Source organism: Colossoma macropomum, unplaced genomic scaffold (genome assembly GCF_904425465.1).
Source record: "Colossoma macropomum unplaced genomic scaffold, Colossoma_macropomum, whole genome shotgun sequence".
In the NCBI taxonomy this organism is placed as follows: Eukaryota; Metazoa; Chordata; class Actinopteri; order Characiformes; family Serrasalmidae; genus Colossoma; species Colossoma macropomum.
The window spans coordinates 27,110,125-27,182,213 of NW_023494789.1; the positions used below are offsets into that span (position 1 = coordinate 27,110,125).

The 72,089-nt window shown below is 38.2% G+C and overlaps 2 protein-coding genes across 2 annotated transcripts; both read left to right on the plus strand.

Moving 5' to 3' along the window:
- Positions 1 to 24,203: 24,203 nt before the first annotated feature.
- LOC118807625 lies at positions 24,204 to 45,640 on the plus strand. Its single transcript, XM_036569662.1, has 3 exons — positions 24,204 to 24,273; positions 37,011 to 39,095; positions 42,108 to 45,640. The coding sequence occupies exons 1-3, from the start codon at positions 24,270 to 24,272 to the stop codon at positions 44,609 to 44,611; spliced, it is 4,593 nt and encodes a 1,530-aa protein (XP_036425555.1). The 5' UTR covers positions 24,204 to 24,269; the 3' UTR covers positions 44,612 to 45,640.
- Positions 26,983 to 31,738, plus strand: lrrc15 (leucine rich repeat containing 15). The gene is made up of 2 exons (XM_036570688.1): positions 26,983 to 27,317; positions 29,469 to 31,738. Exon 2 carries the CDS (start codon positions 29,475 to 29,477, stop codon positions 31,185 to 31,187), a length of 1,713 nt encoding a protein of 570 aa, XP_036426581.1. The 5' UTR covers positions 26,983 to 27,317; positions 29,469 to 29,474; the 3' UTR covers positions 31,188 to 31,738.
- Positions 45,641 to 72,089: the final 26,449 nt, after the last annotated feature.

Consider the following 72,089-nt stretch of genomic DNA (forward strand, 5'->3'; position numbering starts at 1 on the left):
TGGACATAGTGTTTCTTTCCCACAACGCGTAGGTGCTGGACATTGCTCTACATGTCCAGCAGTTCCTATGGTGTGTGAACAAAAGAACTGTCATTTCATGTTCACAACTACTTCTGATTAAGGATACCAAGCTACATAAACAATGCAGTATTTCTCTTCTATATGGATTAAACATCATAACAACAATATTTCAGTTTCTCTAGATGCTGAAAACAAGCTATTCAGATTTAATTTCCTTCTTCTGGTGCTTCTAACGGCTGTTAATGTAAGGTCACATCTTTGTATTGTCGTATTCTGCATATACGTGTAGATTTCATGATTTTGGATAATGTGCTTCCACCCACTGTTGCCCTACGCTAATGATGTCATTCTCATATACTGCCATATGAATATTACCATTACTTGTAAAATATGAGCACTATGAGCTGTGCTAATAATCAGAGCTCCCACTCTGTCAGCTCAGAAAACCATTCTCCCTCAGCCATTTAGCTTTTTTTTTCCCCTCTCCCCTTCAGGCATGAGAACCATCAACAAAAGCAGCTTGGCTTGGGTATCAGAGGTGTGCATGACCCTCGAGTCAAACACATAATAGGCTTTGTAACATATGATTTTATCAGTTTTGTCACTGTTAGCAACAATAAGACCCTATTAGAGCCTGAATTCCCAAAAGCATCATATCACAGAGTCCAAAATAAAGTGGTTTAGTAAGTATCATTTTGAATGTTAGCTAATGGGTAATATGATTTTTTTCTACAACAGTGCTTTTGGGAAACTCATCCCAAAATAAAAGTCTAAAATAACTCAGCACTTTTATTTAAAACCCAGAGCACATCATCACAACAAACTCCAAAAACCCTAATGTTTGATCAGTGTGCCATTCCTTTATATGATCATTGGCAAACTTAAGAATGTTCTCTCTTCATTCACTCTGGTTTATTTGGTTTATCAGTTATTTTTCTAAACATTATAAATCAACTAGCAACATTAGAATGGTGGTGTTGGTTGTGAAATGTTGTGAAAGTGTGCAGTGGCCTTCAGAAGGAGGCAAACTTCTCCCTCCACAAAAAGAACTGCACTTACAATCTTAAAAATAAAGATTCCAAAACAGTTCTTGGCTCACATATATGGTTCTGTGAAAAAAAACAACAACTTTTGATTGGTAAAAACCTCTACACACTCACATCTCATTTACAAATTTGGTTCTTTAAAATAAAGTAAACTATCAACGGAAAGGTTCTTTAGGGAGTTCAGAGTGGTTCTATGATGGCATCTCTCCAAAGAACCCTTTTTGGCACCCTTATTTTTAAAAGTGCACCATTTTGTATAAAGATTTACTTCTAAATTGGGAGGCAAGAATACAAAACATATGTTTTGTGTGTATATGTATTGTATTGTGTCAAACTGTATTGTGGTATTATATTGAATCATATCATTGTTTCATGGCTAGCACATTAGCATTAAATTGGGACATAATAGAGCACAATGTTTCAAAAAACTGGTACTTTTAAAATGCTGAATATTCTAATAAGCTGTTCTCTCTCTCCTGCTTTCAGTAATTACTTTAATGGAAATAATTTTAGCGGACTAGTCTTTGCCTTTTGTTTCTAGTCTCAGTGCAGAATTCTGGTGGAAATTAATAATTCGGTGTAGAGAAATCAAACTGTATCACAGAGTATGGTAGATTTCGAGTCGTTTCATATTGACATATCATGACTAGCATGTTGGCTGGTGGCTAGTGTGTTAGCTTGGGGCTGGCATACACTATATGGACAAAAGTATTGGGACACCAACAGGAGCTTTTATGACATCCCATTCTAAATCCATAGGCATTAATATGGAGTTGGTCCCCCTTTACAGCTATAACAGCTTCCACTCTTCTGGGAGGCTTGCTACAAGATTTTGGAGTGTGTCTGAGGGAACTTTTGCCCCCTCAGTCATAAGAGCATTTGTGAGGTCAGACACTGATGTTGGACGAGAGGGCCTGGCGCACAATCTCTGATCTAGTTCATCCCAAAAGTGTTCGATGGGGTTGAGGTCAGGGCTCTGTGAGACACCACTGTATTGAATGGGTTTCTGAATTTTGTGAGCCATTACACCCCTACTAATAGAGGAAGGATAAAAGTTGGATAAAAATCTTTTTGGATTAAGAAAAAGAGAATTTTTTGGCAGAGTTTATATTTTGAAAATATATAAGATAGAGTTGTGGCATCGATAGATACAGATAGATTCAACTCACTGCACACAGGACTAGTAGAGAACAAGATTATACATCAATCTACCATTTAAGTAATAGAAAAAAAATATATGTGTATACAATTACATAGTATACAATATAGTGGGATACATATATAGAGCATAAAACACACATTATAGAGTGAATATCTACAAAAGAGAATATTACAGACATACACTCACATACATATACATAAACAAATATATAAATACATATGCATACATTCACACTCATACTCTCATGCCTACATACGTATGGATATGTACAAGGAGGAGGTGAGAAGGTGTGTAAGAAGGTGTATCTGCAGATCTTTTGGTGGGTGAAGGATCATTATGTAGCATTTCAGTGACCAGTTCCATTCATGAACCATTCATGCACATTTTCTTTCCTGTTACCAGGGGTCATCTTGCTTCGCCTGGTTCAGTGTTTTTAATCAAATCACCTTGAAACACAAACAGATTCCACATCAAATAACATTCATACAAAAAAGAAGCAGAAACAGGATATTCATATGCAGCGCCAGGTGAAAGTTCATTTAACCTGTATGATTTTCATTTTTTTCATTTATTTGTGCACATGTGTTTGGAGATGCTAAAAGGGCAGAAGCTGTTCTCTCTCTTGCTTTCAGTAATTATATTCATGGAAATTATTTCAGCCAACTGGTCTGTGCCCTTTGTTTCTAGTGCACAACCCTCAGTGCAGAACTCAGTGGAAATTCATAATTCCGTGTAGAGAAACGTTCCTTGAAGGCTTCAAGCTGACTGCTTCATACACGTGAGATGAAACTGCAGGAAAATTGGAAACGACGCTGGGTTGCCATGGTGCACATTTCCTTTTTTGTTGATTACTGTCAGTCTCCCCACTGTGATTTATGTAAAGCAATTAGCATGAGTAATGTCAGAGCAGACGCTTTTGTGTTTGTTTGTTCTCCCAAAAGAGCAGTGAAAAATTAGGCACCTGCACGGATCTATAACTAGGCTAAGTATTCGCGAAACAAACAGCTGAGCACACAAAGGCCTGTGATAGCGCTTTCAATTACAGTGGATTAGATCTTCCTCCAATCTGTCTTTCTTCCAAAAATGGATATATTTAGAAGCACAGACAACAAAGCAAGAGAAGATATCACAGCAGGATGTCTGCATTACAGTAAGGTATCGCTCTAGGCTCTTTCTCAATGTTGGTCAAGCTGGCGGAACCGTAGCTGGTTACTGAAACGGGAATGAATTTTTAAAAAAAAATGTTGCTTTAATATTTTCACAACCTAGTCTGCCCCTGCTTTTTGAGACTGGCAATCCTTTGAAGGTGAAATGCAAATTGAGTCCTTGTTATGTGATGTTGTATTGCTTTACTGTAATCCCTGTTCTGTTGATTTTTTTTTTGTTTGTTTGTTTGCTTTTCAGTCAGCTAGAGGTCCTTGAGAGACCTCCTGAAGATAGAGTAAGGAGAACACGTCTTCTCTTTGACCAGTGCAGACTACAGAGGAATTCCCATATGACCTGAACCCAGATGATAGTAAGACTGTTCTGTCTGAGAATCTGGAATACTCTGCTGTAATGTTGTGCTCCTCTGTCTTCAGGACACAATATTTGGTGAAAGACCACATTTATACAATTTTCCCATAACCTCAAATGTAGCTGCGAAGACATTGTTGGTGTCTGAAGTTGCTTCTTTGTTTTGCACTGGAGCTGCAAGGCAATGTAGTTACCAAGAAATGGAAGATTATGTCTTACCAGTTAGCAAAATGCATACCTCATCACACCAACACAACAGGTTTTTTACAGTCGCTAACAAGCATTTGTCAGTATCAAGATCACTTTTTCCAATGTCTTAACTCACCTGTCTGATGAAACATGTGCCTCGGCACAGCAGTTTATTTTACGTACAAAATGTTCTACAGTTACCAAAAAACAGCAAACACATCTCAGAATAAACTCTTTCCATCAAAACATCAACACTAGTTTTTACATTTTTACAATCAGAGTACAGTCACCTCAGAAATATTAACTCTTGAAATTAAAGTCCACTATTATGTAAATTTATGAGATAATCAACAATTACTTGCTCTATATATTTGTTTCATATTGTGCTTAGTTTATGATTATTTGATTAATAATGTAAACAATATATACACTTTTTTTAAATGTCACTTCAGATAAATACTTCAAAACAGAATGGTAAATTGTTACTGTATAGGAATGAATGAAGTGATAGTGACAACATAGACAGCAACAAGTAGAGTAAATGCTTAGTCTAACTGGTCTACATCATTTGGCCAAATGTCTTTATCACACCTAATGTCCTCATGTTTATACACCGTGCTGGGCCCATTCCCGACTGTCCGTTGTGAATAAAATAACTCCAAAAGTGACCACTTTTTAGAGATGGTCAACAGATGAGTAGGACTTCAGCTGAAATGGGAACCATTGGCCTATTTAATGAGTCAGCAGTTTATCTTTATAACCACTATGACCTTTTGGGTTTTGATTGCTGTACAAAATAGTATTTGTAACTTAGCAAAAAGTTATGAAGTTCATGTTCATGTTACATTTTGGATTTAAGTCTAACAGATTGCAGTGTGAGCTACAGAAATACACAGTTTGACTAAAAGATGAGATTGAATGAGCCGTGACTGGAGGAATTGTAGAACTTGCGTTGACTGAATGCATTTTGTGTTAGGACAAAATACACTTCAAAAAATGTAATCAAGTGTCAAGTGAACTTATCTTAAATCTAGTTGACATATCTAATATTTCTTATTTTGAGACTGTTGTTAAGTTTAATATAAGAATATTTAACTTATATCTATGCTCTTAGAAAAAACTAAACTGTCTGAATCTATTGTCACTCGGGTGGTATCCTCAAGGGTATGTCTTTGGTACCTTTAGTTAGGGAACATAATTGCACCATCTTCCATTGAAATTATATGTTTAATAAGTTGTATTGACTCCACACATCTTAGTTTGTCTGTTTCAAAATTAAAGTTTTTGAAAAGGTACAAATATGTACTTTTCCTTTGGGGAAACGAGTGATTTAAGGTACACAGTTGGACCTTAAAACCATTGTTGTACCTTAAAGATACATTTACATCGTTTGTACCTTTATAAATGAAAAATGTACAGCACAGTACCTTTTTTTCTGTCAGTGAACATGTTTTACTTGTCCTAAGTGGTTTTAATAAATCACATTGTTTCACTGTATTGGCAGACAATATTGCTTGTTCAAAGAAATATGCTTGAAGCAAGAAATGTTATCTGCCAACATAGTGAGATAATATGACCTAATAAAATCAGTTAAAACAAAAACACTTAATCTTATAATAAGCTTGCAACAACCTCAAAATGAGAAATATTAGATATATCCACCAGATTTAAGATGATTTCACTTGACAAGATACCATTTTTGCAGTGTAGCTTATGGTTTGGTCCAAAAAGAGTGCTGTTGTGCTAACTGTGTGAAAAAGGCAACACAAAAAGCAACTGTAAAAACCTGTAAGTAATCAAATAGACTTGCTAATGTTGTTTCTGCCACTGTAGGACATACTGATATTTCTAAAAATGGACAATAGCACTTTACATAGCTAAAAATAGTAGTAGCAGCAACTTTGAAGCGTGAATTTTGTCTGTTCTGTCTATGTTTTTAGATTGTGGTATGTTTTGCACTGTCAGAATCTACATAAGCAAGTCTATTTGGACATCAAACATGTAGTAGCTGATCAACTACTTTTTCCTTTAGATACATGCCTGTCAGATACAGTGCAGCACAGTAGCACATTGAGGAAGTTACACAGTATAGTTACTTCAATTTGTAGTTAATAATCTTTTTCTCATGATATAATCATCATATATATCACTTATCTGCTGATAACAGGATGGATGATTGTCATTAATATGCAATATGAGGCACAGTATTATTATTATTTCTATTTTGCTTTTCAATCTGAACATATCTGTATATTTTTACTGCTTGTTTCAGAGATAGTCTTGACTATAGCTGCTGAAGCAAAATGCCTTTATATGCCTTCATTTGTAGCACTCTGAGTCTTTAGTGCTGGCAAGCTTCCACGTGGCTAAGTAGCATCATGCTTTTTTATTACATATTGCACTTATACTTGCATTTTATTGGTTCCAATCTATACTATAGTCATCCATTCCCAAAACATAAACACCCATCCTTTGTGCTTAGTCAGTGCTTGTCACTTTGGTAGAAGTAGAGATAAGAATTTAATCAGTTTATTTTTATTCCAGTTGCGTTATACTTCATAATTAGAATTCTGCAGCGCAGCCCAACACAATCATCCAAACATCAACTGAGGCCAACACTGTCTCGCCCCAGTGTTGCTGCTCTTTATCTCCTGTGCTCAGTGGAAGTCAGCGCAGCCTGTTCCCCTAGCAACCCATTGCAGTGTGTCTTTATAAGCCATGGTGTTCTCATGCTCTCTTTCTGACCATCTCATGCTTGCAATGTACAGGGTAAAGCGTGAGGGAGGTCACAGTGTGGCAGCAGGTGACATGCTTGATGGTTTCTCGATCAGTATTCTCCAAGCAACGTGGAGTATGTTGAGAAAGTTGTTCATGTGTGAGATTACAGTAGTACATGTGCGGCCAGCTGTGCACAGATTTCTGGACTGGATCACCAATGTTTGTTCTCTGTGACAAATCACTTTGTATCCAAGACTTGACTTCATACAGCTGTGCATTTAATCTGAAAGATTAAATATAAGGAAATGTATCACCAGATCGATGAAGCACAGTACTTTTTTACTTGAGTAAAAGTAAATATTTTTTTTCCTTAAAAAACTTAAGTATCAAGAGCAAAAGTACTTTGAGTTATGATACATTTTATTTAATATTATTTTGGGAAAGAAGTTTTGTGTGACTGCAGATATTAGCAGGTTTTCATGTATGCAGCCACACAGGTCTGCTCAAAAGAATGTATTCAATAATAATTATATCATAACTCAAAACACTTTTCTACTATTACAAATCTTTTCACTAGGGATTTACGGATAGGGGAGTTAAGCCTTTATTCAGATGGGTCTGTATGCAGGCTCGCCAGGAAAATGTTTTTCAAACCCCAAAATATCTGTTCACCATTGGCTTTTAGAGTAGCAATAGGCGGAAAATAAGCTATTTGGTCAAGTTGGCACAATGTATTTCTGTCTCTTCATGGTATTAAGCACAGATCTAGTGTGACTTAAACACTATATCTGCACACTTACAACAGGCACAGATCAAGCACTGCAATGCAATCTCCTCTCTCTTAGATGCAGGTCCTAAATATGTTATTCAAATACACAGATTATAGATTGGTACTATCTTAGTTTGTACAATTAGATTGAATGCGATTTTGTTATGTAGTTGGGCTTACATGTTTAATAGTCCAGGTGACTGACTCACCCTAAACCTAATCCTCACCCACACCTTGGCCCTAACCCTAACCATCACCCTGACCCTGATCCTAACCCTAACCTAAACAAATATGAATCTGGACACCAAATAAAGTGAAAAACAACTGAGTTGGACAGACTATAAACCAATTTTATTTACTTTATTTACACTGTTAATTAAAAGTCTCTTGATAATCTACTGAGTGTGTTCACTGCTGCTACATCACTGATATGTTGTTATGTTACTGAGAGTCTGTTGAGTGTCCTCCTACAAAGGACCACTCAAAGTAAAGTGTCACCAAAAATAACATTTCTACAAATTCAGTATTAATTTTAACTGAAAGCTTAAACAATGCTCACTCAGTTTCTTCTTAATCACTAACCTCCATCAGTCCTTCAGACCCTCTACTCGCCTGTGTTTAGTAACATATGAACTTAAAGTTAGCTAGCTAACAAGAAACTGACTAAAAACAGCTACACTGGCCACACTTTGCACAAGTCCATATTGTAGGTAGATAGCTTAACTCTGTAACTACACACTCATTTAGACTGTATAGATTACATACTTTGAATAAGTCCTAATCTTTATTTTAGAACACTTTTAGCTAAAATCCTGTCAGAACTTCAGCAGTTGCCGACTGACATTAGTTTGTAGAGTGAGTAGCACCAGAGCCCCTCCTCCCCCAGATCTGATATGATTGGTTTACAACTTATGAGGTCTGATATGATTAGCTTACAGCTTACGAGGTCTGATATGATTGGTTGAGCTGATGTTACACTTTTCCCCAATGCTAAACAGCAGTGCACTGCTCTCCTATTGTTATATAAGAAAATCTCTGGTAGCACTGCCAAGGTAGTGGAGGATTAGTACAGCAGCAATGGCTCCATCCAGTTTGCGCCCTGCTATCACAGCATATTGTAAATTTGAAGACACAACGACACAGCTGAACAATGAAGAAGTAATGCAAAATACTGATGATATAACCTAATAATAGTACCTTCATTTCATAGGGCTAAATATTATTTCTAAAACTGGACTAGTGCTGCCTCTGTTCAGCACATTCACAGCCAAGCACTTTTGTACTTTTACTGAAGTACAAATATACACTGATGAACCAAAACATTATGACCACTCAGAGATGAAGTGAATAACGTTGATTATCTTTTAACAACAGTGTATGTCAAGGTCTGGAGTGTGTTAGATGGTGCCATTTTAGGCCAGCATATATTAGATAAGTGAACAGTCATTTCTTGTAGTCAACATGTTTGATAAGGGAGAAATGGGCAGGCATGACTTCATCTCAGGCATGACCTGAGTGACTTTGACAAGGGCCAAATTATAATGGCAAGACGACTGGGTCAAAGTTTCTCTGAAACAGCAAGGTTTGTGAGGTGTTCCGTGTTAGGCAGTTGTGAGTTCCTACCAACAGTGGTCCCAAGAGGGACAAAACACAAACTGACAATAGGATGTTGGGTGCCCAAGGCTCATAGATGCATAAGGGCAACTAAGGCCATCACATCTAGTCCAAATCACCAGAAGGATTACTGTGGCACAAGTTACAAATTTGAAAGGATGGTTACAGATGCAATGTGTCATAACACACAGTGCATCACACCCTGCTGTGAGTTGGGCTGCACAGCTGCAGACCGGTCAGAGTGCCCATGCTAACACCTATCCATCATTGAAAGCACCTACAATGGGCACACGAGTGTCAGAACTGGACCTTGGAGCACCTGGTTCGATGAGTCCCATTTTCTTGCATATCATGTGGACATTGTTTGGGAACAGTTTACACAGCAGGTAAAAGTGGCCCAAATCTGATTTTCTCACCAAATCCGAATTTTTTGTTTGGCTGTTCACACTATCTTCAAAATGTGACCTGTATGCGACATCAGTCTGAACCGATCAGCTCCTAAACCGACCTGCATGCGCAAAAGAACAGTGTTTCACATGGCAGCTCGTCCAGAGGTAAACAGTCATGATAGCCAGCGAACGCCAGTCACTCCCGGAGCTTTCAATCTTGTCTTCGCCAGCATCGCATGCGTTATTCGGCCACAGCCACTTCTTTGGTTCGTGTCCTTGGATTCTTTAAACTGTTCTCTGACGCTGCAGCCTCGGTCTCCTCCAGCCACGTTCGGCCGTTTCGTTCGAAACCTCTTCGAACATGGAGCGGTTTGATGAGTCTCTTCTAATGTTTTGGTACAGAAACATCAGACTAAATGTTTGAGTCTCAGCAGCGCAAAATTATGACGAATGTCGAGTTGTACTGACGTAAAAGTCGCATGAATTCCGATCTGGCTGTTCCGACTGAGTCACACTGCCACAGATCGGATACGTATCGGATTTCAGTACCACATATGAAAGCGTCTCAAATCGGAATTGAAATTGTCAGATTTTTTGCTGTTCACACTGCCACACAGATGACACATCTGTGTCACATTTGAGGAAAAAGATCGGATTTGGGCCACTTTTACCTGCTGTGTAAAAATAGCCTAAGAGTTTAGTTCCAACTTCCCCAGATCTCAATCTGATCGAGCATCTATAGGATGTGCTCTTGGAATTACCTGGACTTCTGTATGAGTGGGTCCTAAAATCTAAAATAATTTTTATAGATTTTATATCATAATTAACAAAGAGCAAATGCATATACGGTGCTGTGAAAAAGTATTTCCTCCCTCCCCAATGTCTTCTATTTTTGCATATTTGTCACACATGAAAGTTTCGGATCATCAAACTACTTTTAATATTAGACAAATGTAACCCAAGTAAACACAAAATGTCGTTTTTAAATGATGATTTAATTTATTGAAGGAAAATGCTGTTCAGCAGGTCACAAAAGAACCCAGACAAACATCTAAAGAGCTGCAGGCCTCACGTTTCTCAGTTATGGTCAATATACATGAATCCACAATAAAAAAGACACTGGGCAAAAATGGCATCCACGGCAGAGTTGCAAGGCGCAAATCACTCCTGACCAAAAAGAACACAAAGGCTCGTCTCGCCAATACATCTAGATGACATGGAAGACTTTTGGGATAATATACTGTGACTGATGAGTCAAAGGTAGAACTTTTTGGAAGACATGGGTCCTGTTACATCTGGCGTAAAGCTAACACCATGTTCTACCATAAGAACCTCATACCAAGTATGATGGTCTGGGGCTGCTTTGCTTCTGCAGGATCTGGACAACTTGTCATAATTGATGTAACCACAAATTCTGCTCTCTATCAGAAAATCCTGAAGGAGAATGCACGTTATTTTGTGACCTAAAGCTCAAGCGCAGTTGAGTTATGCAGCAGGTCAATGAACTGAAGCACACAATCAAGTTCACCTCTGAATGGCTCAAAAGAAACCAAATTAAGGTTTTGGAGAGGCCCAGTCAAAGTCCTGACCTGAATCCCATTGCAATACTGTGGCAAGACATTAAACAGGCATTTCGTGCTCAGAAACCCTCCAATGTAGCAATTCTGCAAAGAAGAGCGGACCAGAATTCCTCCACAGCGATGTCAAAGACTCCCTACAAGTTATTGCAAAAGTTTGATTGCAGTTGCTGCCAATTGTGGCACAACCAGTTATTAGGCTTAGGGGGGCACTTACTTTTTCACATGGGTGATATAGGTTTTGAATAAATCTTTATCTTCAATAAATGGAATGGTCATTCAAAGCTGAATTTATTGTTCATGTTGTCTTTATCTTGTATTGAAATTAGTTGGATAATCTGAAACATTTAAATGTGACAAATTAGCAGAAATAGAAGACATTGGGGAGGGGCAAATACTTTTTCATAGCACTGTACAAATGCATATACATAAACAACAAGTACATAGACTGATTACTATAACTATCTGGAACAAACAAATGGTTGAAACAAACAAAAATGCATACATAGGCTTTAATACATATTACATAGATTTATATGTAATTTTACACATTTTACATGCTAGCCCAGTGTTATAGGCAGAAATAATGCAAATATATTTAATTTTTGGTTTGGATTTGTTATCCCAGTGATAAGAATATGTTCATTTTTCAAAATCTTGCAGGTTTTTTTTTCTTAATTCCAGTGTCCAGTATGTCCACGGGATAGTGAAATCCACTGGAATCACTAAAACCAGTATTTCTTTTTAGTAATATTTAACCAAGAGTACATTTACTTCTACTTAAGTACAGAAACATGGTACTTTGTTTGCCTTTGGATATCAGACATGACTGATGAAGATTTTCTACCTTCTTGTTTCAAGAAGTCAATGGTATGACTGAAAGAAGGCCAAGGCCAAGTTCAATGTTGTTCTCAAAGGGAGAAATATTCCACATCCTTGACCTTACTCAAGATTCCCTCACATGCACAGAGGAGGTCCCAGCATATGGTGCTAAACTTTCATCTTTGCTCCCACAGGGATCCCTCTAAATGTCCCCTGTATTTGTGTATGGCATTCTTTGTAATAACCTCTGCTGCTTCTGCGAGGTTATTCTAATGGTGAGTGTTTTAAAGTTGGCTGGCTATGTGAGACTGTCCTGCTGGTGCTGTAAATGTGCTCTGGCTCAGTCTCCGGCATACTGTAGCGCATCGGGCTCAGCAGGTGAACTTAGCCAGAACGGACTCTGAACGCACAGACTTGCTGTGCACTGCAGGACCCTTTAGTTTAGTGCTGATTTTATTATTACTTCCACCAAGTCATTCTGACAACTCCCAGTAAGCCCTAGTATTTCTGGACCAGCCCTCGGATAAAACACTGAACTTGCAGCTCTTTAACAGATTGAAACATTCGGTCCAATTGTAATGAACATCGTAATTTAGTATATGAATAAAAAACATGGCACCAGCTTGCAATATCACATTATAATCCTGTCCCTCTCATCTATGCTAAATGAACTAGATTGCATAATAGTCAGATATAATGTGAATGCAAATGTGGGAAAAAAAAAAAACATTAATTGCAACAAATAGCACCAGGATTTTGATTTGGAAATAGCCATGCAGATTGTAGATAGCATTAAGCGTATGTGAGTCTTATGCTTTTGCCAAATGGCAGGTGCACAACACCAACCCATCTGTTCCTGAAACACACATCATGTGTTTCAAATGCTGTGGAGGAAAAGTTAAAATATGCGCCAAAGCTGACATGTGTGATACTGAACTCAGCAGTGAAACTATAAAATATATATGTAAAAAGTTCTGTGTTATAAATCAGAGATGATACCAAAGCACTGATTTACATAAAACCTCCACAAGGTTTATTCACTACGGATTTCATGTGGTCTTTAATAAGATGTATGAGATTACTCTGGAAAGGTAGTCTTTGCATTACTGTTCTGAGCAAGAATAAAGCTTATAATACAATAATACAATGGCGCCTCCAACAATACAAACTTTGGATCACGGAGATGCAAAAAAGATTTAGGGTGTATAATAAGAAAAGAATATTTACATAATTACTTGGTGGCACTGCATTAAATATTCCCTCTGAGGAATACAATAGTTTCCCCCTAAACCAGCTGCTGTGAAGGAACAGAGTTCCACCTTCTTTTTTTTTCTCCCGTCTCTTTCTCTTTACCACAAGGCTCAGGGTGACATTGCTCTGGATAGCATCACTCTGTTATCTCGTCTTCTGTGATATTGTTTTAAGCAGTCTGGTTTAGCACCATCCAGAGGGAGGACAGAGTGCGATAAAACAGGAGTTCCTGCTTACAGCCAGCATGTATTGGGGATCCACTAAGGCTGGGTTCCAGTGTCCAAGTATTCAAATTGATTTGAATGGCAGCCTAATAGTCTCACCAGTGGAGGCTGGTGGTCAAGTTTGAGTATTCAACACTTGGCAAGGACAATTATGTAAAGTGTGTTCCAAAAAAGTCTGTGAAATGCTAACAAAAACAGAAAGCGGTGATTAATAAATCTTTTTTTTTATCTGTATTAAATTAAAATCAGTATAAAAACACAATATTTTATGTTCACCTCTTAAATTTTTTATAAATATATGCTCATTCTAAATTTGATGCCTGCAACCTGTTCCAAGAAGTTGTGACAGGAGCATGTTTACCACTGTGTTACATCACCTTTCCTTTTAACAGCACTCATTATATGTTTAAGGACGAAAGACTCAAACTAATCCAGTTTTGAAAGCAGTTTTTTGCCATCTTTCTGCTATACCAGTCTTCAGCTGTGCAACTGTACAAGGCCTTAATTTTGATCTTAATAATGCACCACACATTTTCAATGGGAGACAGTTCTGGACTGCAGACAGGCCAGCCTAACACCAACACTCTGATTATGCAGCCATGCTTGGTTGTCTTTGTGTTGTCACATTGACATAAGCATGGGTGTCCCTGACAAAGACTTTATCAAGAAGACAGCATATAAAATTTGTTTAATGGTGCCTTTACAGATGCAGGTTACCCACTTACCATGACAGACCCTGGCTTTGAAACTTTACGCTGGTAACAATCTAGATGGTTCTTTTCTTCTTTGCCCTGCTTTTGGGGCTTGCCCATTATGAGATTTCTCTAGATTTCCTCAATTTGTTGATGTTATTATGCACTAAAGAGGGTGAAATACCTAAAATCATTGTAATCACTGGGGAAAATTATTCTTAAACCGCTGGATTTTTTGATGATGCATTTTTGGCCTCCACCCACCCAAAGACTAGGCTTTTCCTGAATGCTCCATTTATACCCAAGCATGACTGCTTCACTTCTTTAAGATGTTTCAACATTTCACAATGTTCCTGTCCTAAATTGTCCTGTCCCAACTTTTTTGAAATGCATTGCAGGCATTATTTCAGAATGAGTATATGTTTTATGTAATGGTTAAAAAAAACACCTGGTGGTTGATTGGCAACAGGTCAGTAACATGATTAGGCATAGAAAGAGCATCTCAGAGAGGCTGAGTCTTTCAGAAGTAAAGATGAGGAGGGGTTCATCACTCTGTGAAAGACTGCATGAGCAAATAGTGCAACAACTCAAGAATAATGCTTCTCAACATAAAATAGCAAAGAACTTTTGCTTTTCATCATCTATGGTGCATAATAACATTAAAAGATTCAGAGAATCTGGAGAAATCTCTGTATGCAAGGGACAAGGCCAAAAAACAGTATTTGCTGGCCATGATCTTTGGACCCTGAGGCGGCACTGCATTAAAAACAGACATGATTCTCTAGTGGAAATCACTGCATGGGCTCAGCAGCAGTTCTGAAAACCACTGTGTGTGAACACAGTTCAGCGCTGCATCCACAAATGCAAGTTAACACTCTAAAACGCAAAGAAGAAACCACATATAAACAGGATCCAGGAATGCTGCCACCTTCTCTGGGCCTGTGCACATTTAAAATGGACTGAAGGGAAGTGGAAAAGTGTCCTGTGGTCTGACAAATCAACACTTGAAATTCTTTTTGGAAATCATGGACACTGTGTCCTCTGGGCTAAAGACCACTCAGCTTGTTATCAGCGCACAGTTCAAAAGCCAGTATTCATGATGGTGTAGGGGTGCATTAGTGCACATAGTATGGGTGATGAGCACATCTGTGAAGGCACCATTAATGCTGAACGATATATACATGTTTTGGCAACATATGCTGCCATCCAGACGACGTCTTTTTTAGGGAAGGCCTTATTTATTTCAGCAAGACAGTGACAAACCACATTCTGCATGTATTACAACAGCATAGCTCCGTAGTAAAGAGTCCAGGCACTAAACCGGCCTGTCTGCAGTCCAGAACTGTCACCCACTGAAAACATTTGCCACATTATTAAATGAAAAATACGACAAAGAGACCCTGATCTGTTGAGCAGCTGAAATCATATATCAAACAAGAATAGGAAAGCATTTCACTTTCAAAACTGCAGCAATTGGTCCTCCTCAGTTCCCAAACACTTACAGAGTGCTATTAAAAGAAAAGGCGATGAAACACAGTGGTAAACATGCCCCTGTCCCAACTTTCTTGGAATGTGTTGTTAGTATCAAATTCAAAATGACCATATATTTTTCAAAAAAACAATAAAATTTCTCAGTTTCAACATATAAGGTTTACATGATTTGCATTTCATTGCATTCTATTTTTATATACATTCTGCACAGCGTCCCAACTTTTTTGGAAATGAGGTTGTGTATATATATGTATGTATATATGTGTGTGTGTGTGTGTGTGTGTGTGTGTGTGTGTGTGCATTTAGCAGAGCTGAGTCTCACTCCCTTGTTCTCACTCCCTCCCATGCTCACATGTTCTTTTGTCATTTATGTCTATAAAACATTTGATTCCACAAAGCAGACATAGCTATATTCTGGAATACAGGAAAACTGTTTAAATAATGGCCTCATTATCTCCAGGTAGGATATTTTAAAACAGTATGGACTTCCGTTTTTTGTGTGTGTGTTTCCGTCAAATGCCTGCAGTACTGATAGGACTGGATGATAACAGTACAGCAGTGTTAAGTTTAATTTAAACCTGTCAGCTTAAAAAGATTTATTTCTGTAATACAAGCTGAAGGTCATTACAGTAACACTCTACATACAGTTTACAGAATAGACAAAAAAGAGCCAGTAGTCCAACATTTAAGAAATACTCTGAACACAATGATTTTCATTTTATATTTCACACAAATGCTTCCTTGTTTTACTACCACTTTTTGACACTCAAAAATCTTAAGCGGTGAATTTCCAGTTTAGTGCTTTTTATGTAATCCCTTTTTTTCAGCTTCAGCTACAGATCCTTGAGAGAGTTCCTAAAGACAGAGAAAGCTGAACATGTCTTTTGTTTTGTCTGGCCAGTGCAGAGTATAAAAATTCTCATATGGCCTGAACACAGACGATTGAAGGAGTGTTTTAAATCCAATTAAAAGGGCCAATTATGCTCTCTTTGCAGTTGGTCATTGTCCTTTACTGTCAATGTCCACAATATGCTCAGATAGCATTTCATGACATAATGTGACATAAGTGATCATGTTAACGATAAATATTGTGTTCAATATAAATATACAAAATAAACATCACTGCCTACCACTAGTTGAAAGAGATAACACAATTATCCTAAAGGAGAAAATAACTGTTCAGTATATTCCTCTTTGGATTGTCTAACTGCTTCAACAGTATGTTCTCCCAGATTCATACTTGGGTAGTTTTAGTGTGTATAAAATCACAAGCTCCTTGACATACTAATGTGACCATGCTTCATGCCTCTGCTCTGTGCCGTGTTCAGCATATGGGCTAATAGCTGTCTTGTGGGGCCCTCTTGTGGTGGATGTCAGGTGTTACAGTTATCAACGGTCAGAAATTAAATATGTAACTTGAAACATTTGTGCCACCATGTTAGCCTTCTGAGATTTTTCAGAACTTTGAAACAAGATAAATGAGCTAGGGTGTGTGTGGCTGACCTCAAGCAAAGGAATTTCATTTTGTTTGAACTAGAATGAAATATTATAAGCAAACGTCTGATTATCAGCCAAGTTTTTATTCTTTGCTTATTTTAAGATTTACAAGCCAGGCTGCAGGAAAGTATGAGAATCCATACCCTCTCTACTCTGTCCCATACCCTTTTTTTAATTGTGAAGCCATTATAAAACTTTATGTTGTAGTAAAAACTAAGCGTAACCAGGAACATATTTCGGTTAATTACAAGGCCTGGCAATGCTCTTGTGATATCTGTTCACAATTAGCCTTGCTTGTTTCCTGAACATACATTATGTGTTCAGTATATTATCATGACAAAGCTCCAAAACAGCACGTGCAGCTGTGTAAACCCAACCAAGACAACAGATACTAAAACAGTAAAAATAATTATATCCATAATTTTACCTTTATATGTTATCAAACAACATGGCAATTCAGACAGACGAGTCATGTTCTGATCTGAGTAGATTCAGTTTAAGAAAATATGAGAAATCAACTGTTCTCTCCAGAGTAATTGTACACATGAGGAAACATTTCTATAAAAATTTCTCTTGGTTGTCTATAGAGAAATATGACCTCTTAGAGAGATAAAATAAGTCCATGGAAAGATACAGATATATCTAAGTACATCTCACAATTGGCACCCATAGAAATGCTTGTAAATAAAATCTAACTGTCATATATATTCCCATTCATATTTTACAATTTAAAGCACATTTAAGTCATTTGGCACTCTTAGGTGGTCATCCATGGTGTCCTGTTTCCCTGGTGGTATAAATATGAGGTGACATACAAGGCCAAACACCTTTAGTCATCCATGAACACGGGGAAGATCAGAGAATACACAAATGAAGTGAGACAACCAAGAAAAAAGGTTTTGACCATCATAAATCAGAAATCAACTATATTTCAGAAATTTCAGACAGCTGGACCTATGAAGAACCTGCCTGAAAGAGGACGCAAGTCTTTTCACCCCTAGACAGACTAATGGTTTAAGAGACAAATGTTTCTCCAAGCATCACAGTTGGACACCTGCAGGAACTGATTGTATCCAACTCTTAAAAACTACAATTAGGCACCATCTTCATGCCAAGAAACTATCTGGAAGGCTTGCCAGAAGAAAGTGTATACAGTCATCCAACCACATATGAAGTCCCAATCATTGGAAGTTCAAAATTGGGTAGAATACATCACATCATGAACTCGAAGACTCTCTGTCTGGAAGCTAAGACTAGGTCGTGGACGAGTCATGCAGCAGGACAATGATCCAAAGCAAAGTCCATCAAGTTCTTGCAGTGTTTCCTGTTGTCCTACCTTCACTGTCTCATCAGATGTGAGCTAACAAGCCTCTGAAGGCTCTCCCACCTCATCCAGCACTAAATACAGGCTGTAGCACCTACTGTATTTTATGGCATATTAATTTAATTTCATTTTAGTTTTACTTAACTTAAACGTTATACTGCTGTTCTAGTTTGAGCAACAACTTTTTGGCTCATCTTTAACAAGCATGCCAATGAAATGAAATGCTAAGGTCAGTAAGTACTCATTTGGAATGTGTTTTGAAACAGGACCACTGCAGAATGAGTGTGCTATGATTACAAGAAATTATGCTCCCACATCAACTAAAGTGCTGACAGTAAAACACGGGCTCCTCTATGGCTCCTGTAAAAGCTGACCTTTTGGTCTAAGCTTTTTTTTAAGCCAGTGACTCAGTTCTAGCCCGGGTGGCCCCGTGAACTGCACACTTCTGTACTTCCTCTGCAGCAACACAGCTGATTTACTCGTGAGATATTTGAGGCCCTTCATGAGTCAGATGTGACATAGCAGAGTATTTTACCAACACACACTACATGGAATCCCAGAACTGGAACTTTTATTTTTTGGCCTCAAGTTTGGTGTGTTGGTTGAATGTTGTCTAAATCTATAAGAGATATGAAACACATTCATGTGTTAAAACTGATAAAAAAACTACCTAAGTACTATATAGGGTGTAAACGAAAACAACAAAGAAGCATACACACAGTTCTCTGCAAAAGTCTTCAGCAGCTAAGCACATTATTTAAAAGCATTCATCTGGGCAATAAGTGTTTTTCAGGCTTGTAAAAACACTTTATATAATTAGAGTAAAAGATGCCTGCAGCTGGTTTCACATAGATGTCTCAGAGGAAGCATGTGCTAGCCCTCACTCTCCTAGCTTGGAAGCACTGTGTTAATGAGATAGACTAGTTGGTGGGTGGAATTGGCAAGAAGTCTAAATTGGGGAGAGAAGAAAAATCCAGATTTCTCCTTGATGCACCCAGAAATCACATAGATTTTTTTAAAGTCCATCACAAGCACGCCTGATTTAACATAATGAAGTGTTAATTAGCTAAATCAGGTATTAGGTGATGATTACAATTAGTACTGGGTTCCCACTGTGACAGGTTTGAAAATGAGTAAACAAACACATTGACATACATTAAAATCATTACTCAATGAGTTAATAGTACTTGCATTTATTTTAATATCAACAAATAAACACTTACAACCTAGATGTTTTTTTTTTCAAATCTTACTTTCTCAGGTGCCTTAAACGTTTGCTCAGCACTGTGTATGTAGACAAACAAGATAAAAGCTGTCACAGTATCTAACTTTCCCCACAATGGACTATACAATCATTACCATCACTGCATCTGTATCACACTAAAGCAAACTGTTAAACAGCTAACCTTGGCACAAGATCAGGCTACTGATTTAGCAGAGTCATTAAATGCCAAAGTCACTAAAGGCCAGTCAGCGTTCTCCAGAGAAGTGCTGTGTCCATGCTTTAAATACACCACTGAACTGTGACACTTTCCGTATGCCGTGGGAGGCTTTTCTACTACAATTTAAGGGTACTTCTGTTTTTGACAACTTGCACATACAATGTGAATTTTACTCTAATGCATTTTCTAACAGTCATATTTCATATAAAGGTTTCAGTTGACATCTGTTGAAGGAGCAGAATGCAACATAATTAAATTATGAAGCTTGGTTTGTCTGCTGGGGTGTTTATCTACCTTTTTCAAATGATATGCATCATGATACATTTTTGAAACAATATAAAAACAACACAAGTAAATAAATAATAATTCAATAGACTTCATCACTGGTCTGATACACTTTGGTTAAGCTGCGATTGAATTCCATCCAGGACAGTTCGGTTACATCTCAAACAACTTGCGCAACAGTGCATTGTTTCCTAAACATACCTTGTTAAAATTTTGACTATAAAACATGGCTTTCATATAAAATCATAACATAAAACCATATACTACATTGTGACATATTATCACCCTTATGAGATTTGCGGTATGTTCATGCCAAGCTGACCATAATGTGCATTAATATTTCATTGTAGCTTGAGCTTAACCACAGCAGGAGCTTAATTACATATTTTATTCACTCTGTATGTTGAAATTCTTCAGTGACTCCTTCAGTAAAGATCTGAACTTCTACATATAACTGTAGTAGTCTGGTAGCTAATTTATCTGTTGAGCCAAATTTTGCAGCTCTTTTAATGAGAGATAAAAAGAGAGATTTCAGCTGACTGTATTTAAATGGTGCTACGTTCTCAGTGTTTTTAAAGGTCATCTTGTCACTCTCTCAATCATCATTACTCACTCACTCGCTTCCTCTCTCTCTTCTCACTCATTCACAAGTTCAGATGATTTTCTGAGGTAAATCTTACAACTGGTGCTAAATGGCCAGCTGGAGTGCTAACACATAATAAAAAGTCAATAAAATTAAAGAGACTAACTAGCTCGGATTAACCAAGTCATGCTTATTAACATTATATAACACCAATGTTATCAAAGATAAAGGATACATATGGCATTTGGTCACTGTCCAAAGAAAAACAGGTCCATGTTTTGTCTCTTTTTATTTTATACATCATTTGAACACAGAAGCTGTCCTTTATAATGGGTAAAGATTTCATGCTGATTGGACCAATAGAAATGCTTCAAAAACGCTTTGAGTAAAACTTGCTTACATTAACTTACATTAAAATTAAGAATGTTTTGCCTTCCCCCATAAAGTTTTGTAGATACCTTTTTGTTTGGAAAGCTATGATATATTGTGAGCAACTTAATAGCTATTGACTTCTCAGCCAAAGTGTGGTGCACACAGCAGATGATGCAAAGCATCCTTTGTTTTTCATCATAGTTCAGACAGTCAAATTCCTAAAAACCCAAGTGGGAATAAATGTTTCATCCTTGTGAGCTTAGCATCAGCCCTTGGATTGACACTTTTCAGAGCTTTACCCCACATGTGGCTAGATGGCCATGATGTAGTGGTTCCAAAAACTTTCTGACTGATTAGCTAAGCTGCTGTCACTGAAAAAGAGCCTTCAGGTCTTTGTATCAATATTTAGAATCTCTGCAACAAGATAACTGTAAGTCTGTAGTTAATTGTTCCACATAATGTTTTATAAAGCATGTCTATTTTCACTTCTAATACTGAAGATGATCAACAATGGAAAATGTTAGACTTTCACTCTAAGCAGTCATTTTAATGAATACTTTCACACTAATTTGTCTTTGGGACTGAAATGGAAAATAAGGAGTACTGACTACTGGTTGTAACACATTTCCAGGTGCAGTGCCAAACCATGCCTCCCTTTTCCAGAACCTCAATAGACCAAAACCTCCAAAAACAACTGCAAGAGGAAAGAGTGAGGAAGCTAGCCTGTACTCCCAGAGACCAGCCCACCAACCCGAATCGTAAACAGCTCTGCTGCTCTCTCTCTCTCTCTGACAGTCCTAGAGTGGTTAACTCTTTATAAACACTTTGTCTAATAAACATTTAACTGACCATTAATAGCTGTGAACAAACCATTAATTACTCTAAATTTGAAAATGTACAAATGTTTATAAGGCCAGTTCATGTGGCTGTTTATGTGAGTATTCATATTTGCAAATGCTGTACATGCTGCTTCCTGTACATTTACAACAAACCCCTTCATTAATAAATAAAGAGTTGTACAGCATCAGTTCATATATACAAATCATCACAGTGAATTACTGAACAGATGTGTGTAATATATCTATTCTTTAGATGTTGCTGCAGTAGCTAAAGTAAAGGTGAAACTGTTCAGAATCAGTTTATGCTTCTAAAAGAAAGGCGATAAGTGCCGTCATGTGACTTTACCAAAATAAAGCCTGAGCAACGCGCAGTTGTAGTCTCTGAACTCATTTGGCAAGTTCAGAAAACTACAACAGCAGTACAAAAAACTACAAATGAGTGCAGAATGTAGTTTCTGCCAAATAAGAGCAGAAACCACAACAGCATGTTGCTCCATTTCACATGACAAGCACTTCTCACATATACTTTCAGTGTGATTTGGAAATCAGGCACACTTCAGATGTGAAAAGTGCAAGGCATGAAAATTTGCAGCCATTTTAATACTTTACTTCTTGCATTAAATCAAATTTGGCATGTTTTTCCATGTTTACATGACAGATGTGATGGAGGCCTCATCTGTGCTGGTCTGTGTAACATGCACTGTTAGGTCACTATGCCGTCAGATTGCAGCAATTCTGGAATACTGAATTCTTACTCAGTCTGAGTGACTCTGCCCTGTTTGGGGCATTACAGTGCTATACAAGACAAAGGAAACTATTAAAAAAAAAGTACTTTATTTAGTTTCTACTTTTCTGTAATGTGCTACTGTAAGAAGGTCTATAACTAATGAATACATATTTTCCACACATCTGTTAATAGTAGCTATAACTTCACACATAATCTATTATCATATTTACATACCGGAAAGAAAAATATAAAAATGTTAAGCTTGAAACAACAGAAGAACCCTTTTGGGTGCTATATAGAGCCCTTTTCAAAAAGGTTCTATACAGAACCATATACAACACATTCTCGGTCAATCTGGAGAGCCATTTCACCATGCAAAGAACCACTTAATCATGCACATAGTTCTTTGAGTGTTCATGGTTCTGTATAGAACCATTGTCTTTACTAAAGAACCCTTAAAGAACCATCTTTTTAAAGAGTGTACATGAACTGTCATTTAGGTTTATTTGTACATTTTTAAATTTTGATTAACCCCTTGAAATTCCAGGGTTATGACTTACTAAGGCTTATTATTCAGTAACTACAGGATCTTCAATGCAAATTGAGCTTTTCTTATACTGTAAAAAAGGGTTCATCAGTTTAGCCTAAAAAATGACTTCATGTGGTAACAAGCAATTGAACTGATTTTATTTAACTCAAACCATTACTTTGATTGGAAGAACTATTTATTGAAAGTATTTATTTAAGTTGAATAAAACTAGTTAATTTACTTGTTACCATGTGAAATATTTTTAGGCTGAACTGAAAAATCACTGAAAAATTTCAGTATCTGATATAAGATGTTTAATAAAATTTTGGGCCCATTTAACTAATGTTTTGTTAACAGCTATTAATGGTCAGTTAATGTTTTATTAAACAAAGTTAAAGTTAAATTATAAAGTGTTACTAACATTTTATGTTCCTGGAGAGCACAGTTCAGTTAAATATGATGTACAACAAAATATATATTTCTTGTTCAATATTAAAAAAAACTTTCAGAAACAAAAAGTTAAGGTAGTATAATTTATGTTTATCATTTATTTTTACTTCCCCCCAAGACTTTTCTAAGGGTAACAAATAAGATATGATTGTTAAAACAATTATTACAATAGCACAATAATAAACCTTTTCTTTATATAATTAAGTAATTATGAAACTAATTAAATTAAAAAACTCAATTTTTTTATTTTTTATTATATCTACCATAATACAGCCTTTACATTGGTCAAAAACAAACAGGTTAATGCAAATTCATTCTGCACATGTGATGACAAAATTCCCTTCAGCTGTGACAACATTAAAGGAAGTAATCTCAGTCCTCATATGTACATGCTGTACACTGTAAAATCATATTTTTACTTAGCTCAGTAAAAGGCCAGGAAAGTGTTCTGCTCTTTGTGAACTATAGTGATCATGGGTCCTAATGCCCTATATGTCTCATTTACTATGCTGCTAGAAATGTTCATAACTAAATTTTACTAATATACTGGAATGTTCTACAACCGCATTAGAAGCCTTTATAAGGGCAGAGGAGATACAGAGAATAGAGATAATAACAATTGCAGTGTTTGCTTCTTATCTACATTATGTTAGTATTATAAATGGGGTGCTTCCTGTTTTTCCCCTGTTGATACCGATTCACACAAGTGAAGTACACTATGTGATCTCTCCTTTTCCAGTAATGGGTAAGTGTGTTTTCACATTTATATTGGCACATACTTTGCATGTGAGCGCAAATAAGAAAAAATGATGTGAGATTTGACGGGAGCCTTACCTTCTCGCCTCTGTCAGAATGTTGTTAGAAGTGTTAGAGATTTCTTAGCCATTTTGATCTCCCAGTTCACAGCATTTAGTTTTCAGCTGAGAAGTATGTTAACAGTAGGTTAAAGGTGGTCTCATTATGAAGCCACTAGGATCAAAGCTATCACAGGTGTAAACAAAATAGTTGTGTTTAATGCAATAGTGTAACCCTGCCAGACTTTCAGGCTCCAACTATATTTTATCACTTAAAAAGAGACAGTAGGAGAAAGAAAAAGCTATCCAGAGTGCGTGACCACCTAATCTGCAAGCTGTTTAACCAACATTAGGGCTACACACTCACTATACTGTGAGAAACAAAGCTAAATAATTATGTTAGCTAGCACCACAGATGCAGAAATAAACTGTAAACATTTCAAGAGCTTCAAAAATGAGAATGAAATTTGCTTGAGCTGAGAAATCAATGAGTTTGATGATTTGTAAGTTTTCATGCAATAGAGGGATGAAAGAGGAGTTAACAGTGTGCTGTTGCTGTACCATCAGTCTGAAATGCGAGAATGTGCTTTGAGTAAACTTTCTGCTAAATGTATTGAAGCCCAAAGGAGATGAGCGCTCTCAGTAAGAAATGTCTTGTCCTCTGGCCAACACCTCAATCTTTGCTGTTTACAGCTCAAACTTTCAAAGCATAGCAAAATCAGTGGAGGAAGGAAATCAGAAAAGCAGAGTTAGAGAAGGGCTATCAGTATGAAATGGAGTTATGTGCATTGGGCCAACATTTGAATATTTATACCAAGCTTCCATGCAGTATCTGGCTTTAGAACACCAACTGCTCAGCCCAAAATGACTTTTCAGTGCCAAATCTTGTATGGTGGACCAGTGTGACTCAACTAAAGTGCATGTGTTTGATTTGGCCGTAAAAGCCATTCTCACTGTCACATTAATTACACCCTTTGTTGCTGGTTCATGTGGCTAAATGTGGTTGGCACTGGCATTCCCACTGATATGTGTCCTACGTCAACAGACAAGGTCTCAACGGGAACAATGTATCTGTCATCCACACAGACACCAAAATAAGATAAGACAGCGCAAACTCTGCCAGCCTACACACACCCACACACACAGTCCATGAGCAGCAACAGAAATAACGACTTCTGTTGAAAACTACTGGTTTACATACAGTAATCACGATGTATGCATCCCACCGCCACCCTCCCAAACTGGTAGTGCTAAAATTTGATAAGGAGAGACAGAGTATGGACTGAGGCATAATAGGAAACTTTGCTTTTGACCTGTTGCTATGAACAGTATTACATGGCAATCAATAACATTAATAACATGAAAAGAAGGAGAGACAGAGTTACCAAGTATATTATGGACAACTGAACCAGCAACTTTCACCCCAGAAAACAAATAGGATATGTAAGTTTTAGAGTGCCCCCTGCTGTCATGCTCTCAAAGAATGATTTACCCGGCTCAGATGTTGACATGTAAACAGACCTAATAACACATAACTTATCCTACAATGTAAAATTTGTCCTCCATGCACACAGTTAAATAGTCATACAAATTTGGTAACTGTTGTTGACAGTTGTAGCCTGAAGTCATCATCATGAAGTTGGTCTTAATGGGCAGGAAAGTCAAAGACTTTTAAGGGTTTAAGGAACATCTGCAACATCAGGCACCATATAAGTGAAAGATCTAGTGACTGATTGGAAAACTGATGACAACCCTTGGTCCGATTACCAGGTTGTAAGATCATCATCTGTTTTGAATAAATAACTCAAAACAGTGCAATATATTTCAGCTGTATGCCCTATGAGTGTAATTATTTAAACACAGTATCAAAACAAATAAATGAACGTTTTAAACAGTGTACCAAAATTTAAAATCAATAGCAATATTTCATTGATCAAAATTAGGTGGCTGAGTGTATCCAGCCAGACTAAAGTGGGAGGGCCTTTACTATGCATGCACCTACATTCAAATGACTAAGCTTTTTTTCTTAGGGTGCTTATAACTTGTTGGGGTTGTGATTTTTTGAGTTTATTTTGTAAGAGGTTGGTCGCAGCAAGCATTGAAATCAGAGAATGTCAATTTGTCCTGAGCCAAATCAATATGCTCTGCAGACATTTTTTAACACATACAATATTGAAAATAATGTATAAAACCTGAAAAAACATGTATCGTTACGCCCCTAGTACGCACAACAGTGTTAGATGCCTTATACAGCCTATTGTCCTATAATTTAATTGTGCACTCAACTTTTACTGTGACAGCAAAAGATTTTGAGGGTGTCATCTAACAAGTATGTGTCTTGTGTTGTCTGAAAGCCCTATCCGATGCTGTGTGGCTTGGACAAGATAACTATGCCTTATCTGCATGATCTTAAGCCAAGTTTCATCATTTACACCACAAATCATCCTAGTGTTTAAAATTAGGTTGTTTTGGTGTTGAGTGCAGAAGCAACAGTGAATGTTTCGAATTCCTATGCTGTCATTCATCTGATTTCCGTTTCTTGAAAAAGCAATCCACCCTTTTTAAAGTGAAACAACAAAGCAGGAAATGTGTCCCACCCATAAACACAACCTATTTTTTCCTGTCTACATAAACCACGTAACATTAAGAGTCGAAAGAAAGAAGCTTCCAGCCTCTCTTGCTCATACCCATATCCAGGCTAATCCAACCCAGCTCTTTAAAGGCCAGCGAGGGGGTGGGGACCTAAACCAGCATGATCCCCCTGACTCATTTCCCAATAATGTGAGTGAGCCTGCGAGAGCTTTTGAAAAAGCCTGACAGTGCATTGTACTCAGTGGCTGATGGTAAAGGGGATGACCAGATGAGTGTGTGGAAGCTGACAGGAATCTGAAGAAACCATCTAAACTGTTTAGAAGATAAGGGTGGGGACCCACTTCAGCTGGAAAGAGAAGTGAAAAGAAGAGCACCAGTATCGCTGAACAGCTGACTGCTAAAGGTAAGACTATAACATTAAGGATGTTTAAGAGCAGAGTAATTGATGTCTGATAATTTTTGCATAGGAGTGGCGCAATATTCAGATACAATTGCAGACTAATAAGTCACTGTACCATTTCACATCGTGAAATGTTTTGTAGAACACTTTTGAAACTGATTTTAACATGACCACAAAAAAAAATTCTAAAAGTTACTCTATGATACAATAGTTCTTTGTGAAAAATAACATTTTTGAGACAGTGACAGGGAACAAAAAGGAAATCATAGCAATTAATAGTGAGCTGGAAAAGTTTAAGCAATTACACTGCAGAAAATTCCGGGTCTGTGCAGACTGTGGTTTGGTTTCAATGGAATGCATTACAAAGGGAACTGTTTTCCAGTTGAACTGTATGCTCTCATACAGTCTCAAATCCACAAAATGAAACAGAGAACGTTGAGCAAATGGAAAATGGCAATTTTTTTGTGTTTCTTAAATGATTAAATGCAAAAAGGAGGCACATGAACTATGTGTGCTCTATTACAACATAAAGGAACTAGGCGTTTTCACTTGATTGACATATGTATCTGCTGCTTTTCCTGTATAATGTACATGCTGAAGGTTGTTGCTTAATGACAAGTGCTGTCTCGTGACCTGTTACTTATAACACTCATCACCAAAACTAAATAACAAGCACAGAAAGATTTCCAGGCCATTTACAGAACATGACAGAGTCATCCCCACAGGTTTCTAGATACGGACCTGCTCTTTAAATGTTTTACAGTTATTGGTGGGTTCCACATTAACAATCTGTTTTATTCTAGAACTAAACATTTTATTCTAAGACTAAACACTATTCTATTCTATTCTATGATTAATTTGTGTACAGAAAAAAACAAAAACAAAACAGTAGCTTTTCTAAAGAATAATACACCAAATTTGTAGATAAGGGTGTTTTTCAAGCAGAAAATAAAGATATGTTAGAAACACTACATTGCGCAATACAGACAAAGAGGAACTTGGATATTAGGCTATGTTCGTTGCATTTCTTGTTTACACACATTTAGGTTGTATATGGCAAGAAACCTAAAACAAAAAGGTAACTAAGGAACAGTGTCAAAACATAAATAAATAGTAAACAAACAAAAGCAATAATAACAAAGAACACAAGCAAAAGTAGGATGAATATCCCTGACAGTGCCCTCAGTAAATGTCTAAATGATAAGCACAAGAGTGTTTGTGGTGGGACACTGCTGTGTTTGTCCAGGTCTAGGCTTGCAGTAAAATCGGAATTTTTGAGTAACACAGCTGACCTCCACCCAGCAGACTGAGATTCAGTTCTTTGCTTGGGACAAACCACAAGTCTTTGGATTTTGAGTCTTCAAAGAACCCTAATGCCATGGTGGTTACCTCAGTGACATGATTAGACTGTAAGTCATTCTGGATCATGGCATCTTCCAACAGACATAAATGTAATGTAGGCTGTTTCCCCTTTTAAAAAATGTTATATTTCATTGGCAGCCGTATGTTGGAAGAACAAACAAATCTAAGCCTAAACAAATCTAAACATATAAACATTAGTAAAGATGACTACACAATCTGCTGTTGAGAAAACTCAAAAATCTTAGTGCCTCATGTTGCCTTAAAAATGTTGAGTTCTCTCAACTGTTTTTTTTTTTTTTCACAGTGTAATTCCAGACTGAAAGCATTTGCTAGACCATGTAATTATTTTGGGTAAAATGATGGTAAGTATGCAGAGAACCTGATTAAACTACACTGAAATGTCCAACAGGTTCTCAATATTAAAGGTCTCAACACTGACATTCACTACAGTGTTTATGCAGGAAAGTAATTTGGAAATTACCAGGTAGTTTTAAGGGGTAAAAAGGCAGGACAAGACACCTAAAGACATAACAGTCTTGGATAGTATACATCTGTTTATTCCCTACAAATGAAACAGAACCTGGGCTGTAAAAGAAAGCAATGATTCTTACTGTGGTTTTGCTAGGTTCTGACCATTTGCTTATAGATTTTTCTGATTTACATTCCAGATTGAACATATGAAGGTGAAATTTAGTGTTAGAGATATTTCCCAGCTTTTATTAATTGTTTTTACTGTTTATCATAAGCCACTAATGAAATAGGTCACTGAAAATATGCTTAATTCTTTTTCAGGTCTCCATGGATCTTGGACATTGCATCATTTTTGGCATTTGTGCTCTGAATGCAGCTGTTTGGGGTTGTCCGCCACAATGCAAATGCAAAGACAACAAAATTATATGCCAAGGCTATGAAATTCAAGACTTTCCATCGGCCATTCCTGCAACTACAAGCGCTCTATATATTTCCAATACCAGCATTTCTTCACTGAAACCAGCCGACATTGATGCATTTTCTGAGGCTCTCTCGATATTTGTCATCAAGGATTCAAGAATAAGTGAAGTACAGCCCCACACGTTCGACAAGACCCACAATCTTCGGGCCTTAGGGTTAACAGGAACTGAACTAGTTTCTCTACCAGAGACTCTGTTACAGAACCTACAGCTGCTTTCATCCCTCACACTGAGCAACAACAAATTAAATGACCTCTCTACATCTTTGCTAACTCCTCTTCAAGCTCTGAAGACCTTAGACCTGAGCAAAAACAAGCTCAGTTCTGTTCCAGAGAAGGCATTTCAGGGTCTAATAAATTTGGAGCAGCTCATGTTGCAGAGAAACAGCATTAAGGAACTGTACATGGGGACTTTTCATGGACTTAGCAAGCTTAAAGTTTTGTCCCTCCAATACAACAGTCTAAAAGTGCTTCCAGGCAATGTCTTTGAGCAACTGGTTAACCTCGAGATGCTGCACCTGCAGAACAATGTTATCACGCACTTACCTGCAGAACTTTTCGCACATCAGCAGAAGCTGCAAAAGCTCTATCTCTCTAATAATCAGTTATCTTCACTTCCGGAGGGCATCTTCTTGAATCTTCCCAATCTGCGCCAGATCTCACTGTATGACAACCAGCTGCGAAGTTTGTCTGCTGGAACCTTTGGCTTCATGCCCCTCCAGGACCTGTGGCTGTACGACAACATGTTGACCCAGCTTGAGGAAAATGTGTTCAGCAATTTAACTCAAGTACGTCTTTTGGTGCTCAGCAGAAACCAGATCTCACATGTCTCACCTGGAGCCTTTAATGGACTGACTCAGCTGGAAGAAATTTCACTGCACACCAACCGCCTGGTCACCCTTGAAGAAGGACTGTTTCGAGGCCTCCCAAAGTTGGTCAACATATCACTGGAAAACAATATGATTGAGGACCTTCCAGGGAAACTTCTTGATGGTGTCTCCAACCTATTTCAGCTGGAGCTTCAAAATAACTCTCTACCATATTTAAGACAGGAGCTTTTACACTCACTAACCAATGTTGACAATGTGGTGCTTGCTGTAAATCCCTGGAAGTGTGACCATAACATTTTACCGCTTCGCAACTGGCTTAGAAAGTACCCAGAAAAAGTAAAAAACATCACATCTCTTACATGTCTTAGTCCTTCACACTTGAGAGGTGTCAGTATAATAAATCTTAGCGATGACATTTCTCAAACACCCACTTCTGAAACCACTGGAAATGAACCAGTCACTCCCACAGAAAAACGACGAAGGCCTCACACTCCCCCACCCAGAAGGAGCACCCTAGCACCTGCTAACTCCACATCATCCTCAGAGAAAGGAGAGGACACCAGCAATGATCAGAGAGAGGTTGAGACAATGTCTAATAATCTCCACATAATCATTATTGCTGTAGTCTGTACTGTAGCCATTGTCAGTATCATCATCTGTGTTGCGTGCTGGAGGAGGAACAAGCGGGGAAGTCGAGATTTACGCCATCCAAATCCGAATTCGGTTATCTAAAGTAGAGCAAAGTTTAAATGCGTGTTCTACTATTTGCTGTGGAGTAGCACACTGGTGTGCTATCAAGTAAGACAAAAAAAATGGCTTATACAAATCACTCATTTTCACACTATGTTAAAATTTATTGCAACAGGTGAAAAAGAGCTGAAAAGAACTGCTTATTAACCTGTGTGGAGTGCCCTTTTTAGTGCTGGCAGGACAGTGAAAAGGGTTTTTCACCAAATAAATAAATAAGTAAATGCAGTACTGTGCATACAGCATCCTTCATTAATCTATTTAAAATGTCCATTAAGTACAAAATATTCCATTTCTGTGTCGGAAAGAAAACAACAATTAAGTCTCAACTAAATATAACATCACCATTTAGTGTGTCCACTCTTGCTTTTATTACAGCTTCCACTTTTCTCAGCAGACTTGTTGTCAGGTTTTCAAAGAGACCTGCAAAGTTCAGTCTTAGAAGTTAGTTGCATTTTCAGCATCTCACGATACAGATATTCCCAAACACATTCAGTGATGTTGAGGTCTGAACTCTGGGGTGGACATTCCATTATTCTGAGAACATCAGTAGCTTCTTTGTTTGGTTTGTTTTCTACTTTTTTGTCTACTTTCTTTTCTCAGTAATAGCTTCTTGACAGTTGCACATCCTTTCAGACCCACAGTGTTGAGTTGTCTTCTCAAAGTGGAGGGACAGACAGAAACCTGTTTTTTTTTTTTCAGATCTGAAGGAAAAGTGGAGCTTGATTCTCAAAAATGAAAGCTTTAAGTACTGTTCATCTAACGGTGACAGTGATGGTGGTCTATCAGGCCTTGCACAGTTATTAGGAGTCCCATTTTCTCTATAACTTCAAATAATTTGAACTCCAGTTTTGGAAAGTCCTGTGTTTTCACTTTAACTTTCTCCCTCCTTATGGAAGTGGTTTATCCTATATATATAATCTGCTCAGATACTGATCTCTTGAAAAAGAATAATTTGTACTTAATGGTTATTTTGACTAGAAATGAAATCAATGAAGGACAGTTTCTGACTTTTGCACAGTAATGTATATATTAACAATAATGTAAATTATACTTTAAGAGACTGCTTTTAGAGATTTTACTTTTGCCTCTGTACTGTGTTTGACTGGTCAAAGAAGTGATATGCATTTCTTTTCTCCTTTTCATATCAAATATCTATGATGACAAAAAATTATTTCTTTAATCTTTTTGGTTAAATGAATTTTACATGAAAGTAACTGTATTTGACAAAGATGATATGTCAATAAAATGAGAAATGAAACATCTCATAATCAAACTTCATATCTGGTAGTAATGAGTTATTGCATTTTGATTAAAAAAACACACATTAGTTAATAATTTTGAATAAGATATGTCAGTAAATAATAAGGGTGTAATGATACACAAACCACAAGCCGATTCGATTTGATTCACAGCACTGGTTTCGGGATTCAATATTTTGAGCATGACTGAAGCAAAATTGTTAACTTCATCCATCTTGTTGCACATGTTATTAATTAAAGCAGAAAAGCAGGAGGAGTGTGGCTGGTGTGGGTTGTTGATTGGTGCTGGTTGCTTGCAAAATGAGGTGTTCAAACAATGCAGTCACATTAGATGGCATAATAACTAGAACTCATATTGTCCACAGCGCACAATGTCGCATTTTGCATCATGATACATTGTTACCCCTACAGTGAAAACCATGCTCACAAAACATGAGTGTGCATGCGTTTTTATTTTCTCACTTAATACATGCTTCATGGTAAAAGTAACTGTAATACTGATTTTGTTTTCTGGATTCTGTGTGTTTGTAGTATTTGTACTTCTTCAAGCTGTTTTACAGAAGACTTTGAAATGATAAGATAAAGGAACTACCACGACCTTCAAACTCTTCCTTTGTTATTACACATTCCGTTTTCCCTTACATATTAGATACTGAAATGAAAATGATTTTGTCTCTTCATGTAAGTAGGCTGGCCTGGATAACATTATAACTTGTGCTCTTTTGTTATTTTTTTTCTTTCCTTCTCAATTAACTATTCAGTTTGCTTTATGTTTTTCCAACACTAAAGCAAGTCTAGATCACTAAAATTCCTTCTTCAAAACCAAACATGTGCAGTGTTTTAATATGAAGATCCAATAACATCAAATTCTTATTTTTTAGACTTAGAAAAGTTAATGATAGTTTATCGAATGCTGGAACTATAGCAGTGAACTGCAGTCTGGGCAAACACTTCACATAACTTAACATCAATATTCTGACATTCTGTATATGAAAGGTATCAACTAAGTTAACAATTTAAATTTAAACTGAGCACGTAAAGTGCCAGAGCTAACTGACAACTGTTCATTTACTGCATCATGCACTGCATTTAAAACTGACATGTTTCTGTGATGAATATCACCATATGGGCTCGGAAATATTTTGACAAACCACTGTCAGTAAACACCTTCTGTTGCTGCATACATGAATACAAGACTGTACTTTGTACAGCGGAAATCATATGTTAACAATATCCACAAATGCTGCCAACTTCTCTGGGCTCAAGCTCAGAGAATGCACAGTGAAAACATGTATTGTGGTCTGACGAGTCAACCTTTCAGTTTGTTTATAGAAATAATGGAAATTGTGTTCAACCAGATTGTTACCAGCGTAAAGTTCAAAAGTTCAGGGTCTGTCATGGTATGAGGCTGTAATAATGGGTAACTTGAATATCTGTGAAGGCACTATTGGCGCTGAACACATTTTGAGCAACATGCTCTGCCTTCTAGACTAGTCTTTTTTGGAGCAGGCATGCTCATTTCAATATTACAACATGAAGCCACATTCTGCGTGTGTCGAAACAGCATGGCTGCATAATCAGAGAGTGCAAAACACAGCAATGGGGGACCTGTACAGTTGCACAGAGGAAGACTTGTATAACAGATGAATAGCAAAAAAAAATCAAATTTAAAACCGGATCAGTCCCCAAACGATTGTTAAGTGTTGTTAAAAGGAAAGGTGGTGTCACATTTTGGAAACACTCCAGTTCCAACATTTTTGTAATGTGTTGCAGGCATACAATAAAGTACATAAGGTAAAACATCAAATATTGTGTTTGTGTGCTACTAATCACTACATTCTGTTTTATTAGCATTTCACATATTGTCCCAACGTTTTTAGAATAGGATTTATAAAAAATAATAAATAATAATAATTCTTTGCTAAAAATAAAAATGCAAACACTTTTTGTGTACCTATCATTCAGCTGAATGTGGCATGTGTTTAATTATAACACTGTGTTAACACTGTGGAGGCTGCACTTTTGGCCTGACTAGCTCTCAGTGGGCATTTGTTAAATGCTTCAAAGGGGTGTTGACAGCTATCAAGAGGGTGATTAAGATAACCTAGATATGAATACACCTATACACACGATCCGGTGATAACAATTATGAAGGAAAAAGTTACTTTTATGGCACAAACATAGCATGTTGAATCTGAAACAAAAATGTGTCCAATTACTGTAAAGATAATGTGTAATTATCTGATGTGCAGATAATGATTATATGGGAAAAACAATAACATAATGTTCTACCTATTTAATCTGTTTAACTACATTACAACAAAAAAATGCATTTTACCCTGTGTGCACTTCCCTACAGCTCAAAACACTTAACATACTGTCTCCATTCATTTTTGTTGTGCTGTTTTTCATTTTATATATTTTTATAATGTTTAGCTATTTAAAATATTTTAAAGTTTGACATTTTCCTGTAAACGTACACAGTTGATGTGTAAGGTTCTGCTTGTTTTAAGTCCAGAGCACACTGACCAAATCAACACAAACTTAAACAAACAGAAAAGCTTGATTGGTTTGTCATCTGTGTTCTACAGAGATATAGAATGTTCTTTCTTCAGTCACTCTGATTTCTTTGGTTTATCAGGTGGTTTTCTGGACATTCTAAAGGCAAATGCAGAATTAGAATGCCGGTGTTTGTTGCAGAATGTTTGGTCAGTGTGCTTTGGCCTTTAAGTGAATTATCCAGCATACTCATCTCCTATTACATCTTTGTTCTGGCTTTATAACCTTGTCAACTATATACTTTTTCACACTAGAGTGCTGTTCTTCATTCTTTTGTCACATCTCCATTTAAGGGTAATATGATGAACTTTTGAAGACCTTAAACAACATTATTCCACATAGATTATGTATATTCTCACCCCATAATTTGTTTAATCTTTATGTGTTCATCTTCCATCTTTGCATTCAACTCTTTTGAAGCTTTCTATACTTCATGCCATAGGCTAGAACATTATATAACCTAATCTATTTTCTTCCTCCAGAATTCCTTTTTCTGACATTATTCCTATTTTATTGCATTTGAATCCAATGACATTGCTAAGAAATATTATGTTTAGAGTAATAGTAGGTAGGTAATTATGTTATTTAGCCACTAGATGGCATGATAAACTAACTTTCATTCCAATTTTGAATGGATACACTTCATACTGCAAATTATATTTATCTAAAAAGGCTTTGCTTTAAATCTTTTCACACCAACAAAGCTTAGCATATGCTTTATTATTATTGTTATTATTATTATTATTATTATTATTATTATTATTATTATCAAATAGCTTAATACTTATTTTTACTATTTAATAGCACTTACACAGCAATTCAATAAGTCTAAAGCTTTATGTGCCAATATTAGAACCGAAAATAAACAGTATTATTAAAAGATATTAATAATAATGCCATGTCATTTCTGTTATAAATTCAGTAAAGAGATAGTCCCTCCCCAGTTTTGGTACCAATGAAACAAGTGAAAAAAGCCAGAAATGCAGATTCATGTGTGGCAATACACAATGTAAATAGAATGTAAATGTAATTCATGATGTAACTATGTAAAACAATGTAATATATAGTTATATATATGTATAAGTAATTATGTCAGTCAAATGAACAGCTAAAGGAAAGCAATAACTCTGGAAGGTTAGAGATGATGATAATAAACATCTTAAATAGCCAGGCTTCCATTCCTCACTTCTATAAATTAAGAATAACTCAGTTAAATTTGAATCATTTCAATGCAATCACTGAATAATGAGCATTAGCATGAAACACAACGGGTCAGCAGCAGCCATGGATGCAGGTGATCGTGTACAGATGAATCCTGTTAACACAATTTTTGTTCTGTTCTTATTAAATGAATGTCTTAGGTCAAATGCATTTGCCTGACTTTTTCTTAAGTTTTATATAACTATCTTTACTATCCCTGCAATGGACTGGCAACCTGTCCAGGGTGTATCCTGCATTCCACCCAGTGACCGCTGGGATAGGCGCCAGCAGCCCCCCATGACCCAAAAGGATAAGAGGCTTAGAAAATGTGTATGTGTGTGTGTGGGTGTGTGTGTATATATATATATGTGTGTATCTTTATCATGTTTATGGTTTCAAAACTCATTTAATGAGGACAAAGACTGAAGTAGTACTAAAAGTTAATATATGCAAAATCCAAGACAATGTAATTGAATTAAAATTAGAAATGTTATGTTGATGTAAAGGTTTCTACTCAGTTGCAGGTCGTCTGTAATCAAACTCATTCTCTTTTACCACAGCACGACACTGGTCAAGATATACGGAACAGGTTACTTGTCAGGAAAGTTGTTTTCATGGAAAATGTCATTGCTTCTTACAACCCTCCATGTTCCCCAATCAAGTTTTGGGCAAGATTTTAGAATGTTGAAGTGAATTATATGAATAACACAAAAGAATTAACAAACAACACTGTTTTGTAAAATATGACTTGCATGATTTCTCCCACTGCTTATCGTTTCTTTTGCAGGTGGAAACATGCTGATGGGAGCAGGTCTATATTTCAGCGTTCTTCTCCATTTGCTTTGTTGTTGTGCAGCTGAAGACCCGGCTGCGGAGCCATATCAAGATGTCTATGACAAGGACATGACAACAATTCCTGAAATCCTGAAAGACGGAAGCAAAGAGGTCTTTTTTATTGGCAGTCAGATTGGGGTCATACCAAAAGGAGCATTTTCCAAAAACCCTCAACTAGAGAAAGTGGAATTTCTTGGTACACCAACATTCTCTATCGAGGAAGGTGCATTTGAAGGTTTAGAGAAGCTGGCTCTCATTGAGATTTCAGGAACAAATCTGACATCACTACCCACTGGAGTTTTTAAAGATCTTAACAACCTTAATACTTTAATTCTGAAAGGAAACAAGATCCAGAGGTTAGAAAGGGGACTATTTGATGGCATCAAGACTCTTGAAAAACTGCAGCTGCATATGAATGAGATTTCATCGATTGAAGAGGGAACATTTGATGACCTGGAGAATCTCCAAGAGCTTCATCTTGCTAAGAACAACCTCATGTCTGTTTCAACATCTCTTTTCTCCAATCTCAAGAAACTGCAAGTTTTTAGGATCTATGACAACCAGGTGACGTCTATGCCAGACGGAATTTTTGATAATCTCCAGAACCTGAAGGAAATTTCTCTATATGGCAACAGAATCACACGCATACAACCAAATCTGTTCCCACATAAAAACAAGTTGATAAAATTGTTTCTGAACGATAATCTCTTAACTGAGCTGCCACCTGAACTATTTGTGGATTTCTCTGCACTCAAAACGTTAACTCTGCATCACAATCAGCTCACCAGTCTCCCCCCTGTCCTTTTTGGAGAAATGCCAAAAATGACTGAATTGGGTCTCAACAACAATAACCTTACAAGCTTACCTGCCAGGGTTTTTAGCCCATTGAAGAAGCTTAAGAAGTTAGACCTGTCCTCTAATCACTTTTCACATCTCTCTGGAGAATTTTTTGAGGGGATGGAGAAACTTTCTGAGCTTAATCTTCAGAAAAACATAATTGAATCATTGAAATCAGATGACTTTGCACAACTAACGTCCCTTTCAACACTCAATCTGGCTAAAAACAACCTGAGAAGCCTTCCAGAAGATGTTTTTGATTCTCTTCCAAAACTCAGTAAGGTGTATCTGAATGACAACCCTTGGCACTGCGACTGCAACTTGCTGTCATTCTACACGTGGATGAAAGCAAACAAGGACAAACTACGCCCTCCCTCTCCAGACGGTGCACGCTGTGAGTATCCTGTGGATTTGAGAGGTCAGACAATTCTTTCTTTAACAGTGGATCAACTCATATGTCCTACAACTTTGCTGACCACCACTCTGCTTACAACAACTACTCCTACAACCACAACTGTGCCTTCAACAGTGCCAACAACTCTGCCAACAACCACAACAACACTGCCAACAACCACACCATCCCTGACAACAACCACACCATCCCTGACAACAACCACAACAACCCTGCCAACAACCACACCATCCCTGACAACAACCACACCATCCCTGACAACAACCACAACGACCCTGCCAACAACCACAACAACCCTGCCAACAACCACACCATCGCTGACAACAACCATAACAACTCTGCCAACAACCACACCATCCCTGACAACAACCACAACTCTTCCGACCACTACAACTGAGGCTACAACAAACACTATTACAACGCAGTTCACCACACAGTCACCAACAACCTCACTGCCAACAACCGCTCCACCTACCACCAACCTAGAAACCACTCAGGTTACAAATCTACTTAAAACTACAGCAACACCATCCAAGCAAACTTCAACAATCCTAACAACTACTGCAACAACCACAGTGCCCACCACTACCGCAACAACCATACTAGCCACTACTGCAGCAATGACCACAGTACTCATCAGTGCGGAAATGAGCACAGTTCCTCCCCCTACAGAAGTGACCACAGAACTCACTACAACTGTAACAACCACAGCACGACTCACTACACCAATGAACACAGCACGAACCAAGACAGACAGAGTCTTGTCATATAAGATTTTGATGATTTCCTGTATCACAATGTTGCTGCTAGTGGTCTGTTGTGCAGTATTATTGATAAAATTCATGTACTCCTCCCCTTATAATTCTCCTGAGGAGAAAGAAAGAGTTATCCTAACACGTTTCTCCTACAAAAAGCCAATTTCACTGAGACCAGTCCAGGACATAGAGAGCGTGGCTCTGTAGTAATCAACATTAACTGTCAATGTTCCAGTTACATCAATGAATGCTGAATAATACACATCAGATAACATGACAACGTAGGAGGTGGTGACAAATTACTTACTTAAGTAATGTGAACTTCAACATTTAAAAATAAACAATAATCTGTGACTTCAGAGGTTTAGATTTGTGTCATTTTAGTTCACCAAATCCAATATGTATAGCCAAAATATAAAGCCAACATGTACAGTAGAGTAGCTGATTTTCCTGTCAGGATCAGCGCACAAATACCACATCAGTGCGTCCATAAAAAATTTATACATTTCCTTAAACCGAAGACACAAAAAAGAGGTGTAGAACAGTGTGGAACACTGCATTACCTATTGAACCTGAGAAAAGAACATAAAAAAAAAACAACACATCTGGTATGTGGCTAAATTAGCTAATTAGCTATTCTGATTGGCTATCAAAATCTATCATTGTTAACGCAATAGATTTAGTGCCATGTGTAGCTAAAACAAATAATGAGATTAAACTGAACTGACATTGATTGAAAAGCACAGACACATTCTAAAAGCCAACATCCACTGCAGTAGTTTGTAAACAGGCTGGCTACTCCTAAATAAATCCACTCTTTGCTCTTACTGTCCCTGCCAGGAGGAGTAAAGTGGTGGAGAAAATGATGTTGCTTGTGATAGTCGCTGTTTGCTGGCTAGCTTAGCTAACACTGGAAGTATTTCTCAAGATGTAATGGAGAATGTTATCCCTAAAATACAAATAATCATACTTTTACCATTATTTGCTAAATATGTAGACATTAGCTTCTATTTTTCTATCATTTTATACTAATTGGCTGCAGAGAGATCACAATATATGCATGCTTTGTTCCCTATCATTACTGAAAGGTCAGTTCAGGTAAACAGTGAGAGGGGTTTATGTGTCTAAAATCTTTTGTATAAAGTATTGAATTTGCTACCAGGTATCATGCAGACTTGTTTGGAGTGTGATTTTTGTATTGAATCATGCATAGCAGATGTGTTGTATAGATGTATACATGTAGCTAGCCCATTTCACAATTGCTTCTTCACAAATATACCACAAAGTACAGATATGCTAGGACTACAATATTTATTGTGTGTTTGTGGCCATGGCATTTGCTTTTGTGTGTTGTTGCTTATTGATTGTGATCTTGTGAATTTGCCAGGGGTGGTACAATGTTTTGCCTGGAGTGGGACAGTGGCATGATTAGAGCATTTACAGATGCTCTATACATTCTTGCCTTTCATGTTACCTCAACACTGCTATTAATTGTTAATAACTTCTTATGTGTACATTATATTCATAATTCCTTATTTTAAGTAACAACTGTAGTAACAATAGTGAGGTATAACTTATGCCTAAAAAGGAGGGTACTCAAAGTAAATGTGTTAATAAATGTCAATGATAGAACCACTGACTGTAGCCCACTCGCTCAAATATAGCTTTAAAATGCCTTTTAATAGCTTTTAAAAAGCTTTTAATGCATTCTTATTACTTTTTAAAATCCTCAAAGCCTTTAGCAAACTATGCTGGATAGTTCTTGTAGGAGACCGATGGACAAATCAATGAGCAACAAACTAACAAAAACAACAGTAAAGTGGAAACTACAGATCCCTTTTTAAGAGCCTTCATTGCAACAAGAATCCACCAGCTGTATGAACAAGAGCGAGAGGCTACAATCATGAAGGAGTTATAACCATTGACGGTGTATATGACATATAATATTTACATCCATTAGTTGGAATATGCAGTCACTGTTGCTATCACTGAACATCATCCACGAAAACTGGAATCTGTGTTCACAAAGAAATGAATAAATTCTGATGGAGCTACCTTTGTCCATTCATACAGCTATTACAAACTGCATTGCTTTTTAAATGAAAAAAAAAATACTTCAAGCAAATAAGATGAACGCAATTAATCCTGGTTGCTACTATTAATGCTACTATTTTAATTCCATATCTCCAGCAATGTTAACTAATATTTTCTTGTTCTTCAATGTAGACATTAATTACCCAACCACTATCCTAGTCTAATTTTTACATACATACATACATAGTATGTACTGTGCAATGACTAAAAACTGGAGCGATGTCAAGATAAAACAATGAAATAAAGTGAATTAGCTGTTAGAAATAGGTGAAGTAGGGATAAATCCAATTCCATAAACAAAACTCAAATTTAAAATAAAAAACATGTGCAATGCGATTCTATGAGGAGGTGTAAGTTTCATTCTCTTATCTCTAAAAACAGAAAGTCAACTGGCCAAGGCTCTTAAGCTGTTCATAAGACATACGCCAGGGTGAATGTTGGGGCGAGGAGATAAAAGCGCTGCGCAAGAGGATATGCTGACATTCGACTCTACAAGAGCATTCAGAGATCACACTGGAAAGGGAATGTTTAAGGTAAAACTTATTTCTAACTCAACATATGTAGACACTCACTAAAAAATGTTCTATGATTATGATTCGCTGTCATACTGTAAAGGAGAAGGTAAAACATTTTTCTGGGGAAATCCAGGACAGAGTACACCAATGAGAATCATTTTATTTACTTTGTATTCATTTTAATCTGCAATGACAAAAAGCTTAAAGTGTAGCTTGAGTTTGCCATTTTCATATGACTCGGATTTTGATTAATTCTGCACATAAACACAGCTCAAAAGAAAAACAATAAATGTACCAAATACTAGTGATGTAGGACTTTGTGTAGTTGAGCAAAAACAACAAAATATACTGTCATTTTAAACTAATTCCAGTGTTCCTAAATTAGATTTTTAGATTATTTACATGATTTCTCCCACTGCTTATCGTTTCTTTTGCAGGTGGAAACATGCTGATGGGAGCAGGTCTATACTTCAGCATTCTTCTCCATTTGCTTTGTTGTTGTGCAGCTGAAGACCCTGCTGCGGAGCCATATCAAGATGTCTATGACAAGGACAGAACAACAATTCCTGAAATCCTGAAAGACGGAAGCAAAGAGGTCTTTTTTATTGGCAGTCAGATTGGGGTCATACCAAAAGGAGCATTTTCCAAAAACCCTCAACTAGAGAAAGTGGAATTTCTTGGTACACCAACATTCTCTATCGAGGAAGGTGCATTTGAAGGTTTAGAGAAGCTGGCTCTCATTGAGATTTCAGGAACAAATCTGACATCACTACCCACTGGAGTTTTTAAAGATCTTAACAACCTTAATACTTTAATTCTGAAAGGAAACAAGATCCAGAGGTTAGAAAGGGGACTATTTGATGGCATCAAGACTCTTGAAAAACTGCAGCTGCATATGAATGAGATTTCATCGATTGAAGAGGGAACATTTGATGACCTGGAGAATCTCCAAGAGCTTCATCTTGCTAAGAACAACCTCACGTCTGTTTCAACATCTCTTTTCTCCAATCTCAAGAAACTGCAGGTTTTTAGGATCTATGACAACCAGGTGACGTCTATGCCAGACGGAATTTTTGATAATCTCCAGAACCTGAAGGAAATTTCTCTATATGGCAACAGAATCACACGCATACAACCAAATCTGTTCCCACATAAAAACAAGTTGATAAAATTGTTTCTGAACGATAATCTCTTAACTGAGCTGCCACCTGAACTATTTGTGGATTTCTCTGCACTCAAAACGTTAACTCTGCATCACAATCAGCTCACCAGTCTGCCCCCTGTCCTTTTTGGAGAAATGCCAAAAATGACTGAATTGAGTCTCAACAACAATAACCTTACAAGCTTACCTGCCAGGGTTTTTAGCCCATTGAAGAAGCTTAAGAAGTTAGACCTGTCCTCTAATCACTTTTCACATCTCTCTGGAGAATTTTTTGAGGGGATGGAGAAACTTTCTGAGCTTAATCTTCAGAAAAACATAATTGAGTCATTGAAATCAGATGACTTTGCACAACTAACGTCCCTTTCAACACTCAATCTGGCTAAAAACAACCTGAGAAGCCTTCCAGAAGATGTTTTTGATTCTCTTCCAAAACTCAGTAAGGTGTATCTGAATGACAACCCTTGGCACTGCAACTGCAACTTGCTGTCATTCTACACGTGGATGAAAGCAAACAAGGACAAACTACGCCCTCCCTCTCCAGACGGTGCACGCTGTGAGTATCCTGTGGATTTGAGAGGTCAGACAATTCTTTCTTTAACAGCGGATCAACTCATATGTCCTACAACTTTGCTGACCACCACTCTGCTTACAACAACTACTCCTACAACCACAACTGTGCCTTCAACAGTGCCAACAACTCTGCCAACAACCACAACAACCCTGCCAACAACCACAACAACCCTGCCAACAACCCTGCCAACAACCACAACAACTCTGCCAACAACCACAACAACCCTGCCAACAACCACAACAACTCTGCCAACAACCACAACAACCCTGCCAACAACCACAACAACCCTGCCAACAACCACAACTCTTCCAACCACTACAACAACTTCAACAACCACTATTATGACAACACAGATCACCACACAGTCACCAACAACCACATTACCACCAACTACAACTTTGACCACAACTCCACTTACCACCACCCCAGAAACCACTCAGCTTACAACTTTACTTGAAACTACAGTACCACCATCCACCACTACAGCTTCCACAACAATTCTTATCACAACTACACCAATCCGAACAACGACTGCAACAACCACACTGCCGACAACGACCACAATACCCACCACTACAGCAACAACCACAGTACCCACTACTACGGCAATGACCACAGTGCCCACCACTACAGTAATAACTACAGTACCCACCACTACAGCAATGACCACAGTACCTACCACTACAGCAACGACCACAGCTCCCACCACTACAGCAACGACCACAGTACCTACCACTACAGTAACAACCACAGTACCCACTACTACAGCAATGACCACAGTGCCCACCACTACAGTAATAACTACAGTACCCACCACTACAGCAACGACCACAACACCAATTACTACAGAGCCAACAACAACTACTCATCTGACTACAATCATCAGCACCACTAGGGAAACAACGCCAGTCTCCAGCACCCCCAGCACTTTCATCTGTTCTGGGTTCCACGACCCTCAGCATCAAGCCATCTACTCCACCCCTCGAGCTGATAAAGCCTTATCATGTAAAGCTCTGATGATTTCTTATACTGTAATGTTATTGCTAGAGATCTTCTGTACGGTGGTATTGGCCAAGTTCACATATTCCCTGTACTGTTCTCTCGAGGAGAAAGAAAGATTCTACACTCGAGTCAACCTGACCCGCTTCTCCTACAAAAAATCCATTATTCTGAGACCGGTCCAGGAGATTGAGACTGTGGCTTTATAAGAGAATCCATAAACTGTCAGTGTTGATAACAATGATACTTTAGAAAGAAGAGGCACATTATGAGTACGTGACCTGGACAACACATTTTGAAGAAATAACTGCAAGTCGAACACAAGTATATTAGCAAGGGGACGTCTCCTCAGGTATTTTAGATTGTTAAGCAGGTGTTAACGTAGTGCTAGTGTTATGCTAGATAACTGTCGTCCTTAACTGTCTAAGGCTATTGGTTCATTCTGCTTAGACTATCTGGATGTTCGTGTTAAGCCAACATGTACATTCCAGATGCTGATTTCAGTTCAGACTGTCTTCTCTTATGAATATTTCAAGTAAATCTATGTGCCCTAGTTTTTAAGCTTTACCTTCCTATCTTTGCCTAATGTTATCAATTCCATGTTCCCTTAATGCTTGTTATTACAGTTATTAAGTATGTTGTAACCATTAAATATGTAAATTGTGTTAATTAGTAATAATATCTTTCTGAAGTATTATTTTTGTTGTTTTAATTAAATTTAAGAACTGCTCTGTTAATTTCCTTCACAATATTTTAGCTGAGATCTTTTGTTATTGAATTTTTCTGATTTCCTTTTTTGAACTGATATTAGAGCAGAGCGAGGTGCAAACTAACAAGGGTTAAAATCCAACATGAATATTTTATATATAACACAGAGTTATACAAGTTTAAGTAAGACATGCTTTTAGTCATATTCTCATATTCCCACAGCAACATCATTGCGAATTTTGACAGCAATACAGCAGATAGTTTCGTACCAAAAAAGCAACTTTTTTCATCATAACTGGTTTTTGATTGTGTGTATAAGTTACAGAATCCATGCCTGTACTATTTGGTTCACCTTTTTGGCAGCTGTAATATAGCACAATTCTGAAGCATGTAAACAACTCCCAGTGACACACAGCAAATAAATTTGCCACGTTTGATAGACTTTTATTCACATTATATACGCTACCACTAGGCACCATTATCAGTAAACACGGCATAAACTTCCACTGCTATGCCGATGACACTCAGTTATATTTAGCAAGCAACCCAGATGATAGAATTAAACTTAGCAAGATTGAAGACTGTATAAAAGATGTAAAGGACTGGATGTTGAGTAACTTTCTCCTTCTAAACTCGGATAAAACAGAGGTTCTGCTTCTTGGTCCAAAAGCAGCTAGAAACAAACTGTCTGATTTTACACTTAAACTTAACAATTTCTCAGTTGCATCAAGCTTATCTGTAAAAAGCCTTGGTGTCATTATAGACCCTGATCTGTCCTTCGACGCACATATAACTAATATTACTAGAACAGCCTTCCCGCATCTCTGCAATATTGCTAAATTGAGAAATGCATTATCTCTACAGGATGCAGAAAAGTTAGTTCATGCATTTATTACTTCAAGGCTAGACTACTGTAATGCCCTGCTGGCTGGATGTCCCAGCAAAAGCCTTAACAAGCTTCAGTTGGTCCAGAACGCTGCAGCCAGAGTCCTTACAAGAACCAGAAAGTTCGACCATATCAGCCCAGTTTTATCAACCTTACACTGGTTGCCAGTTAAATTTCGGATTGATTATAAAATTCTCTTGCTGACTTATAAAGCTCTAAACGGACTCGCCCCTCTGTACCTGAGTGAACTTCTCTCTCGCTATGAACCATCACGCCTACTTAGATCACAAGGTGCTGGCTTACTATTAGTACCTAGAATTAATAAAATTACGTCGGGGGGAGAGCTTTCTCATACAAAGCCCCCCGGTTTTGGAATAGTCTTCCTGTTAATGTTCGGGACTCAGACACAGCCTCAGTGTTTAAGTCTAGGCTAAAAACGTACTTGTATAGTCAAGCCTTTGTTAATTAGTTTTCCCTGTCAGTTCTATACCTGCCAGAGTCTCTGCTAACACTGTAATTTGTGATCGGTCACCCATTACAGAACTGACTCTCTGTGTGTTTCCTCTCTGTGTGTTTTCCTTTCTTTTCTTCGCCGAGTTGAACAACTGCCCATCCTGTCCGTTCTGATGCTGTTGCCTTTTCTGCCTTGATCGGGTGCCACTGCTCGCCAGCCCTCTGGACCGGCTTACCAACATTGAGCCTCCTGCTCTCCCACGCCGTGCAAACCTCACCCTCACAACCTGACCCCACTGATACTACTGCTGTTGCTACATGAACTAGTCAAAATTATTCACTTGAACCAATCAATCATTTAAACTACTTCAAATTAATCAATCACCCATTGCAGAACTGCCTCTGTGTGTTTTTCCTTTCTTTCCTTTGCCGAGTTGAACAGCTGCCCATCCTGTGCGTTCTGATGCTGCTGCCTCTTCTGCCTTGATCGGGTGCCACTGCTCGCCGTGCAAACCTATGGATGAAGCATATGTTACCTCTCAACTTAATGCTTTAGTTAAGCCTTTTATTTATGTGTGTGCAATGATAACACACTTACACTTCCTCAGACTAATTCACTTTTTTGCAGCATAGCTGTTTGGTTGCCCTAGTTTACAAGTCATTTTGAAGTGTAATAGAGATAAATCTATTGAAGTAAGCATTGTCCCCTCAATTAAATGACTTTCTTTCACAAGAGCACTCCCTGTCCAATTTTAAAAAGTGCAATATTGAAATCGCAAGAGCCACAATTTTAATTATAGCCTATATTATCAACAACATTGTCTTATGGAGAGAAGAGTAACCTGATGTCAGAGCTTTTAAACTGCCTGTGGAAGAGTTAGACCAACCACAAGCAACTAAAAAAAACATGTTCTGACATCACAATTAATAAAACAAATCACAGCTAACTAGCAGTCTGGCATGTTCAGGGTTCATGTCCAGAAAAAGTTGTTGTTCTGGTCTTTCTGGCCAAATTAACAGGCTTGAACTTGTGAATGTAATGTAAATGTAAATCGCAGTTGCAATATCAATCAGAAAATCTGACTGCCAAGCTAACTTTCGGCAGCTAAGTTAAGAAAACATAATTCTGACTAATTTACTGCTCTCATCACAGAACATCAGGGGCATCACTAGGCCAATTTCAGAGGTCTTTTTTAGTCCCCTCCCCAAATGAATGTACAGTGTTAGTTCAAAAGACAACAGTATATTCCATTCAATCTTTATTATTCAACTGTGCCATCAAGTCTTCAAATGTACAATATACTGTGATAGCACAGCTTGAGCTTGGGAGGTGCTGATGCTGCTGCTCTAATCCACCATTGCCTCAGCAGTGCTACCAGAGATTTTCTAACAAGACAACATGAGACAGCAATCCTCTACTGTTTAGCATTGGGGAAAAGTGCAAAGCCGGTTCAGTCAATCATATCAGACCTTGTAAGTTGTAAGCCAATTATATGAGACCTGGGGGAGGGTCTCTGGTGCTACTCACTTTGAGAAGTAACATCCGTCAGCAACCATTAACTGACACTGACAGGATTTTCGCTAAACATTAACTAAAATAAATATTAGGCCTTATTCAAAATATATAATATACAGTCTAAATCAGTAAGCAGTTACAGAATGAAGATATCTACCTACAATATGGATTTGTGCAAATTATGCTCAATATAGCGGACTATCGAGTTTTAGCCAGTTGTTTGTTAGCTAGCTAATTGTAGGTTCACATGAGGTAAAGAAAAGGAGATAGGCCATAAAGCACAAATGTTAGCAAGCTGAAGAGGCAGCTATGTTTAAGAAACGTCACAGATTATTTGTTTTCATTATTCTTTTAAGTATTTCAAAACATTCTGGTATGAACTATATATTGTTCTTACTAATATAGATATGCAATTTTATGTCCCTGAATTCCTCAGTCTGTAGATGGTAACTAAGAGGGAAGACGAAGGCCTTTATCCTTGAGTTACTGTATATCTGAGTTTAATAAAAATAACGTTACTGAACACAGGCTAGAAGAGGAAGAGAGAGAAGCTGAAGGGGACCGACAGGACTCACAAAGCAGGAGTTAGTGATCAAGAAGAAAGCAATAGAAATGTAATTAGCTTAATATGTCCTCATTCATGTAACTAAATAAAAAAATTGTTAAAATATAATTTTTGTGTGGTCAAAAGTCACTATGACCACCTACACTAGTAAACATAGATACACTATCTGGTGAGACTGTACAAATCTATAATCTGTGTATAATCTGTGTATTTGATTAACATGTTTAGGAGCTGCATCTTATCTAAGAGAGAGGAGATAGCATTGCTTCACTTTGAAACTACCTTTTAACTCCTAAACATGAAAAATGTGCCTAGTGGACTTTTCCATTTTACTGCTGAGGGTCATTACTGACAGTGTCTCTTTTCGGAGCTTATACTGTCACCTGCTGGTGGCGCAGCACACAAGATACAGCTAATAGGCACTTGTTTCAATGATTTTTGAATATGTTTTGAATAAAATCTAGTGGAAAGTTCAACAGTCATATCTAATTCTTCGCCTCAGCAACACACACTCCAGTGTGGATGAATTTATTAACAGACAATCTACTCCATAAACAAATAATAGCCTGAAACAAAGTCTAAAACAATATAGTAACAGTCAATAAAACATTTTCACTCCTGTTAAAACCCCTTAACCTGTCCTGTGATGCCTCTAATAGCCCAGTCATAAGAAGTAACAGGTATTCTCTTTATAATTTCTTCCCCTGGTTTCCACTTCCTGACTATTCCATGTGTTTTGTGTTTAGTGTTAAGTTGCTATTAATTGTGTTGTCCTCACCTTTTTTGTATAGGTGAGAATGTGGGGCATTTTGAATAGATGCATCGATAAGTGTTATATATAAGCGTGTACACATATAATTAAAAGCCAAAATAACAAGTAGCCCCCCAGAGCCAGACAGGACTCAGGGGATAGAAACGCCAGAATTTTTATTAAAAAAAAATATGTATGCTATAAAAGATTCCATTTTCTACAAAGAATTAAAAAAAAATTTCAACATTTCTAGTATAGACATTCACCTAGTCTAATGGTAATCCCATAAAAATCTTATGACATTTCATCAGTACTCACTGCAAAATTTTACAATCTTATGCAGAGGAACAGATAAATATTCCTACCTTTCTGTGTAAGATTTATCCAAACAGACTTAAATTCACTACATTTTCATCACCTGTATAAGATCTTTGGTATAAGGTTTTGATATAAGGTACAGATGACCTTGCAGCTCGCACATCCGAGGGATCCAATGGCACCTGGGATGTGTGGCAGGCAGCAATGTTTAAAGGTATTCCTTCTACAGTTTTCAGAAAAAATCAGCTAAAAAATAATATTTCACAACACATTCAGAACTTGACTGCAACAATGCTGGCCACTTGGTGTCAGTGTTGTAGCATATATGGTTCCCAGACATAACAATATAAATGTTTGAGGGCTAAAGTATTCAAATCACCATCCTCAAGTTCTGGGTAACCTACTTCAGATTTTCCACCTTCTTTTTAGCTCAAGGGACAACTGTTCATTTAAAAAATCTGACTGTATTTTGATTCTAGGTCCAGTTTTGAAAATATCTATTGCAGTGGAAGATGTCAAATTAAAAGTATAAAAAATAGCTAGCTTTATATTGATGACATACCTTTAAACTCCAGTAGATGTCACTATCTTGACACAAAAGAGGATGCTTTGAGTCACCCCTTCACATAATGATTCCAGGAACAGAAAATGCTTTAAGAGGAAAAAAGTCTTTACATTCTTTATCAGAGCAAAGAAATGGACCAAAGGAAGCAGAAGTGTTCAGGCAAAAGAGACTGGGAGACATCCCAGAGAAGAGAAGACACTCACAGCTCTGATGTATAAAGCCATGCAGATGCTTTAGAGCAGGTCAAAGGCCATGCTCTGTAAACAGATCTGAAGAAGTGTGGCAAATACTAATAGTGTTTTTGTCTGGCAAAGCAATGCCTCTGAGCAATAATTACTATTGAATGCACAGAACAAAACTCACGTATCTCACAACTATTGACCTATTATATTATATTATATTATATTGAACTGCAGTACTGATACTTTATTAATACTAATGTCTTGACATATGTAGTGTCTTATGTATGCATCAAAAAGTTGTAGTTTTCGAGTGGCCACGTGACAGGTCATAGGACATAATCAATATGACTTGTGCTGATCATATTTATCTAAAAAATTAGCATATAAGTGTTTAATATCCAGAACTGCTATGGCGATAAGTGGAGGTATTTAGTAGTCATGGTGACGGCTATGCAATGCATGCATATTTCATTTAGCCTTAGTAAAATGAGAAGAACAGAAAGTTATAAAGCCTCAGCTGCAATAGAACACTTACATTTTGTGATGCAAATGACATGGACAAAGAGGCGTTGGAGGTACAAAGCCTAAATTGATTAACTGCATTATTTCTGATGTTTGAGGAGAAAGCATTGAGCATCTGTGGGTTGACCGACTCAGAACATATAGAATATTCCAGCAACCCTAAATGGAAAAGCTGATTTTTTTTGTCAGCAAATAGTTCTTTATATTTTGTAATTTTCCATAACAAGGCTTACTGGATGGCTTACAATAAATGCTCTGTGACCACAATTAGTTAGTAAAAAAAAATTAACATTTTTTTTCAAAAGTTCTGCATAATTCAATCATTCAGATGTAAAAAAGTAATTCAGAATGGTTTACTGTGAAATAGTGACTTGCAGAAAAAAATGTAATGACAGGTTTTCTTTACAGTGCTGGTGATAGGAATGCATCTACCATACAAATATAGGGATTTTACTTGCTACATGTGTTTTCTGAGCTTTTATATGTAAGGTTGATCATTGTAAAATGTGTTGTACTACTCTGTGGTTATTATTCTGGACTTTCATTGTTAAATTATTGTGATAAATGTTTTTGTCTGGGTGTTCATTCCATAAACTATTTATTTTAAGCAGAGATCACATTAGCCAAACATTTCATTTTGCCAGTGTTGAAGAGAGATAGCAATTTCAGCAGCATTGTATCTCATCAGCATCTTTATACGGTGCAATATGGACCTCTAGATTCATTCTGGGCTTTTGCAAAAGATAAAGCCATTTATTGGCTGTCCAATTAACCAATTGCCAAGGCCTAGCTGTGATCTCTTGAGGAGAGGTTAAGGAGAAAGGCCTCCCTCTGTTTCACTGGTTTTCAGGACCATGTCCTGCAGCCTGAGGCGTAATCGAGTTATCATATCAACAAATCTCTCATCAGGGGCCCGCGCCTGACACCAGCAGAAAGAGAGGCCAGCCGCCGACTAATTTCCAGCAGCGGGATGCTGGAGCTCACCCACCAGGCAACATGAGGGGTACCTGCAGCCTCCTGGCCAAGCTACTCTCCTTGTCCCACTGAGACAGTCTTCATGCTGAGGCGTGACAGAGCCCCCGTGGTCCTGCTGGACGGGAAGGTCAGAGAAGATGGTGTCAGTGAAGGGTAGGGTAGCATTACCGAGAAACATGTACAAAGAAGCATGGAATACAATGCAGTGACCATGCTGGGTGCAGAGGAGACAGAGGGGACCCCCTGTCGTCTTGAGAGGAGACTTGAGGTCAGGGGTTTTAGGGCTGGAGTGCTGCATCCCTGAGGAGGTTAATGTACTGGTAATGTGGGGTCAGAGGACAGCGTTCGTGCCTGTAGATCACTCAAGACAGCTCATCACTACCATTACTGAGACAGTAGTCATGTGATGGGGAATGAATGACCGCAATAAAAGCTGTACTGTTGTGATTGTGCCTTGAGGTTTGTTATAATAGGCCTATTCTTTGAGTTGAAACATTTGAAGCATTTTGTGCATGAAACATTTTGTGTATGACATTTTACAGTGTGAAACCGTAACTATAAGAGCTGTACCTTTCATTCAAGCTAACTATTTTACGTTAGTCTATGTTAATGCTAATTTCTGCTATAGACTTCTAGTAATATGTTAGCGCTAAACTAATGCTGATTCACATGAATACTAATGGCTATTCTAGATTAAATGCAGACATCTGAAGCTTGTAAAATACATTTCCTGTTTTATTCGAAGCTTGAAACATTACTATATATTTTACCTTGTAGCAATTTAACAGTGACTCAGTGAAGTGCCCTGGCATTGTGCCGCCGCCGCCGTTTTCCATTTCCATATCTGACTGAAACGCACTGGTTAGACTACCACTCACATTCACAGTCAGTGATGTTTTCTATGGTTAGATTGATGTTTTTTCTTATAAAACTTGTCTTAGCCACTGTAAACTAAAATCTGATTGCTTGATTCCTCTGTCAGGTCCTAATAATGTAGGTAGTTAATCTGGAGCATTAGGCCTAACAAATCATGGTGCTAACTTGGCTGTATTTACCTAAAAACCATTGAGGGGAAAAACAATCTTGACTGGACAATCGTCCATCAGTCTCTCAAGAATTGTGCTCTTTTTTTCCAACCACAACTTACAGTACTTGTGGAGACTAAATAAAACAACTATGATGACTGCATAAAATAAAATTAGAAAAAAAAAATTTGTCTGTTTCACAGAAATCATTAGGCCTAGATCTGAACCTGAAGGCCAAGAAAGCCATGAGGGTTCCCCACTTATATTTCTCATGAAGATGTTGCCTAAAATGCCTTCACTTGTAAATTTGATTGACACAAAATCCTGTGACCCATCTGACATGAGCTGCCTGATATATGGCAACTACTTACTCAAGAAGTCAGTGAGGACCATCATGTGACTGCTGAGATTAAAACTTGCAAATATTTTGACAACAGAAGAAGCAATGAGCAAAGCTTTGACTCAACGATTCCCAGAGAGCTTAAAAACACACTGTGCTCTGCTTTGTATGTGTCCCATGAACGACTTATTCTGCAGATTTTAATCAGGGAAGCTCATTTTTCTCTGGCATGGAGAAGCGGCGTGTTTATGTCCTTCTGGCTGATGGCGCATGTGGGCATGCGGCTGTGAATTCCCTGAGGGTAAAGAGGGTGTCAAGATAAGAAGATGGAGCAGAGATGTGGCTTACAGCATGTCCAAATGTTTGACAAAAGGCTGTCACTAGCTATGCAGTTCCATACAGGAAAAAAAGTAAGCCCACGGGTACCCAGACACATATAGAGTAACATCTGGACAAATGAACATGACTGTGTACAAATGTTTTGGTTCAAAATGGATGGATAAAAATCTACCAGCAGTCGGAGCAGTTTAAAAAAGGTGCCATCAGTGGTCCTTTGAGAAATGCCTAGAGGAATTACTTTTGGTGATAATAATGTTCAAATAATAATATACAAATGTAGGAGTTTTCTTCTAGAACTTTTACATTATGTTGAGGTTCTTTGAACTTTATTTTTCATACTCATATATCTCAACTGCAAAATGGGTTCTCTAAAAAACATCAATTAAAAGGTTATTTAGGGAACCAAAAGTGTTTTTTTCAATGACACTGCACAAAGAACTTTCTGGCACCTTTACCTTTGCGTAAAAGAAAAAAACATGTAAACCTGAGAAAATCCCTAAGGTGGTGGTAAAATATGATCTTCTATTACTGTTTTATAAGTAACTTCCACTTCCTAAACTTTGCAGTGATCAATTTTAGAGAATGGCATTTCCTTCACTGATCCAGTTGGACACAATGTTAAAAGGATCTATTCTTGCTTAATAGTATTTCTTCAGTTATTTTTCTCCTCTTGAGCAGATGCACTGGAGGGAATAGGGCAGGTATAGTGAAAACCCAGCTGGCGGGGTGCAATACTGGTGTGACCCTTAACCTTAGCACACATATTATTCCAGTTGCACAGAGGCCACTGCAGCAGCCATGGCTGCCTGCTGATCTCTACAATGCCGCCCTTTCCTTGAGTCACGTCTGGCAAAAAGGCCCCCCGGAGCTCCAGCCGCCATCCAGAGGCCTTTCACTGTGCTCTGGTCAGCCATGGAGAAGATCCACAAAGAAAAGGGTGAATCAGAGAATCAGAGAGAGCGAGAAAGAAGAAGCAAATGACAGAAACTCTGTATTGAAGATGGTACAAGGGGAACAATGGACTTTAGACTCCATCTTAACCCACTACAGCATCTGTGGTCTGCTCTCTGCTCTGCACAGAGGATACAAATTGTGGTGGTAAAGAAAAATGTATGTCTCTTTTTTTCCCCCACTGTTGCTCAAGAGTAGTTTAACCACACCATAATCCTTTCAGATAGACTCACTTAAAAGGGTCACTGAATACATCATTCTGACGAAGCCTCTGGACGGTTGAAGATCATTTACCTGTTCATGAAAAAAGGTGATTTGAGGTCTTCCTTTTCAAGAATAAATATTGTGCGACTGACTTTGCTGTGACAAGGGCCAGATGGAATGAGTGGTGGTATGTGTGGTGGTGGGAAGGCCACATGCAAGGCCCAGACGGCTATTAGTAATATCTCAAGGGCTTTCTGGCAGGAAGGCTGTCACTGCCTCTTTCTCTCTGGCCTTCCCACTGTCTCTGCGCCTTCCTCATCTGCGTCACATTTGTGGTAGACTCTAGCCGCAAGACTTGCAGCACATAGGAAAACCTTTCTTTTCCCCAACATCGATGTACAAGACATTGTTGAGCATTATGATCACTGTGGATCCCACTCTACATTTCTGCTGCCTACTGAAAGGCCTAATTCCACATTGGCTGCATTTGTAAAGATCTAAGAGAAAATGGGATGCTGTGGCTAGAAGTAGGTACTGTCTGGCGTCAGAACAGCAATTGCATTAATTAAATTAGATATTTGCCTGGATATAGTTGAGCATGAATGAGAACAAATGAATCAAGAACTCATAAAAGATTAACTGTTTGTAATAGGTTTGTATTTTTCTTCTTTTACATTGAGAATGGACTAATGCACACAGATACCTGAATGAACTATTCTGTCCTGGTTATAAGTGGGGATCTCTTGAGACATGAATGCTTGTAAAAAAAAACACTGTTCAATCAAGCATTAGCCCTCTTGCCCCCTTGGTGGTCTCTTCTTTGGCGTGCATTGCGTGCCAGTGAACCGGGCAGTAATGTTCATTACCCTAACCCCAAGAGGGAGAGCCAGCTTATCTTTGTCCACTCACAAAATGATTAGAGATGGCTGACCTGAAGTCACTGTTGGGTAGGTGAGTGGGGGAGAGGCTTGGCCTCTAAAACGATAATCTCTTGTATTGCTCTCCCCATGGTGCTCTTCGCGTCCATTTCTCTTTCGGGTGGATAACAAGAGGCATAAGCTCCTTAACACTGAATTACAATTATTGGAGGGCAATCACATCCCTCTCTGTAATAGTGACCTCCTCTTCAGTCTCAGCCTGATGAAGTGCCTGTAATACACATATAATCAATGTTTCATTGAGCTCTAAGAGATTTTCATTAAGAAGTTACTCACTGTGGTGTTTTTTTATTGCATTCCTGCTCAGAGGGCTAAGAAACGGCTAATGCTTTTCTCTACACAGCAGTGCTACAAGCCACTTGAAACACTGAAAGAGATAAAGAAACAGTGAATTGGATGAAGACTCAGCAAAAGAGGACCCAAAAATGCTTTTGTTGGTATAAGTAGTGAAGGATTAATAGAAGCAGTAAAGAAGTACTAGAGACAAGTCAACAAATGTAGAGTTATAGCTAACAGCTTTGGCAACTATGATGCACATATCCTGGCTAACTTTAGTTTTGTTGTGTTTTCACATACTTGTTACTCATAAAGTTCATTTTGCAACCGCAGACTCTCACTTTATGTAGCTCCCTAAATGAACGAAGTGGCACAGGATGACCACAATTAGGTAGTGCCTGACAAACTAAACCAAAGGTATTTACCTCCATGTTACTTTTTCACAACTGTACTGCACTGAGGTAACACAAATGTGTTCAATAAATTGATCAATCATGCTGTGAGAAAAGAATTATACGAATAACCATTAGATTGCTAAGAGAGAACTGCTGAGAAAGAATTTTATGATAATTGCTGCATGAAGTGATTACTGTATGAATCTTCAAATTATCTCATTACATGTTGCATTTAAAGACTGCATACTATGACCTGATGATGGTTTAGCATTGCTAAAAATGCTCTCTCTCTCTCTCTCTCTCTCTCTCTCTCTCTCTCTCTCTCTCTCTCTCTCTCTCTCTCAAACATGTTAGGCATGAAATTCTACCTCTATCAGAGACTGACTGTGGGGTTCAGCTGCAAGTGTCTGCTGAGTGACAGAGCAACTGAACATCTGTTGTGTGAGTGAAGTGATAAGATGAATTTTGATTTTAAAGAAAAAAGCTTGATGCAACATTGTTTTTTTTAGCCAGATTCAGTTATATATTTATTCATTTAAAGATTAAGTTAAATTAGATTTGTAAAGTAGTTATGTCAGTTGTATCAACAGTAAGTGTGACTATGTTTGATTTATTTGAGTATGTGAATATATACAAATGTTTTATCACCAAGACAAATTAGCAAAGCTGAGGTGCAATTTCATTTTACAGTGGATGATATGAACAGAGGCTCAACTTATTTGTACCGGAAAACAGAAATCTAAGAAGACAGAAATCTAGTGGTTTTTTAACAGTTTGAATGTCTAAATATAAGTAAATATAAATATAAGGAGCAAAAAGTATGTTTTTTTGTCTATTGGAAGTACAGTAACAAAGTCACATACAGTTTGAAACATGTGATGCTTTAATGCAGGTTCAGCAAACATGCCAATATTATGACAGCATAACTTAGCATACACTGTAAAAAGTGGCAAGTCAGATCTACTTCACTGACGATACACTTTTTACAGTGTAGCACACCAGACCAAATAAAACTCCAAAATGTGATTATACTGAACATGGTAGACATATATAGTGTATATAGGTGCAAGTTTTACCATCAGGCACACTGTAAAAAGTGGCTTGTCAGATCTACTTAAAAAATGACTTCATTTGGTAACAAGCAACTGAACTAGTTTTATTCAACTCAAAAAATACTTCATTCATTCAAAGTATTTATTTAGGTTGAATAAAATTAGTTAGTTTACTTGTTACCACACAAAGCCTATTGTACATTCCTTTGGGCTGAATGGAATTTTTATGTATTGTGTTAATTAAATATTTGTGGGGGTTCGTGGTATCTTGCAGTAGTTTACATGGAAGAGACACTGCTCTCTAAAGCCCTGCCAGCCCCCCACCCCAAATACACCCAATGCCTAGAAATAAAAGTGTGAGCAAGCCAGCAGATGAGTAAAGTGCATCATATTCAGAGCGCTGCAACAGAAGACTGTTTTACTTCAGTAGTGCTTATGTGTTTGAAGCTATTGAGGCTGATGACATGGTGGATCATTAAGCCTGGTGCCTTTCTTTTGATGGTTTGTTTTTTTTTTCTTCCTTTTTCATGTGATCCAAAATCTCCAAGAAAAGAAAACGTTATTTTCCAGCGAGTTTCTTTATGCTGCCGTTGAAAAGTAGTGACAATAGGAAATTGACAGATGCTGGGCATGCCACTCAAACATCAATGAAATAAAGTGATTTAGGCCCACAGTGTCTTAAGATAAAAATGAGGAACACTACAAAGTTAGCCCCATTTAAATTGCCCCAAATGATTTTTTTTTTCCTTTTTATACCTCTTTTCTCTCTTAATTACAATATGTTGGTGCTCTAATAGGATTGTCAACCACCAAGGAGTGAAGGCTTTAAAGAAATGCTTTCCAGTTGAAATGTGCCTTTGAGCACTGATTTTCCAGGGCTTTCTTGCTTCACTTTTAAGCTCGATCCAATTCGCCAGCCTTTTCACTGTAACTGGGATACAAATCCATGCCATTGCAGCTATCAGAGGCCCGCAACGAGCATGAAAAAGCTGCATTACATCGTGCTCTTTTTGGAGGGGCCATTTTGGCTCCTTCGTGAGCGGAGAGCCCATCCGTCACAATGTGGCCCACGTCGACCTGCCAAGAGACTCTGTTACCGGGATTCGTCATAGAGGAGTCACGAAATCTCAGTCGAGACAACGCTAGCAGCCATCGTTTTCATACCGCCCAGGCTCTCTCTATCTTATCACAGAAACGCCATTGTCATGCCACTTGCCTGCCAGAGAGCCTACCCCAGGCCAGCCCTTAAAAAATTCAGACAGAAAAGAGAAAACCTTTAGCAAGGATGCACCCGGGTGATTTCTCAGTTAGCCAGCATGCCTGTTCCTTTTTCACTCTTCCTATTCTTCCGGCAGAAGGTTCCAGCAATTGTGGAGAGTAGTTCTCTTTTAGCCATGGTATCTTAGTGTGCCAATGAAAGCGAGTGATAACCATCCCAGCCAAAGGCTACTAGCGCGCTTTGGCTCTGTCGGATGAGCATCTGAAGCTGCGCTCACGCCATCACCGCACCATCCGCCTTCCACTACGCTTCCACAAAAGAGACACATTTGCAGCCTTCCCCTGCAAATTCCCTTCCCTTTTGTTGCAGAGGGGAAAATCGCATTCCCATGTTTCCTCGCTAAACCCGGAGGATCTTTAGTGATGGTTCAGAAATAGATAGGGTGAAAGCAGAGACAGATGTGGAGAGAGCAGAGAACTAAGAATGGTATCTTCTGGCCTCCACTGATGCTTGTTACTTTAATGACACCCCTTGTGTGGTGCTGTTTAGTAGGATGCAAGACACTTGCATGACTAGGATGAATTAAAAGTTTCAAAGCTAAGTTGTGACGTGCATGTTTGTGACAACTTTGCGCTAATGCTATTACAATTTAGCTTACATTATTTGGTTCCCGTAATTCCAAATAATTGATGATTCAAAAGAGCCAGTGTGGTAGAATGCCACATGTTTTACATTACAGAGATTTAGGTTGTGCACTTAGGCTGCACATGTGGGATGGGGAGAAGCCCATGCTAGCACCTCATTGAACCCAAAGTTGATGGAGGGTCCTGATAGGCCAAGCCTGTGAGCTGCTCCCTCAGCTTGACAGCTCTGATGTGCAACTGAAAAGGAGGAAACGTAAGAAAATCAGATTTTATGGGGCTTTCAAGGGTCTGGATAAGGGGAAACCACACTTTGAGTGACTAATAGAAAGCAGGAGGTCCCAGGGCTCTATATACTCTCAGATAGGCCAGCTAAAACTGAGCTACTGCAGCCCACCTTGAAGACCTGGCTGTTATCTCCATCACTTCCAAACGCAGTTTTGTTTTTAATTTGAGGATGCTGCAGGGGAAACGTGGATACTCTCTTGTCCAGAAAAGGGAGGGGAGGATGCCAAAAGAAACACTACACTCTTAAAAATAATGTATAAAAATAAAGGTTCCTAAAAGGTTCTGGATGTGAATGTACAGTTCTATGAAAAAACATTAACTGATATAAAACCTTTACATTACATGATTCTTTAAATGTTAAATATTCACAGCTCCCCCACTTGACCCAGAAGGAGAAGTGGCTTAGAAATGTGTGTGTGTGTGTGTGTGTGTGTGTGTGTGTGTGTGTGTGTGTGTGATTGTGTATTCACATCTCACATTTACAGTAATGGTAAAAGAACCATCCTTTGAAAAATTCTTTAGGGGCCCGAAAGTGATTCTTCTGCGGCATCATTCCAAATCCTTTCTGGCAAGACTGTACACAGACTAATGCCACACTGTTGAGTAGCCAACAAGATCCTATCCCAGATAAAACGAGCCGGAAAGGAACAGTAAGTAAGGACATGCTAATACCTATGAATTTATAGAGAGCGATTTGGCAGTATGGGGTAGAAACATTCATGTCCAACAGCCTCAAACTTTTCCAACAACAGAAACTCCTTCCATTCCCTCTCTGAAGCCCTAACAGCTTTGCAATAGATGCATTTTCAGTTACAACGGTGAGCAGGAAGACATTGGAGACTGAAGAGAAGAGGAAAGAAGAGCTGGTGTATTAGTCTAAAAACCCACGGATGACACCCTGTACTCAGATTCCAGACAGCCCACACATGGGCTTTCCATCCAGAGCCCGGCATGGCCTGTAAATGAGCTAGTAACCTCATTCGCTCACAGGCCACATGGGTGGAAGCACGCTGCAGCCTTTGATGGGACACCTGCAAAGAAATAGTATCTTTACTGCTGAATGCTGAAATGTGAACCAATGTGAGAGAAGGACTAGAGGAAGAGAGAGGGTAAAAGTGTATGTGTTTTTGTGTGTGTATATGTGTGTGCGTGTGTGTGGGCTGACAGCCAAATATGCCCCCCTTTGCCTTTGAAGATTATTATAGGTGGTGTTAGTCAGCAGCGCATAAGGAGCTATTTTAACACTTACATCACTCTCCCCTTCAGCAGCACGAGCCATACAGCAGTAGACTCTGAGGGGGGCTTTCACTACCTCCCAAACACACCACTGTCACTTCTTTCATACTGATTCTTTGTCCATATATTGCAATGAAACAAGAAGTTTTCTTTAACATGTGTTTTAGTCAATCTTCAGTGCTTTTTCATATCACACTAATAAGCCAGGAAACGCTGTGCATTTAAGTGAATTTACCATGGTTAAGGGGTAAATTACTCAAATTACTATTATTAATAACCACAAGAAACAATTCTTCCCCCAAACAATGTCGTTTGTTAAACGTATGCTATGGTCACCAAGCAGCATATTGGTCTAAAATGATTCCATGAACAGCACAAAGGTTTTTAAAAACCTACTGCCTGAACACTAGGGCTAGTAAATGAATAAAACAGTTTTGGGTTTTGTGAGTTTTTCTAGTTGTTGCAGTTACTTGTGATTACTCATATTTGTCTTATTTGATCAAATTCGACTGAGATTTTTTTCCATTTTAAAAGTGCATTTTTATTGCTACATAAGTGGACAAAATTATCTTCATCAGAATGCAATAATTACTTTCAATACTTCAACATTAACCAATTTTCATCACAGTAGTTGTCACAATTTCCTCCTTGTTCCAAAGTGTGTCTGTTTCTTCCCCTCTGTTGTAGCCATGTGCCTTTTGTTTTCTTGTGCCATGTGCTTTTGTTGTTTTGTTCTGTGTCTCCTCCCTGGTCCTGCCCCCTTGTTTTCGCTCCACCTGCCTGTAGATCCGCCCTCTCATTAGTCCCAGGTGTTCCTTGTTTCCCCTCAGTGTATTTATACCCCTGTGTTTACTCTCCTCATCTTGCATTGTGGATGTTAACTTTTTGTTTGTTTTCTTTCATCTTGTTGGTTGGTTTTGTTTCATTATGGACTTATCACTACTTCAAACTCTGCTACTCAGTTTCTGGACTCTGCTAAATCTGATTTGAATAAAAGCAACTCGCACTTGCATCCCGCCTCCTCGCCTCAAACGTTACAGTAGTTCAGTGATGAAACGTTCCAACTCGTCTGACTGAGGCCCCTTCTCTCATACTGCTACATCATGTTTCAAGAGGAACTGCAGTTTTCCTCTTTTTTATTGGTTATTATTTTTATTTGTGAGTTTGTGGGTTGTTGACCCATCCACAGTTCTCTTACAAGCACTATCTAGCAAAAAAAAAGACGTCCTCCAATGTTAATAATCCTGATGTTACTGATACTGCCAGTATCAGTGGCGTGTTTTGCTTGTAAATGATACTTCAGACTCAATGTATGTGGGTAATACAAAGTTATGACATGGCAGAAGCTGGAAATAACTTTTGTATTATCAAAAAAGCCACCAACAGAGCTTGCATTTTAAAAGCAGTCATGGAGTCATAGCAACAATGTGTGAGCAGCTGGGCTTCAGGCTGGAATTATGGAGGGTTTGAATGGTGAAATTAATAATAGGCATTAGCAGTGTTAAAAATGAGTGGCGCTTTATCATGTTATTATCATATTGTTAACTTTGACATCACTAAGTAATACAGGATTCAAGTGATATGTACAGTCATATGCATCATATGTGTACAGTTTAACAATTTACATTAATAATTAGATTTAGTATATTGAACAGGGCTTAGCCAATCAGACTTTAGAACCAGAACTATGTCTTTTGCTGTTTTATATTATCAGTCCTTGACCATCAAGCTTACCAAACAAAGTATGACTGCTTTCTTATATAATTATAAGGACCTGCTTGATAACTGGCTTAATTGTTGGACAAAAAAGTAAGAGCATGTGATTAGAGTGAGTGGGGTATGCTGCGGTCGCTCTGATCTGGGGGTCAGTCAAGTTAAATAAAGTCAGTTGCATGTATATGTGTGTGTTGCTGCTCAGGATAGAAGGCCTTGGAAAGTAAACAGGTTTTAAACCATGCTCTGCCGTTTACTAGGAAAAAAGCCTGTCCCAGACTGAGGCCTGCAATTACACAGAACATAAACACAGGCTTGTGGATGGAGGAGTGCAGGTTAGTAAAATGCCTCATGTTGAGCTGCCGTGGGAATAGCTCAGTCCTGGATGGCTGCATTCAAGCGAACAGTGCACATTACCTCATCTCCTTATGTTCACTATGTGAAATAAGATGGACTAGCAGCTGTGCAATACTAATAACCAAAAATGGACTACACAAAACAAAAATAAGTTGAAAGCAAAGTTGTAATTACACAATTACAATTACTTTGTATTCGGTATTGTTTGGGCCAGCTCTTCTGATTTATTTCTACTAGTTTTGATTTCTAGAAATGACAACAACAAGAACTTTTCATCAGAATTAAACAGTAATAAAACATCTCTTTTACTACAAGTACCGAAATGACTTTTAAATTCCAGAATCTGTACATCTGGTACAATTTCTCAGCTTGTTTCAATAAGCTAAATGCAATGTTTAATATTACAAATTACACCACTCTTTTGTTATCACCAGCAATACTAATCCTCTCATAAACCCCACTAGCTGCTAGCTGTTGTAGCTCCCCTGTATGGCCAATCTGATCTTCCCTCAGGGACATCCAGCTCATGTGGAGGTCCCTGACCCTGAATGGAAGCGAAAGATCCACCACTGGGCTAAAAACAATTGCCAACTAAAGAGCTCCAAATCAGCCTCTTCACAGAAAACAATATAATGACAGCCACTGTTATTTACTGTAATGAATTGGGTCCCATTATGAGAACAGGGTCCTATGGGGACTACTTATTGAGGCTTTTGAATGCTCCCCCACTGAATACATGTCAGGGGATATAAAGGCCTCTCAAAGTTAAACTGAAGATGTAGCTTTGTTGATAAAAGAGCTGGGGTAAGATCATATTTACACACCATTCATTCCCATTATAAAGCCTGTTCAGCCACATCCTATTTGGATAAGAGGAAAGGTGTGTGTGTGGTAGGGGGTGGGAGGGGGTATAGCGTGGATGTATACTGTATTCTCCAGAGTCAGTTCACAGAAAGGCTTGACTCAGGCATGGGAAAGCAAATAAGTGGGATTAACTATCTTCAAAGGTGCAGTGGAGTGAATGGAAGTGCACTGAGCTCATACAAAGGTGGAAGAGAGGGAAACACTCTTATGTGCTTATGCTGCAGTTAACGTAATGATACACAGCAATGAACAGTTTTTTTTCAAAAGATTAAAATTAAATCTTTAATTTGGAATGTGTATATTTGTATTATGAAAAAAATACCTGCACATTCTTGCTTTCTTAGACACTCTCTGATCTTCCTCTCTGCCTTCCTTATACTCTGCTCTGCAAAGGTCACAGGTTTGTACTAGACATGGCACGATACCACTGTTTCTTTTCCGATACAGATACTGAAACCTTCTGTTCTGTAACAATCTGATGTTTTCTTCTTAAGAAACTACACTGTAAAAAATGATTCAATGTTTTAACTTCTAAAAGTTAAAATGTAAAACATAAAAAATGTAAAACACATATTATTGTTCTATTAACTCATTATCAGAAGTTCAATGAACTCAAAATGTTTGAGGCAACCAGGTTACTTACATTTTTAAGTTTAAACATTGAAACATTTTTTTACAGTGAAGCAAGCTTTAAAATTAGTTTTTTTAATTGAACCATGTCAATTAAAGCATCAAATTGTGGGCTCAAACACTCTGTTACTCCATAGGATGAAATATACAGCAAAAAATGTGTGCTATTTTAGGCTAGATTTGAACTATATTGATACTTGGAACAACATCAGTGTAATCTCTAGTTTGTACTTTTTAATTGTCTTTGAAGCAGTTAGTAGCTAAGGGGGGAAGTACTTTTTCACATAGGGCCAAGTAGGGCTGAACAGCATTTTTCCTGCAATAAATGAAATCATCATTTAAAAACAGCATTTTGTGTTTACTTGGGTTATCTTTGTCTAATATTAAACATAGTCTGATGGTCTGAAACGTTTTGACACATGCAAAAACAGAGCAAACTGGGAAGGGGCAAATACATTTCATAGCACTGTATGATGTTACAGTCATGTGTTCCCCTATTTGTTCTCAAATAATTTCAATTCAGCCTAGCACATTTCCATTATGTTAATATTCTAGATTAGTGGTCTCCAACCCTGATCCCTGCCAAACCGTGGTTGGAACTAGGCACTGCAAGAAGGTAGCTCTCCAGGACCAGGGTTGGAGACCACTGTCCTAGATCCCACCGGTGCACAAAAGTCAGTGAGGGTTTATGGGGGGGACTTGTTCCTTCCCTTTTTTGTATTTATATTATATATTTTCTGTGGGGGTTGGTTGCAGGACAATAGTCAAAAATATATAGAGTTAATACTGATACCATATTTTTGACTTATTCATAAAATGTCTCACACAAGTGAAACTGCTGTCACTGCAAAATAAAACCGGCTGGATATTGAATTGGGCACCCACACTGCCTGCACAGTTTTGTTTTTTTTACTCAAATATGTCTCTAGCAGTGTGTGACAGCACTCAACAAGCAGCTAGCCTGACAGCTAACTTCATTACCTTTTATTTGTATCAACATTACATAATTACTGTCTGCCTACTCTAAAAAGTTTCCACATATAAAGCTTCTCAGCAAAAGTCTGAGCAGATCCTTCAGTTACCTCACAAGAGAACATGTGTTTTGCCTGTACTTTTTGTCTATATTCTTTGCCCATACACTTTAAAAGTCAAAAGAGATTGCCCTTTGGTTTATAGTAAGTAATGACAAGGTAAGGTGGGTCATTTGGTTAGTTTCCAAGCGTGCATCCTTCTATTTAGAAAAAAATCACAGAAGTCTGAGTGATCATCACTGATTATGACTCCAGATCAAATAATTCCTTCTATTTTGTATAAAAGATTCTCTTTATGTATGTACACATAGAATGGGAACATATTCCCAGATCTGACATCCACTCGTACAAAACACTCAGTCGTGAAATTCCCCTTTAACTCATCTTGTCAACGTACAAAAAAAATCACAGTAAACTGCAGACCTCATGAGCTTATGTGATAACTGATTATAAATTTCTCACAGAAGCATGCAGACATTTTTGAGACTTTTTTTGTATGTTCATATGTGTGCATGTGTCCCATTTTTTCCTACATGTTCAGTAGTGCAGCTACAGCCATGGAGACATCAGCACATACACACACTTGTGTTCACAAGTCTTTTCCATCAGGCAGTCAGGGAGAAAACGATACCACGGCACACAGCATTTTGCACATGCCTTTCCGGACAGTTCCCACAGTTGCAGCCGTCTTGGACTGTGTGACCTTTGCCAGGAGTGCTGGCTGCCTCCTCTCAGCGCACACACACACCCTGACACACACTCTCCGCTCTGCTCTCCTCCTCTTCCCCAGGCCCTGCGGTTTGGACAGCTGCGGCCAAGCTGGCCGTCTCGCTCGTGGAAAACATCCGCCACACATGGAGCCTCACACTGCAGCTTCACCGCCTCTGCCAGACTCTGGGAGAGTGAGATGATATGTGTGTGAGTGTGTGTGTGGGTGTGTGTGTGTATGGCACACATGAACACACATGAACACACACACACACACCCACACACATATCTCCTTTTCACAGAGCCTTGTGTAAGTGGGTGGGTGGTTGTGTGTGTGTGTGTATGTGTAAGTGTGTGTGTGTGTGTATGTGTAAGTGTGTGACAGTGCATGTTTGTATCAGTCTTCAGTTCAGGCCATAAATGTTAAAACTCTGTCAAAATGAGAGAAAAAAAAAAAAACCCCTACAATAATGCTCAGTTCTGCTAGTGCCCCTATGGGATTCTAGTAGTATCTAGCACACAGCATAGTAGTACTCTTCTAGGCAACCGTTCTAGATAAAATACTAACATTTGTAGCTTGTAAAAGATATCCCATGTTTTATTTGCAACTGACATGTTAACATATAGTTTATCTTGTAGTAGTTCTACAGTGATTCCTTCAGTAAGGAGCCCTGGCATTGAGCTGTTGCCGCTGTTTTTCATTTCTAACACCGGACTGCAACATTGTATGCAGCGTTGTATTTAGGACTTCCAGAGAACTTACAGTCTACTTTTTTGTCTCAAATTGGTCACTCCCACTGCTAGGTTGAGTCAAAACATGCTAGGTTGAGTCCACTGTCACTTCTTTGTCACTATGTCAGCAGTCCATCTGACACATGACTCAGTCTAGCTTCTGAAGGCCTAACCAATGGGAGAGCTAGCTTGCCTATATGTGTGCAATTTCTAAACCAATCAAATGCCACATGAAGGAGCTCGAAGTAGGGAGCAATGGTGCACTTGCAATATTATACAATGGATAACAAACCTTTCATCAGATATACAATCTTTGCTGTCATTAGCCCAAGGATGTATCAGGACTCCCAAAATACTCTAATTAAACATTTAGATATGTGTCACATGTGCAGAGAACACATTACATGAGGTAAAAATAAACATAAAAACAAAAACTGCTCTGTTAGCTAATGATAACCTTATTACTGGTTTAGTTATTGTTCTTGTGTTACCCATTGTACACTGGATATAAAAAAAACTCAAACTAGAGCAATCTGGGGGCTCATTTTAAAGAGCGATACACTTGTCAACGGCAGATTTTGCCGAAATCTAGCACCAAAAGACGTCCCTAGATGTGTATTCTTGTTACGAGATTATGTCTGGCCCCGCAAGACTAAGAAGAGCTTGCTCATTTGCCCATAATGAGCATATATTTTGTAATATTTTCATTGGCATTTAAGATTTTTTTAACTGTCAGATTTTTTGGGGGGGGCTGGCTTTCAAGTGGGGGGGATAAGCCCCTCTAGGACCCACACAGCTATGCCAATGGTGTGTACGTGTACATGTAAGTGTGCATGCATGGGTGTGTATGTGAATATGCATGTGTGTTTAGAGTGTGTGTATATGTGTGTGTGTGTGTGTGTGTAATGTGTGGGTTGCACTTTTTCCCAACCCTGAGGACACACGTCTGCCTGCCTCCCTCCGTCCCACACCATCCAGCCCCCTTATACACACACACACGTCCCAGGGTTCATAGGCCTAATCCCCTGCAGCATGGATCCAATTTAAGGCCTCCCCGCCGTCAGAATGTGGAACATAAACAGGCCGAGGTTACACGCTGCAGCCCTGCGCCTGGGCCCGGGCCTTCAGCCAACTCGCCCCTTCTGAGACTGCTTCACTCCTTCAGCTGGACTCAATCCACAAGCTTTTTTCACTTAGGTAGCACAGCCTGTTTTTTTTTCCCGTAACCCACTCTCGCTGCTTAAGAAGGTGATTTTATGCCTTAACTCCCTCTCAAGGCCTCTCAGTTTCACTCTGTGGCTCAGCCAGACTTGCCTCTTGTTTCCTCACCTCTGCTTGTTCCTAATGACTATATATATACATACACAGAAGCAACTTGATGGTAGAAGTCATTTAAAAAAAGGCATGGTATTGCATCATATTTCTGTCTTGGCAATGAAATGATGGCATCTATGACCTGGCATATGATAAACAGGTTATCTTATGCCACTTGCAGGACAGATGGCACAAATCCCAAAAGTGAAACTTACTTAGTTGCTTAATTAGTATTAAAGATGTTAATAAAAATGTAAAGCATATATTTACATCATTCTTGTTTTTTGTTTGTTTTAACCAAGATTTCATCCCAGCCAGTTCTCACTCACTGGCTAGGTTCCCCCCTATTGCACCTAATGCTAGCCAACTGGGAGGGTGAAGGCTGGAACATGCTTCCTCTGATATGTGTGAAGGTACCACCACATCTTTTCACCAATAACGCAGCGTCACTGGACAGCTCAACATGACTGAAGAAGAACACCAACTGCCAATTCTAACAGCCACCTACATTGGCTGCCATCTTGCTGAGCGACAGGAGGAGCAGGAGAATCACCCTACCCACCTTGAGACGGCAAGGCCAGTTATGGTCTTTTGGATTCCCAGCCCTGAATAGCTGTGGCATCACCAGGAATCAAACTTGTAATCTCCCAGTGACAGGGCCACTGCGCCACTTGGAAGCCCCCAAGTTTTATTTTTAAATCTGAAAAAGCAATACATTTCTTTTTGGTTACTGTTAAAGACAAGGTTAGGTTTAGGGTAGGATTAGAAAAACTTTATTACATATACAGTATATTTACTGTCATATTACATGGTATGTAATGTACCAAAAAGATGTGATGACAATTCTTAAATCTTTGTTTTACCCATTAATTATTTATACAGGCTTTTGGCATTTACAACATAATTTTACTAGTATGTCAATTATTCCATCACACAATATACACTGCATAAATTTATGAATAATATTCCAGTTTGTAGAAAGAAACTTAAAAGCTTTGATTCAGTTTACTGCAATAGAAAGGTCACAGCCTTTTGACCACCTCTTCCTGTCTAGAGATCTAGTTTATTCTAAAGACCCACTGAACGCAAAACTAAAAGGTGATAAAGCCTTGATAAAAGCCGTACAGAGGAAATGCAGCTCCGCAAGCTGTTGATATAAAAAGATCAAACCAATGGCTTGTGAGAGAGCTTCTCTCCTCCACGTGGCCTGCTCTGAAGTGCGGGTCATATCGTACCGAGGCTACAGCAGCACCCAGTGGGACCTCAGCCCTTCTGGATCAGATACAAGCTGCTCTAGCACAACCCCTTCAAAACCAGCCTCATCCCACCACTATATACCCGCACAGCCCCCACGGGGGGCCTTCACTCCGAGGTGCTGCACTCCTAAACTCACCCATGTCTCAGAGAGTGCCTGGGAAAAAAAAGAAGAAAATGCTAAGTTGAAAAGCGGCTAGCTTTTTGCTTAGAGCACTCAGCTTAAGCCTCCCCTGTGCCAAGAGCTTTCATCATTTAGAAGTCTGGTGCTTGTATCGTACCTCCTAGCCGTAGGCAGCTGAAGCACCACTCGTTTTCACCACACACAGTAGGCTGCTTTCATGCAAAACAACCTCTGGAGCAATCCATGTCCAGGTTTAAGGTTTCGTCTGCTTTTGTTTCCAAGTGTTGGATCTTAAAAATAATATTTGTGATTATGTAATCTCTAGTGATCTTTATAAAGGAGGTTTGGATGCAGGCAGAATTATGACCTTTGATGTTCGTGTCTTGCATCATTGCTGGTATGTGCACGTTTCAAAGACTCAACATCATGTCCAGAAGCTCTTTGAGCAGTACTTCAGAAAAAGAAGATATATAAATAAATCTGCCTACTTTCGTTGTTACAAGTGCCAAACAAAAGGTATGAGTGCCAAGATTTGGCATGTTGCTGTATTTAGTATGGCTACCACAAAGACTTCGTTCAAGAAAATTACCACTCTGATCAATTCTGTTCAGTTTAATAGTGTTTTCCAATAGATAAAATGGTGGAAGTGGAAAAGAAAAATAGCTTGTGGTAGAACAAGGGAAAAAAAACTTTGAAAGGAGTCAATAATACGGTCTAACACTAAGTTAAAAAAGACAAACTTTTTGAAAAGAAAAAGTTTGGAGAAAAAGATGTCTGTATGTAGATCTGTAAGATCTGTTATATGAACTCAGTAGGTTTAGGTAAATGAAGACATGGTAGGGCAGGACATTATGTGACAGTGGCAAAAAGGCAGAATGGGTCGGCACTGGGGTCACAGAATCGTCAAAAACTGTGCAAAGTGAATGCAGGCTCTTGAACTTTCCAGATGTGTATGTTGACCTCGACAGCAAGGCCACAGTGTAGTAACAGAGATATATGCATGTACAAAGGTTGAGAGAACGAATGAAGTTCTATAAGAGCCAGATGATGCTTGTAGGCTGGACAGAGCTGGAGGTTATACAAATGGACAAACCTTATGGAAATGAAGGTCATTTATACTATTTCAAGTGAAACCAAAGCAAACATTACAAATTTTACATTACATAAATAATGCAAAGAATATTTGTGCTTTGGGATTCAAATAATTTACTTTCCAAAGCAAACTTTGTGAAGTTCCACATTTCTAATTTTGTATTATTTCTGCATTTTTCTGCACTGTAAATACAAATACTGTTCCTTATTAGAAATAACATAACACATTTACTCAATCCAGCTTTCCCAGGGACTTATGGCAAAAGGGCATAGTAACTCCCACTGTGGCGAAAGCTCTGAAAGAGAGTTAAGGGGGTTTAGTTGTGTCGTTTTGGTTAGTCTCCTCTTCTTTTAAAGCTGTTCTAAAAACAAGTTAGTAAAGCTTTGCAAAGTGCTTGGCAATTTGCTATGTTGCCACACATCTGCCATAATTCCATTCACTTAAACTAATTGTGGCAGTATATTTGGCTGTTTATTTTACCGTGAAAGTAAAGTTCATCTTACAAGAAAATATTGGGAAGCTTATTGCCTCACTTTTTCCTAGTAGCTATAATGTTAGTAGGATAACTGAAGGTCTGAAAGTAAATTTACTTGAAATCACTCAGTCAACCTCCCTGAAATGTATCTCAAACTTTAAAACACTTGACTTTACTTTTAGTTAATAAGTAACTTCACATGAATTTGCCTTGCAAAAGTGAGGCAATTGGTTTCCCAGCTTTTCTCAAAGAAAGTGAAAATTAGAATTTACAGTGTAATCCCATATCCTAGACCTAATAATTCAGCGAATTAAGGGCCTGGTAATTAGCTGATCAGTTGAATCAGTTATGTTAGAGCAAGGAAAGCATCAGACTGTGTAGCACTGCAGCTCTCTGGAAATGTCAAAGCTGTTAAGACCGTAAAATATTTTTCTAAGAAAAACTTTGGTGGAACTTATTCTCATGAGTGGGATACAATTGCATTGGTTTACCACAGTGGGATAGCATTTCAGGTAGTGGGAATCAGAATATTACTTATGAAAAAGATTATTGGTTCAAAACCAAGATAACCACACTATTATGCCTCATGGTAAGGGTACAAAGCAAAAACATCTGTACTAAACATCTACAACAAACACTGGATAATACAATATTTTGTTGGAGACCAGTTTTACACTGTGGATTTTCATTAAAAGAACACCACATTAGGAACCCTAACCTTTGTGTACAAAGTCATCTTGAACTTCACCCAAGGTAGACGTGGTGCTCTGAGTGCAACAAAATGTTCAGACAGACTCTCAGACAATAACTAAAGAGCTAGAGAGCAATGCAGACATGTGAGCTCTTACCGACATGAGTTTAAAGAGCTTTCACAGAAGAGATATGGCTCAGATATGATAAATGTCCTTATTTGTGGTGTCCTATAGGTTCAACAGCGCCTGCACAGCAGGGACTCAAAGGCACCCCGCTAGGGGTTCTGGGAACACGCCATATGCTGGGTCTCTGTACCCCCTGGTCTGGACCTGAGGGTGGCACTTCACATGGGTG

Coding starts and splice junctions, on each gene's coding strand:
- LOC118807625 (XM_036569662.1), top strand. Junction 39,096..42,107: donor TAAGATTTTGATGATTTCCT/GTATCACAATGT, acceptor TTTCTTTTGCAG/GTGGAAACATGCTGATGGGA.
- lrrc15 (XM_036570688.1), top strand. CDS start 29,475: ATGGATCTTGGACATTGCATCATTTTTGGCATTTGTGCTCTGAATGCA.